Genomic DNA, 72,089 nt, shown 5'->3' with positions numbered 1-72,089 from the left:
AAGGTCTTCCAACGCTAGGCACGTAATTGTGAGGTCACCATCTTGGAACTCGATCGTCTATCGATTTTTCGAACTACGAGAGTGTAGGTACGAAAAATTAACGTATTCAAGTTATTCATGAAATATTCCTAAAGCAACAAATATGAATTACAAACGAAACATTCCCCTAAGCGAATAATATAATTTACCAAAGGGAAAATATAAAGTTTTCTTGCAGCAAAAGTGTCAGTTAAGTGAACATAAAATTTAAATAAAATACAGTTTATTTAATCAAGCGAGCAAATAGAATATTTTTCAAGTCGAATTTAAATTAAAAATTCCTTTGCTGGCGTCAAAGGAACGAAGAAAACTAACACAAAGCTGAAAATTCACAAAGCAAGAAAACAAAACTATTGCAAGGAATGAAATGACGCTGCAAGGTATGAACTATGAATGAAGCTTATTTTTGCGCTTTAATCTTGCCTGGTTTCGTGAGCTACTTTGTTTTTTTGAACAACCGCACGAGTTTCGCTGCTAAATGACTCTCTTTTTAACCTTCGACTCCCCAAAAAGAGGGGTGTTATAAGTTTGACGTGTGTATCTGTGTATCTGTCTGTGGCATCGTAGCTCCTAAACTAATGAACCGATTTTAATTTAGTTGTTTGAAAGGTGGCTTGATTAAGCCACCTTTCAAAATAAGAGTGTTTTTAGCTATAATCCAAGAAAATCGGTTCAGCCGTTTGAAAGTTATCAGCTCTTTTCTAGTTACTGTACCTAACCTTCACTTGTCGGGGATATTATAAAATTTAATTTACACTTGTATTAAGACTAAGTACTTTCGTTTATAATTTTTAACCCCCGACCCAAAAAGAGGGGTGTTATAAGTTTGACGTGTGTATCTGTGTATCTGTGTATCTGTCTGTGGCACCGTAGCGCCTAAACTAATGAACCGATTTTAATTTAGTTTTTTTTTGTTTGAAAGGTGGCTTGATCGAGAGTGTTCTTAGCTATAATCCAAGAAAATCGGTTCAGCCGTTTGAAAGTTATCAGCTCTTTTCTAGTTACTGTAACCTTCACTTGTCGGGGGTGTTATAAATTTTTAATTTACACTTGTTATATGACTCTTGGTAAAAGTCCTTTATCGGAAAATGTGCTTACCTACTAATATCCCTTTTCTGTATTACTAAACCCTATTTAAATATTATTGTAAATTGAACAATTGAAAGAGCAATCGCCGAGTTTCTTGCTGGTTCTCCTCGGTAGAAACGGCATCCCGAACCAGTGATAAATTATTGCAAAAGCACTTGTAAAAGTTTATTTGAATAAAAATAAATTCTATTCTATTCTAAAATGTATTCTATTCTATCCGTCATCAAATCATAATTAAGGAGATCTGTAGGAGAACCAGAGTAACCAACATATCTCAACGGGTTGCGAAGCTGAAGTGGCAATGGGCATGGCACATAGTTCAAGAAACAAGAAAAGATTCAAAGATCCCCTACGATATCAAACGAGTTGCAGGGAGCCACTGAATTCAGGCGGCGCAAGACCGTGTCGTGTATAAGTCTCTATGAGAGACCTAAGTCCAATTTGTAGACGTCTAATTGGTTGATGACAATGATTTCATGGAAACTTGTAGTGTGTCCTGAGGAATTATCCAAAGAATAGTTCTCGTACTAATATTGCAGCAGGATAAAACAAAATGTCTCTTGGATTAATCCACCGCCATCCTGCCATTGTCATCTCTTGGGAAATTGAGCTGCGTGATTAAACTGATAGGTACCATCCTAGGGGAATACTCCCCCTAGCGGAGGGGACTGGGGGTAGAAATGATTTTTATTAAAGCAACTGTCAGAGGTGCGAAATTATATCATAGTATTTAGTTAACAAGTGTAAATTAAAAATTTATAACACCCCCGACGATCCAAAGTATCTGAGTTTTCCAAAACATCATTTTCAAATAAATAATTATGTATTTAGGCAACGTCCATCTTGACAGCTTGACATTTGTCTATTGACATAATATTATGAACCTAACGGTTATGTAACCTTCTTTTCTACAAGAAAACTAGAAAAGAGCTGATAACTCTTAAACGGCTGAACCAATTTTTTTAGATTATAGCTAAGAACACTCTCGATCAAGCCACCTTTCAAACAAAAAAAACTAAATTAAAATCGGTTCATTCGTTTAGGCGCTACGATGCCACAGACAGATACACAGATACACAGATACACAGATACACAGATACACAGATACACAGACACACAGATACACAGATACACACGTCAAACTTATAACACCCCTCTTTTTGGGTCGGGGGTTAAAAAACAACAAATAGTGCGTAGAATTACGAGCTGTTGGGATAAAATTAAAGGCACGTAGATAATATTTATTTTTTTGAAAATGAAAAAGCAAACGGTTATTATCATATTTCTTATATAACTATATAAGTATTAAGTATACTAACTGACTGACTGATCTATCAACACAGCTCAAACTAATGGACGGTTCGGGCTGAAAGAAATTGGGGCGAGCTGACAGGAGACTCTAGATATGGGGGAATAGTGGGAAAATACCTCAAAGTTGCTACATTCACTACACTAAAAAAAAACTCTTCATTCTGAAAGGAGACCTGTGCTCAGTAATGAGCCAGCGATAAGTTGTTGATGATGATGATTTATCACCAAGATAGGCCGCGCCTCAGCTCCACTCCACTCTGTGAATGTGCCTTGTCCTTTAGTAAGACTGTGTATTGCATTCGCAAAGCTGAAAAGATACCCAGGCTTTCTAAGAGACCTTCAAAAGAATTAATGTTCGAGATATTTTCAGTTTCTTATTTGTTCTACTTTTATCTGACTGCGGATAATGTTGCTGTTCAGTTCAATAGGCCAAGAGGAAGCGGACGATTTATTCAAATGGTTTTATACGTACACTTTTTATCATTATAGGCAAACGCTTGACCGCAATCACACGTGATGGAAAGTGGTGATGTGACTTAAGATGGATCGCGTTTACCTATAAGATGCCTATTCACATTTGTTTAAAAGCCAGATTGTAATTGGTAGGAAACACAGATCGCGGAAAAGTATTCCAAATCATAGCCATGACGGAAGGATTAGGAAGAATGACGCAAAGCGTTTTGTGCGTGTAGATGGAATGTCAAGGGTAATTATAGGGGTGGAAACTCGCTTGATGTCTTGTGGTGCAGTGGTAAAAAGGCGAATGGGGGATATTCTCTTATACTTAAAAACTAAAGCTACAGACAATTGCACCCTGTGGATGATTCACTAGCTCAGTGATCATCACTAAATGAAAGCCATCGAACTCATTTGACACTGGTTGGTTTTACATTACTCCTTCCCTGAGCGTATGAAAGTAATATTTCATAGCAAACCTTCAAAGGATAATGAGCTTGGTAGCTTTTATTCAGTGATGATCACTGAGTTAGTGAATCACCCCGCTGGTTTAAAAAGAAGCCCACAACAAGCCCTACTAGGTATTCTTTAATCAAAATAAATTCACCTGTTCTTGACCTATAATGTGGCTCTCCATTCTAATTTTTTTTGCACTTTTTGTTATTAAAACCACCGTGTACAGATGGGATAAAAATGCTTTCAACTAAATGAAATGTCTCTCAAAATTCCTTGAACAAAGGATTTTAATCGCTAATGGAAATTACAAAATTATAAAAATGTTTTCACCTCGATTAGAGAATATGTACAAAAAATTAATTTGTTTTGTGTGATGTAACTACAAATTCAATGTTTTCAGATTTATTCTTTTCCTATAGATTTTCTTGACAGACACGACGGACGGACGAACGGATAGACAGAGAGACAGACAACCAAGTGACCATATAAGGGTTCCCTTTTCCTTTTGATGTATGAAACCCTAAAAAAGAGAGTTAATATCTATAAAGGATCCTATCCAAAAGGAATTTAAACACGAACTAATGTTTGCTACACACAAATTGATAAACTAATATTACCCAGACTTTTTTTAGAATAGAATAGATTTTTATTCAAATAAACTTTTAGAAGTGCTTTGGAATCGTCAAATAATTTACCACTTAATCTGAAAAGGAATTCTCCGGTGGACCCCCGGGTCTGTATCTAAAGCCATCGTGACAACTGAGGCGTTGGCGCAGCTCCAGCACTGGCTCGGAAATAACTGGAGCCTTCACTATCTGTGAAGGTCCTGTGAAGGGAAGGAACAAGTGTGCTTTTGCATCAATAAATCTCTGAATTTTAACTAAAAACAACAGTTTCCTAATCATTCAATTCCTTTATGTTTTTCAAGAAAGGTTGAGGCTATAAATAAATGATACGAAAGTGTGTGTTTATGTCTGTCTGTCTATGTTATACCTTAAAATGGCTCAATTGCTAAATGGAGTTTGGTAAGGGCACAGAAATAGCTTGTATCCTGAAGATGAATGAAGGCAACTTTTTTCCAAAAAATAAGATTTATTTACGTTTTATTAAACTTTTAAAAGGAATTCTCCGCGGAACCCACTGGTCTATCTAGAGTCTTCCCGACAGCTGACATGTTGGCGCAGGTCCAACGCTTCACTATCTATGAAAGCTACAATTCCGCGGCGTGGGAACAAGAGAGCTTTTGCATCGATAAATCTCTGAATTTCCACTAAAAGCATTAGTTTTCTAACCATCGGAGATAGACGAAGGCTACACTTTTATAGGAGAATGAAAGTTGCTAAAAATCCCAAAGTCATGCAGATTAAGTCGAGGGCAAAAGGCTAGCCAAGTTTTAAGCCACCACGCTGCGCAAGCTGAATAGCACTTTATTGTGTTATTACAAGGGTCGCTTTTTATTTAAACGCCTTTGTGGAGTGATCTTTCGATCTTTCTATGCCTAAAAGGTACATTTCCTTTGCTGGCTGCAAGTAATGACGCACTCAAAACTCAGTAGGTAAGTGTTAGTATAATGAATAAATATTTTTCTGTTGCTACGTTAAACGACATTTTATTTGTCTGTCTGTTACGCGGTACACTCGTAACTCTTATCTCCCGCTAACTAGCCGCGCAATCCTCGTCGAGATCTACATCCCTCGCATAAGAGTGACGGGGCTCAAGCCGTAATAAAATGCTAATTTCTCCAACACCGCCTTTTATGATACAAGTCATAAGCTACTCGCGAGTACAAAAACAATATCTGGATTCTGTGGCTTATTTTTAATCGTCAAATCTTCCTTCAATCAAAATAGTCCTGACTCACTCACTGACTGACATCAAGACCAGTATAAATCCTTGGGTCATAGAAGCTTAAATTTTGTACCTATAAAAATTTGTATTATAATGTATTTGAACAAATAATAAGGCTAGATTTTTCAAAATTTCTACGAGAGCGAAGTAACAAATGTATACGACAAATTTTAGAGGAAATGAATTACTATCCCAGTCTTCCCGCTAATTTTATGAGAGTGAAAAAAATTTCCATTTCTAACGATGGTTCCAATACAGATATTAAATAAACTTTGTCAGCTAGATGGATTCCAAATCAGATTTATGTAGGAAGTAATATTTAAAATTATCTTAAATATTTTAATAATGAACATTATTAGAATATTTAAGATAATTTAATGTGTGACATAGTTGTGGCTAATTAACCTATATGCAATTTAACAATAAAATTGAAAAGAATTGACATAGATACTAATTATATACTTAAATAATGCTCGTAACTTCGCTCGTGTGGATTTAGGTTTCTCAAATTCCATGGGGACTTTGATTTTCAAAACAATAAAAAGTAACCTATGTCCATCTCCGAGATGCAAGCCATATCTGGGCCTTTCATCAAAATCAGTATAAAAAATAACAGAGTAGACTCGATTGCTCGAGCCTCGATAGCTCAACGGTTGAGGAGCGGACTGACGGTCGGCGGTTCAGAACCCACCCTTTGCACTATTGTCGTACCCACTCCTGGCATAAGATTTACGCTAGTTGGAGGGGAAAGGGGTGTATTAGTCATGATTAGCAATAGCTAACATTCTTTAAAAAAAAAACAAAAACTGCTGCTTGCAGCTTGTATCTTGTACCACTCCCACTCATGTATAATTCATGGTCTGTAAGTTTCAATTTTACAGGTAGAGGCTGCGCGCTCGTAAGTGTTGTCGGCAGTTAGGTGTTGTAGTTACGAATTAGTTTAACTATTCAATTACACTAACTACGTCTTCATTCTGTAAAGTTGATCCAACTTTATGATTTACAAGATCTGATATTATGAAACTTAACAATTTATGGAATATAATAGCGACCCAACCGCGCTGCGGCTTCGCACGCGTAGCTTATTACAATTTTCGTAGGGATCTCTAATTTTTAAGGTTCCGTACCTCAAAAGGAAAAACGGAACCCTTATAGGATCACTTTGTTGTCTGTCTGTCTGTCTGTCCGCCCGTCCGTCCGTCCGTCGTGTCTGTCAAGAAACCTATAGGGTACTTCACGTTGACCTAGAATCAAGAAATTTGGTAAGTAGTAGGTCTTATAGTGCAAGTAAAGGAATAAATCTGAAAACCACGAATTTGTGGTTACATCATTAAAAAAAAATTAAAATGTGATTCAATTTTCAATATAAGATAACTATATCAAATGGCATATCATATAAAAGGGCTTTACCTGTACATTCTAAAACAGATTTTATAGTTTTTGATTTATTGTGCAAAATGTCGGAAAAATAGCCGAGTACGGAACCCTCGGTGCGCGAGTCTGACTCGCACTTGGCCGGTTTTTTTGAATGCCATGTTTACATTTCGGGACTATATTTTCAGGGATAAAAAGTACCCTAAACACTGAATTATCACTGCGCCCTGGCAATATTACTGAAAGCAGCTTTCATAAGTCGATATTTTTATCTCACTTGAAAGTAAATAATTCTAATAGGCAAAGCACACAAATAACATTTTATTCCATACTGCAAAAATTTCCGTGATTTACATTTTTACTTATAGAAAAGCAATTTGGCTTTCTGAAAATATTCCTGAATTTATGTAGAGCTTGGAGACATTTTTCTCTAAGGAATTTATGCCTGAATAAATTTACGTTTAGCCTGTCTGAGTCTGAACTTAATAGCAGTCATGCAGATATGCACGACTTTATTTTGTGCAATAAAAGCTACGAAAAATCGTTTTGGATGCTAGACTTAATAATTTGACGAAAACAAGTGTAAATTAATTTATAACACCCCCGACAAGTGAAGGTTACAATAACTAGAAAAGAGCTTTTAACTTTCAAACGGCGGAACCGATTTTCTTGGATTATAGCTAGGAGCACTCTCGTTCAAGCCACCTTTCAAACAAAAAAAAAACTAAATTAAAATCGGTTCATTCGTTTAGGAGCAACGATGCCACAGTCAGATACACAGATACACACGTCAAACTTATAACACCCCTCTTTTTGGGTCGGGGGTTAACAAGCCAGAGGCCCTTATAGTTTAAAAATTTAAGGGCAGGGGGTTACTACGTCTAATACTTTTCCGAAGAAAATATAAAAAATAAACTTTACATCTACTTTGACGATAGTTCAATTATTGAGGTATGGAATCTTAAATAGAGCCTGTCTGTTTGTTTCCATTAAATAACTATGTTTTTTAATGAACTGACTTAGATATAATTGTATTGTATTGATAAAAATACTTAAGAAGCATTAAATATCTTAGTCGAATTTTCGTAAATATACTTCAGAGTAACGTTTACACTCAAATACCACTCGAATTTCTAAGAAAATTATTATGTAAGAGTGTCTTCACAGTATCCGATACGATAAAATGGCTTCCGTTTTCTCTACACTTATGCAACTTCCAATAAAACGTCCATCTTAGCCTTATATCATCTTGGTTGCAGGTATTTGCAGTGAAGCGCTAGTCTATGAAACAAAAAATATTTACCTCGTCGTTGTAACAAATTGTTGTTACGATGACTAATCCTAGAGATAGTTCTAGATGCAACTGTGTATCCACTTTCGTGTTTAGGGTGCGATGTTTCCTTGTTGTTTTTATTACGTTCTCTCTCCCTCTATCTCATTCTTTCTCTCTCATCCTCTTACTCTCTACGTTATATTCTTCATCAATAGATAGATACGAGTAGATAGAAAAAAAATATTTGCTGACGAACCGTTCACAAATAGGTAGGTACACACAGAAAGTAAGTAAAAACTATATCTTAAATAAGCTGAGGGTTATGACCCCATACCATTAATTACATAATGGCAAGAATATAACTTTTTGCATTCGTTCCATTTTTATTGCAGATAATCGAAAAAATATTTTAAATATTATCAGGCCATAGTTATGTTTTTAATCATGAGATCATTGGTTTCAATAGCTTAATTTAAAGGACACCAAATCGTAATATAAATATTATATCACATTTTATACCATATACATTATGCTGCTATTATTATTACAAGAGTTATAACGGATCTCAATTGAAAAATCTAAAAGTATTGTTTTCCTATTCCGTAGGGAATAATAAGAAAACTTCGTTTCTGTCAATTTCTATTTAAAAATTTGTATAGAGGTAGCAGTAATGATTGTTATCGTTTCACGTTACGTCTGACACTAATATCGTATCGGGTGGTATAATACTCCTCTAAGATCACAATTACGATAAAATATTTTGTGGAAATTAAAATTCTGTCCCTCGCCGGTTTTTTGTAAGGCTCTTATAAAATAAAATCTTCAGCGAGCTTTATTCAATTAGTGAAATTTTTGCTCTCCCTTAGCGCCTATTCAATTGATGAAACCCGATAGCCCGGTGGTGTGAAGAGTCTAAGCTCAATAGTTCGGATTTTTAACCTTCGACCCAAAAAAAGAGGTGCTATAAGTTTGACGTGCGTATCTGTGTATTCTATCTGTCTGTGGCATCCTAGCTCCTAAACTAATGAACCGATATTAATTTAGTTTTTTGTTTGAAAGGTGGCTTGATCAAAAGTGTTCTTAGCTATAATCCAAGAAAATTGGTTCAGCCGTTTGAAAGTTATCAGCTCTTTTCTAGTTACTGTAACCTTAAGTGATGGTGCAGTTTAAGATGGTAGCGGGCTAAGTTGAAAGGGTCGGTTTTTATTACACACATAAATTGCCGTTTTCTATATCGCTTTTTTTTTGTAAAACCTTTACCATCGATAAACGACTACAACAAAACCATTTTCTATAACTTAGACAAAAAGCTAACAAAAAGAAACAAACTACAGTAATTTTTCTTGGAAAAAGGTAGGTAGGTCATACTTTTTGCAGAACATAAACTTTTATATCAGTGACTTTCAGACTTCATCCATCATTTACCTCGGTTCCGAAATAGGACAGAAAAGTCTAGCCTTCCAATTTTAGGCTTTTCCAGTGAAAATAGAAATGGAATTGGACAGCATGACTTCGAACCCGTGAAAGAAAATCCATCTAAAATTCATGCGCTTTACCCCAAAATAGTAGACTCTTCTCTAAATTGGAGAAACTATACCTACGCTTTGTTCTCCTCTGCCAACGTAATGGACCAATCGGTCAAAAACATTGATTATAATGCCATTTTATATCAAACCACTGAAGTGTGCGTACATACAATTCCTGATTATGTTTTATTTCCTGCAAATTGTTCCCAAAAAATTGTAATTCCCAAGTAAAGAGAACTAAGGGTGAGATCTATAGCGCTACTATAACTTTACTTAGACTAAAGTTCCAATTAAATGATACAGAGGTCTGTTGGCGATGAAGGGAATATAACATTGTCTTATTTTATCAGTCAAATTCAAATTGAAAACATTTTTATTCAAACTTTTACAAGGTCTTTTAAATCGTCAAAGTAATCTACCACTGGTTCGGAATGCCATTCTTACCGAAAAGAGCAAGCAAGAAACTCAGCGGTTGCTCTTTTCAAGTATTCAATTTACAATAATATGCCATAGTGGCTTAAGCAATAACAAAGTAATAGGCTCTAAAGATCTCAACGTAAATCTTCTGCTAGGCATGTTGCTCGACGACTCGACCCCCCCGACAAGTAAAAAGGATTTAGGAGTTTCGCATTTAGTACTTTTTCATGTACTACCCCGTATCACGTTCATTTACCGAGTTTTACTTAATAGGATTTATAGTTTTTCGTAAATAACTTGTTGCTTGGAGACTCTGTTGTTTTATACAGCGTGAGATTTTGAGATGGGTAAGAACAGTATATCTATATTATATATAAACTATAAGAGATAATGTTTATTTTCATCACTAACCATGTCTATTATGCATTTTGAAAACAATTTTTGGATTTCGGGGGGGGGGGGGGGGGGGGGGGGTCGTTTGATCCCCCCAAAACACCCCCCTGGCCAAATGAATGAGTAGGGCTTAGGCCATTCTTTAACAGGGCTCTCTCCGTCACTTACTCCATACAATCGTAGCTCCAATTTCATTTGTATATTATGCAATCAAAGTCCATGAAATTTTGCAGACATTTCTAGAAACTAATATTTCTGTCCCGGTGGTGTTTTAGATTTTTATAAAAATATGTAGTTTAAAAATTACAGGGGCTCAAAGATTTGTATCTAAATTTTTAAGACCGCGTAACTTTGAAACCGAATATTTTAACAGAAATCTGGAAAACCACAGACCCGTTCCCGGAACGTTTCTACAAAATTCCATTGAGTATGATTGGTTAGTGTTCCAATGAGAGACAAACTAGGTTTGTATAAAGCGAGTGACGGAGAGACCCCTTTGAAGAACATTATGGAGAACTCTCAGGCACGCAGATTTCCTTTTGTTGTTCGCCGAATATTTCATTGCTTAAAACGCGCATAGCTCCGAAAAGTTAAACGAGCATGCCCCGACCTCCTGAATACAAGTAGACGAGCTCAGCTTTTACTAGAAAGACTATCTGGTTCTGTATCTAGCTATAACGTGTAAAATGCAAGATACCTAGTAATAGTCTTCTGTCGGACTTTACCGGAAAATACCAACGCGACCATTTTGAATTTTGTTGCTAGCCCGTGGACATTGTCGGTGATAAATGGAAATTGTAGGCTATTAACAGTGAAGATACCAGCTAGATTATGTGTCAAGCTAGAATATGCTGCCAGAAATATTCTCTTTTGTGTTCTATGTGCTGTCTAAACTAGATTTAAATATCAAGTGAGTAGGTAGTGTAAGAAACTTCACAAAATTGTGAATTTGTTTTTTTTTAATTCAGTCACTTTTCCTAACCTTAGGAAGTTTTTTGGTTGAGGATTAGTTCACGAATTTATAATCACGAATAATTAAAAAATATAGTGTAAGTATAAATATACCTAATCGACAGGTCAAGATGGCAATCTGGATATTAGGTGGGGGGACGCTCCACACATCCCTACGTCACCCGCACTATTCCGCACCGGGTTAGCACAGGGGCTGCGCGGGTGTGCGGGGCGTGCCCACCCAGATTGCCATCTCGACCTGTCGCATAATTATAGTGGTATACTCGTAGTGTGTTATTTTATTTCATAGTACTTTTCTAGTTACAAGCGTACACGTACGGACTATAAAGATTCTGCCTAAAACTAGTTCCCACCGGAAAATACCAACAGGCATGCTCGAGCTATATTTCTTCCCTGTTTTGCGTAATCTGCCCAAAACCAGATTGTATCGGAAAACAGCAACGCGGGCTGTTCTCAATTGAAATATGTCACAGCAGCGATAGCCGCTGCCGGCAATAAATGGAATTTCTACGATATTTTGGATTAGGGCTGACGTTTTGGCTTTGTGTCCCACTGCAAATAGTTATGTGTATTGCATTGAATTTCGGGAATTCAATTTCGGTGCTTGGATTATGATTTTCAATAGTTGTTTTAGCCAAAGCCCTAAAATAAAGGTTGTATCATCGACGTTTAGACGACCACAGCTGGACATCAGCTATTGTAGGGACTTCCAGATGCCACGGTCTTGCGCCGCCTGAATCCAGCGGCTCTTTCCAACTTATTCAACTAGCAAGAGGTCTTCCAGCACTGCACTTTACGGTGCAAGGTCGCCATTCTAGCATCTCGGGACCCCAACGTTTATCAAATTTTCACCGGCCACTTCAGTTTGACTGCTGAAACTTAACTAACCAAGTGAATAACTTTAACTTGGAATGTCTCTTAACTATAGACTATTTCATGTATAATGTCAACACCCTTCTCCTTTACACCAAACGCAATCCCACTTCTGATATCAAAAAATCCGTCTCATTATTCACACTCACACAAAACTACGCGCACCCCACACGTCACATTTTTTATTCCCGCATACAATTTATACCTCATTCAGTCCAACATCAGATATTTGCTTAATCATTCCTCCTTTTCAAATAAATCCGTGTCAACGAAACTCGGGTGACAATTAAAATCAGGGGTCTATTCCGGCAAGCATTTGCAATAAGCAAAGATTTATAGTTCTACGATGTTGATAAGTGAATATAGTTGAGTTAAAACCCCCAACAGTTTTAAACAGTTACAACTCAATTTTCTTTTCAAACTGAGAGTATTTTTTATAAAACAATATTGTAGCATAAACTAATAATTAAAGAAACACAACTGCCCTGCTTTACTTATTGAATTCTTAAAAAAAATTGTAGCCAGTGTCACTCAGGATGATGTAAGGATTTCAACGGTATGTAGATACCGTTGAAATCCTTACATCATCCTGAGTGACTAAATCGGTTCGGGTATTTAGAAGTTATAATACATACTTACAAGTACCCTGAAAATATTACTCTTGTTTTGGGCAGTCATGTATAAAGCTGCCAAATCTTCTAGCAGTAATTTATGATTATTATCATGGTCATATTGATTGCAACTGCGTTTTGCAATTGACCCCAGAAAAATCTGTTGATAGCGCTCTGGGTTCATTGTTACTGGGATTCCATACGACTGAAATGAAAGTGTGTGATCATACTTTTAATCACCGCATCATCTCCCATAATATTATATTTGGAAATATAGTTTTTAAATATATAAAACTAATAAAACCGTCTGGATGAACAGATGCGATCAAACGAGTCATAGGGAGCCGCTGGATTCAGGCGGCGTAAGACAGTGGCATGTGTAAATCCTTACAGGGGACCTATGTAGAGCAGTGAACGTCTATAATAGACTTCAACTAATAATAATTGGTTAATGATGATAATATAAAAGAAAAACTGACTGATTGATTGATCTATTTACCCACAGCTGAACCACAGGACGGATCCAGCTAAAATTTGGCGCTCAGATAGCTATTAAACTTCCATTGCCCTGACAGGAATCGAACCCGGGATCTCCCACTTATAGACCATAGTGCTCACCACTGCGCCAGGGAGATCTTCGAAAAGCTTTCAAACTCTAAAGCTAACAAAAGTCTTTTTCCTTTAAATATCTCTTTTACACAAGTGAATAACTCAAAATTTGCAAGTAAACTGTTGAAAAATATCTTCAGCGGAGTATTTAAATTGCAAGTTTATTCAGAAAACCGCACCAGAGGTCTCCTAGCACAATATCTTAAACAGATAAATTTTAAGAAAATGTGGATATAAAACCTTTGCTGAAGCCTATTTAGATCATACGATAATAGTTAGCGACATTTTTTATTGGTCACAGATTAATCGTTACTTAAACTTAACTGGGTCTTAAGTGACTTGATGAAGGATATAATCATCATCATCATTATGATCAACCCATCGCCGGTCACCTACTAGCACGGGTCTCCTCTCAGTATGAGAAGGGTTTGGCCATTACCTGCACTGGCCAGGTGCTGATTGGCAGACTTCATACACCTTGAGAACATTATGGAGAACTCTCATGCAGCTTTCCTCACGATAGATATTTTCATTCACCGTTAAAGCGACGGATGCTCGTCCAGAATAATTACACCCCAGACACGTCAAATAAAAGGTGGAAGTCTTATAAACTACGCTATCATCGCTTTTGTATCTTTGTTAATTTATTCATCAATTGCTGGACATAGGTCCTCTGAAGTGCACGCCATTCTTCCCGGTATTAGGCGAGCCTGCTTCAATTTTTTCTGCAAGCTTGGTGAAGATTCCCGCTTCTTTAATACATTTGAAGCATATCGTATCGGAGTCGTTTCTACCGTTTAAAGCGGGATCATTCCTCCAAACCACACGGGAGCCATACCGACTGTTGTTCGTAGAAAATATGACACGATTACAATAAATTTTTGTGCTGCATTTGAATACACAAATTCTCTATCGCCATTGTATGTGACGTTCCGAAAAACAGAGCAAATCCAACCTGGATTTTATTACTAACGTACCCTTGTAAATGTAATAACCCTTGTACTACATGAGGAATCGAAAGCTTATTTTACTACAATCTGCTAACACAAACAAATGCAACATGCACCGCTCACCCTCCCACTGCTAAACATGCAGGAAAAGCCAGCCACGCACTCAAAAACACACTTGAGGATGACACTTTCCTGAGGATGTTCCGATGGAGTGAACGTGCGTCGAAAGAGCAAAGAGTTCAAAAATAGCATGTTTTACATGTTTTAGCACATGGCGTAATGACTTGTTCATGACATACCACCGGTCAGTAAAAAAATCAGAATACAATTTCCAAGTTAAAAATCCATCATCCAAATATTTTCCGAGTCTTTAAGATGACACAAAGTCGCCTCGCTCCAAAGAATTCGAGAGATTAGGAATGTTAAGTGAAACCGGTAAACTCGAATTTTGCTTAGTGTTTTTCTCACCAGAAAACTTTTAGCTAATTTAATTTCATCATTGTTATCCTGATAGGTATAGTAGAACTTTCTTCTGTCGTCAAAATGCCGCGTACGCGTATGAAGCTATTTGCTTCCTCGTTTCGAACCGCTAGGATATGGAACGCCCTTCTGGCATTAGTTTTCCCCTCCTATATTAATATGGGTACCTTCAAGAAAAGAGTGAATAAGCATCTTTTAGGCAAGCGCGCTCCATCCATCTTAGGCTACATCATCACAAGCCAGCAGGTCTGATTGCAGCCATCATTGGTTAATTCTATTGATTTTTAAAACAAACTTAGCTTGAGACGCGAAAGGGTTAAATGAATAATAACTTTACAGGCGTGTACAGCTTTTATTTTCTAAATGCATTTGTATTAAACTAAGAACACTTTGGATAATACATTGGTCGGATTTCGTACATGATGCCTTACTTAATTACCAATAATAGTCCCTTCAATAATCTTATAATTCCATTCTTTATTACAAAAACTAAATTTTAAAGCTTGCAGGATCAAATCTCATTATAATCTAATTCATATCATCAATTCTATTATCAAGCAATTACTAATTATAATGTACAAAACAAAACTAAGTTAAATGCGTACAATGAACATTTCTTGTGCTAAAACAAGTGCAAAGTAAAAGTTATTTATTTCATTTTGATAACAGTACCAGTACTAGTTTCAGTGTCGTTTGACGAACCAGAGTTAGAATGTTCTAATTTACTAGAGTCACTTTTACACTTAGCACTACCTACACTACTGGTGCTACTACTCTTAGTAGCTCTATTTAGAAGTCCAGTAGCTTTCATGGTTCGTTTTGTTTTCACCTTAACAGCCTTCTCTGGAGGCCTATTTATACTTTCACTTCTATTCTTTAGTTTGTTCAAACCAAAGTTAGGTTTAATTTGTGCTGTAGGTTCCGTACCAGTTATATCTGGTAAAAGCAAATCTGTTATGCATACATAATCATCTTTATTTTTTGATCCAATTAATGCTGGGTTTATTTTTACAGGTACAATTTCCACTTTCTTCTCAAATATGGTTTCTGGTCCTTTTGAATCTAAAACGTCCATGCTTGTAGGAGAATCAACCCCGCCAACTAATTCTTGAATCAGCTTGTCTTCGGCTAAGTCCTCCAAAAAAGTATCATCTACTACATCATCAATATCATCATCTGAACAAAATGATGAAAATGAAGTCACGGATCCAGAAGCATGTGTATGAAAGTCATCAGGTAGTCTTACTCTAGGTACATTTCTAGGTATTTCTCCTTGACTTGGTGAAGGTTTAATAATAATCGTAGGTTCTGGAGTATTTGGCGAATCGCTGGAAGCAATGATTACTTTTGGATATTCTCTATGACCCATTTTGATTGTTGGATGGGATTTATCACAAGAGGAAACGGACTCAAAAGATTTATTGTTTAGCTTTGTGTTTTCTAAATGTGGTGTTAACGTGTCTATATTCTCATAATTTCTGCTAAGCGAGCTTGTTTCAGAAATCTTTTTAATATTCGAAACATCGAAAGAAGATAGAGGTTTAGAATTTTTATACGTAAGCCGTCGATCCAAAGTTGTAGTACGTGGCGGTGGTTGCGGCGGTACTTTTGGTCTGTCAATTTGGTTTTCAAAACTACCAACTCCTCTAAAACTTTGTAAGGACGTTGGTTGAAGAGATAATCTCTTTTGCGCTTTCGGTAAATCTGGAAGAACTTTAGGGAAGTTCCTTCTTTTAATAGTCAGTAGGGACTCTTCCGCTGTTAGAGGTTCTAGTTTTACTTTATCATCTCGAGAAGTTACGTTAACTTCGTTTCTAAATGTGACGGGAGGAAGTATATTAACGATTTCATTCTCACGTCTTAATTTTTCTTGTAAAAGCTCGTAATTTACGTCAGTCACTGGATCAGAAGAGGAATGTTTATGAGTAATTTTTAAAGGTGCATTTTTGCCTAATGATAAGGTTACCTCATTTGTGTAAACTTTGTTTTCTTCTTGTTTATTTAAGGTACTATCAATAGGCTTAACAAATCCGCCAGTTTTTGATTTTTGCGATTTGTTTTCAGCTATGGAATGTATTGCTTCTTTTTCATCCAAGGACTTTGAAAGTTCTATGGGTTCTTGTTTTAAAATAGAATTAGTTCGTGCTGATGGTGTAGCATCGATTGCGACCGAGACTTTCTTTGATTTATTACTATCTGTTCCTTTACTTTTTAAAGAGTCACTGGATTTATTACTCCGCTTACCTAGTGTTGATTGTTTATTACTCACTAATGAAGAATGAGAATCTAAAGCTGAAGTTGAGGTGGTTTTTTCAGAAGTTTTATTCTTTCCACTATAATTTTTTGCAAGAAGATTTTGCGGGCATGCTGAATCATTAGCTTTAATTGTTCCTTTTGTTGTTTTTCTTGAATCAGACAGCAACTCTTCAGATCTAGTAAAAGGTTTGATAGCTGCGTACGACTTATCATTTAATTCACTGTTAGATTTTCTCAATATACTCGGCGAACATCGATGCATTACTTCATTGGCAATCCAATCTCTTACTTTAGTGTGTGCATCTAAAGTGCTTGTCGATAAATGTCTCCTTAATTGAAATCGTTCTCTAAAACCACCGGAATCATCAGACTTAGGTGTTTTACACACCTCTTTCTTTTTAACCTTCTTAGTACTATTGCTAGTACGTATTTTATTAATACTCATAGATTTAATAACACTACAGCCGTTTTTGAAAGTTTGTAAAGCACTTTTGTCATCCTTAGAACTCTTTTGACCAATCATATCGACTTCTCCTATTTCAGCTCGTGGTTGGTGATGAGCTTCAAATGTACTTGCTCTATTTTGTGATTTTCTTTTTTTGTAATACAACGCTGCACATATACCTATATTTACAGCTATAAATAAAACTCCAAGAGAGACGACAAGAGTAACAGTAGCACTAGATGTTTTAACAGGCATATTTACTGGTTTGGCTGTTGTTTGCGCTTCCCTATCATTTTTTTCCAAAAAACTAGTAGGTATGGGTCTTAACGGTTTCTTTATAGCCTGTATTTCTCTATATATAGAATCGGTATCAGGTTTAGGGTCTGGCGGTGAGTATGGTCGTAATTTTCCATACGATGAAGCTGAACTAGAGTGAGAAGGGTTGTATACTTGTGGCACGTACGTATTTCGCAAAACATCATTGCGATCTGAAAAGAATGAAATAAAAATTATAATTATTATTTTTTCTATAAGTTAGGCTTTCCCAACCCACATGCATTCATCATATAAAAGAGACATCGCTATGGCGTGTTCAATAAAAAATACCATATTTGATTCATACATTTTAGTTTACTCAATACGTAGGTTGTACCAGTTTTTTTTCTGCAGCAAAAATTATAGCTTGGTTTTTCTACCAGGTTCTTAACACATATCTGATACTGCCACAGAATAATTAATAGTACCTTACAGGTTTAGAAGGATTACTCTGCAAAGACATGTAAATAAATAGCGACTCTTGTTGGCGACGCAATAAAGTGCAATTCAGATTGCACAACGCTGCGGCCTAAAATTTAATAAACATCTTCCTTTCACATGCACTTAATTTTTTTATCTCACTCTGTAAGAAAGATTTACGCCGCATGCCGCTGTAGATATATTTCTTGGGTTTTGGTTAGATATTTATAGTACTTTATAGTTTGAGAAGATCTTTACCTATTGTTCTATGAACAGATTTAGGCCTTGCTGTCGTTGGCTTCGGTGTAAACTCGAACAGAGGATCAACCATGTATCTCTTCAGTTTGTTTGGTAAAGTCTCTATCCAGAACTTTGTGTAGTTTGACCTGTATAAACTGTTGATAGCGGGTGGTAGATCTGAAAAAATAAAAACCTTGGTTAGAAAGTTTAATTTTGCGAAATTTCTGAGCGTCCTAACCTTTTTGAAAAATAATGCGGTGGAGACAAATATAACTACCATCATCATCGTCGACAACGCTACATAGCTGCTCTCTTGTAGGGGTCTACAGATGGCTGTCCACCTACCACCGTTGAGCTATGTTGGTTACTGATTCACATACAGATCTCATCACGTAGACAAACCCCAAGCATAGCTCTCTCCATCGCCCGCGGAGTGACTGTGAGCTTTCTGGCCAATAATAAATTAGCGACTATGTTTCGGATCCATATGTCATGACTGGCAACACGTAATATTCGAAGACTATGATAATTACCTATCCTCAAATAAGGCTGATGAGCAACGTTGTATTCGGGCCACTCGACATTGTACTGGTTCCATTGTTTTTTGTCAAGAGTGTAGTATTCATTCACGCTTTGAGTGTTCGGAGAACTGAAAAGCAAAAATATAATATGAATGACAAAAATCTGTGTAAAGATTGGTTTCTGCTCTACTTTCGAGTGCAATACGAGATGTTTTGTTCCACATTTCATTATTATTTTTTTGAAAAAATATCAACCGTGATGATTAATATCTCTTTCCCTTCCAAATAATTGTGTAGGTTGTAGAAGGAGAAGCTACAAAACGGCAACGGGCGGGATTTGAAACTAAAAAAATCCCACAGTTGCGGACATTTTGAAGTTTTTATTAAGTATTTGTATATTATGGAAAACAAATAAACATTGTACGAAAATTTCATCTCTCTACCTTACGGGTGGCACCATAGAGATTTGTATGTTTCAGCAGATTATAGTAAATTAAGCTCCGAGTATGGAAACCTGAAAACGTACCCATTTTTCACGAAGTTGGTCCAGAGCCTCATAATAACTTCACTGAGGAGCTTCTCTTTCAGCGTGTATTCCGCATGGAAGTGTGTATTGGCGCCCCCCAGAGGAATGCCCAGGACGTACGGCATCTCTTCACCATGCACACTTTTGTTTAGCTGTAATAAATGGTTCAACAGATTACGGTGGAATTTGGAAACTTTATTGATTATTGCGCCCCATTGGTCTACGAGAGCATATAATAGCACAAAATTCACCTTTATTTTCATTATAAATACCCCTGTGATTAGCTAGAGTACGGGGAAATATGGCGAAGAGAATTTTAATTCTATTGTATTTTTAACCCTCGGCCCAAAAATAGGGGTGTTATAAGTTTGACGTATGTGTCTGTGTATCTGTCTGTGGCATCGTAGCTCCTAAACTAATGAACCAATTTTAATTTAGTTTTTTTTTTGTTTAAAAGGTGGCTTGATCGAGAGTGTTCTTAGCTATAATCGAAGAAAATTGGTTCAACCGTTTGAAAGGTAATCAGCTCTTTTCTTAGTTACTGCAACCCTCACTTGTCGGGGGTGTTATAAATTTTTAATTTACACATGTGGAGAATGTGCTTACGATTAAGTTTCTCTTTCAACTATTTGCACCCTCTAGTAATTGAGGTTCCGCTAAGACTTACATTCATCCACGTGGATTTAGATTTTAATAAATCCTTGGGAATTCTTTGATTTTCTGGGACAAAAAGTATGTCACTCTTCAGGTATTCAACTATACCCATGCAAATATCACGTCGATTCGTTGCCACGTGATTAAAGGACAACCCAGCAAAAAACAGACTTTGGTGTCACGCAAGCGAAAAGCACTGATGTTAATAGGCTGGCAACGCATTGGCGGTTCCTCTAGTACTGCAAATGATCATGGGCGGCGGTTATCGCTTAACATCTGGTGGTGGTGAACAAACGAGCAGGCGCGCCTGCTCGTTTGCTCGTATGCTCACTCGCTTGTTTGTATTAAAAAAAAGGTAAGTAAGCAAGTTCGCTTTTATGGAGTGTGGAAGATATGGTATTGGTTTGGACTACGTCTATAGCTTACTGGTGCATAATCCGTGCTGATAGAGTTGTGGGCAAAGACGTAGAAGTAAGACTGCCTGTTGGCCTTAGACTGGTAGTTGGCGAAGTTGATCATCGGAGCCAGGGTCCGCGCGTCGCTGAACAGGTTCAACACCACATCGCGGTTGGCCTCCACGTTCCAGCGTTGAGGGTCCAGCTTTGATGGAGAATATCTGTTAACAGCAAATAATATGCAATTCGAAGAATATAAAAATAGTAAATAATAAACTAGCTTTGTACTTTACAATTACCAAGTATGACTTAAATTCTTTCAAGACAAGAGTGAATAGGTATCTTCTAGGCAAGCGCGCTTCAACGTAGCCCTCATCACGTGATTTCTAATACATACTATTCCGAAGAAAATATAAAAAAATTAGACTCTATACTTTGACGTAAGTTTTTACACGTTTATTACCTTTTATCTCACAAAGCCACCATGATCCAAACTTCATAGTCGCTGATCGTTCCTGCCTGTGTTGGGGACAATACGCAGAGAAACTTCCAGCTTCTATAAAATAACGAAGGTCTGGCACATGCTGGCTCTTAGTCCAAAATAATAGTGGAGGCCAAGACCCTAAAAAAGTTGTAGTGTCGAAAGAATTACCAAGTACATACTGTTTTAATATCTCATCCAGTGCTTCGTCTTCAGCACCTTCGAAGACGATTTTGACAAATTTCGTGATGAACTCATCCCTCTGATTCTCCAGTATGCCATGGTCAAGTTCGATCACACCAAAATCGTGGTAGCTTTCCAACTCCGTTACGCCGCTTAACAACTGATATCTGGAAATATGTGAATGCTTATTAACATTAGGTGCCTATTTTTATATTCTTCCGCACCTCAAAAGGAAAAACGGAACTCTTATAGGATCACTTTGTTGTCTGTCTGTCTGTCAAGAAACCTATAGGGTACTTCCCGTTGACCTAGAATCATGAAATTTGGCTGGTAGGTAGGTCTTATAGCACAAGTATAGTAATAAATCTGAAACCCCGAATATCTGAAAATATAATTTGGATGCTTATTAACATTAGATTGATCAATTTATGGTCGAAATGAAGGACTTTTTTTTATTAGGTGTCTATTTTTAGGATTCCGTACCTCAAAAGGAAAAACGGAACTCTTATAGGATCACTTTGTTGTCTGTCTGCCTGTCCGTCTGTCCATCTGTCCGTCAGTCCCCCTATCGTGCCTGTCAAGAAAACCTATAGGGTACTTCCCGTTGATTTAGAGTCATGAAATGAAGGAAACACAGATCGCGGAAGATACAAGAATAAATTACCATAATGAATGAATTATTTATTTACCAAAATAAAGTGATGTTATAAAATGTTTATTACAAATAGGTAATTAAAAAACTTTTGCCGATTCAAATGAGCTTAAATGAAAGCTATTCATTCATTATTATCTCCGTCATTAACCTGTAAATTATCCATCATTTAAGCTAAATTACATTTTCAATTAGTTTTAATTTTACTTTCTCGTGTATTCAGTAACAAATTGATGTAAATTATTTATTTAGTGCATGAACGATGGAATAAAATACGTTCCAATGAAATATGTTTAAGAATATACCTGGGCCAATTTGTAAAAATATTTCTCGGTTTGATCTTAGATCCGGGACAAAACGTTGCCAAGAGTGTAAGTTTATTAAAAAATTATTTTGTATGTTAAAAATTATAAGTTACTAGCTGAAGCCTGCGACTTTATCCACGTCAGTTTAGGAAAGTATTTAAAAATCCTGTTGGAACTTTTAGATTTCTGAGTTAAAAAGTAGCCAATGTCAATATCAAGCTCAATTAATCCCGAGCTCATTTGACATTTATTTTGAATCTATTGAAGGTTTTCTACAATAATTATATTAATATCACTCAATGAAGCAGCAATATAGAACCAGCCAATGTCAAATGAACTCGGTGGCTATCATTCATTGTTGGCTACTGAGGTAAATCCCTACAAAGATCAAGCCAACCCGTTGCTACATTGCAGCGTGATTCAAAATACAAACCAATCAACCAACAAACAAATTGATTATCAAAACTCATATTAATAAAAATGTAAAAGTGTACCAACAAACAAATACACTTTTACATTTATATTAATATGAGTTTTGATTAGGAGAGAAAGACGATACTAAAGAGTTTCAATTGAGAGTCAATTGTTTTGGATTTCAATCAATCATTTAAACCGTTGTTATATTCAGGCTCATTCTGTAGTACCTACCTAATAAGGAAGAATACGTTTAAGAGAAACGAAAATCTTACTTGCTAAGAAGATTCGGAAAAGATGCCATGGTATTGGCCGGTTCGCTCGGTATGAAGGAGCCTGCCACGACAGGCCCCAGTGGGGTTTCAAAACGCCGCGCCAGGATCTGAACTTTCTTGATTTCGGATAACCTGGAAATTACAAAACCATTCCAGAGAAACTGCAAATTACAAAACCATAAATAACATAACCATAAATTACAAAAATTGTAAATTACAAAAAGATTATCTTACATGAATTTCAGAGAAGAAATTAAAAACTGCGTCATTGTTAAAGTAAAGGGATGGAGTAGTCACTAGAGGCACGGACGTACAGGCACGGAAAAGGTTGGAATAAGACTTTCAACGCTGAAAACGATCCTTTTTAACCCCAGACCCAAAAAGAGGGGTGTTATAAGTTTGACGTGTGTATCTGTGTATCTTTGTATCTGTGTATCTGTCTGTGGCATCGTAGCGCCTAAACGAATGAACCGATTTTAATTTAGATTTTTTTTTGGAAGGTGGCTTGATCGAGAGTGTTCTTAGCTATAATCCAAGAAAATTGGTTCAGCCGTTTGAAAGTTATCAGCTCTTTTCTAGTTACTGTAACCATCACTTGTCAGGGGTGTTTTAAATTTTTAATTGACACTTGTATAAAATAAACTTAGGTACATCTAAATTAAAACTAAATCAGTCACTAACAAAATATCTTAGTTACAAACAAACTTACGGTTTATTCTGTAAGCACGTCATCATATTCTTAGAGCTGGGGTTACATCCGAGGCTCTGAGCGACCTGCAGAGTGTATTGTGTGGGGTCCCTCGTCATCGCTGCATCCGACAGCGCTGATCCTGACATGAGGATCGCGCGATGGAATAACCCTGAAAAGTAAATATCAATTGCGTTAAGAAAACTGAAACTGACTTCATTTAAAATTCATCATCATCTCTACCCATCACGGATCTCTAAAAATGGGAAGGGTTTCGACTTAGATTAAGGACTATAATAACACTAGCGACCTGGACATAATAATGACCTGAAGATGGTAACGGGGCGCGGGTGGATGAGGGAGGCGAAGGACCGTGTTTGGTGGCGCGCTCTTGGAAAGGCCTATGTCCAGCAGTGGACGCTTACAGGCTGATGGGTTGGATTGAATTGGAATAATACTAGCTGATGCTTCGTTCGCGTGGCTATAATTGGGTTTTTAAAAATCCCGTAAGAACTCTTTAACTTTCTATGTGTTAATCCAGGGTACAATCTCCATTCTCATACAAATCCGTCCATTTGCGGGATAGAGTAACAAACATACAGACATACACAAAAAGTTTCGCCTTTTTAATGTTAGTGTAATTATGCAGGTTTCGGTCAGGTTTAGGCCATAGTCCACCACGCTGGCCCAGTGTAAATCGGCAAAATTAACACACCTTTGAGAACATTAGGAGAATTCTCAGACACTGTTTTCTCATAATGTTTTTCTTTTCCGCTAAAACGCACATAACTCGGAAACTTTGAAAGGAGAACTTTGAAAGGAGAAAGTTATAGGTGCGTACCCGGGATTGAACCCCCGACCTCCCGAGTACAGGAAGGAGGTGGATGTCCTACCACTAGTTTATCTTGGCTAGTGAAATTCATACTTCGACTTAATTTTAATTAGGAAGAAAAATAACTAACTTAATATTTCCCTTCATTAAACAAAGTTCGTAATTCTTTGTAAACAATGACTTACAATCCTGAGCTTAGCGGACGTGAGTCGCTGTTAGGGCTAGCGCAGACGTTCGAGAAATGTCGGTTACATAAACATCAGTGAAAATTGATGAAAATAAAATACAATAATAAGTAGTTTAATACCATTATAAAAATCATCTTTTAAAAATCAAAGAATCGTAAGTATTTTTTTTAATCATGACAGTCATAATATGCTTACGTTTGATTACAATAACACTTTTTCATGATGTCCTTTTACAAGCTCCCAGATATTTGAAAAGTGATGATGCAGGATAAAGACAGCATAAAGGGAATGTTGAAATCTCGCTGACTAGATCCGATTTTTTACAAAGAACGCATACCTAGGTATACTTTCGTTTGCTTTTATTTATCATTAAATCGGTTAACATTTCTCACCGTCTAAAACTCACTTGTCAGATTAAGAAATCGGTCTTGGACAAAAAACGAGTGTCTACGGTTATCTTTAGATTAATTACTTTCGTTTCAATGGTCAGATGCCTTGCGAAAATTTTGTTTTTGATAACGAAACTCCATCAGTCATAACATTGTTTTCGCTCGTTAGCCGATTTCTTTGTTAGAACAAAGTCCATAACAGAAGCTAGTTTATTGCTAATTAAGAAATTAACTTAAGAAGTCTTCGGACTTTCAAAAATAACAGCAATTAATCATAAGATCTGTTAACGGTTTTAACAGCCAAAACTCTGATAATATTATGGAAGTATGACAAGTTTTGTCATACAACACTAGAGTTCGTTGAAATAGTCACCTAGTGGCTAGCTTGTTCGGCTGCATATCACTCGGCCTCAAGTTCCTAGTAAGCGCAAAAAAGAGTTTTTGGTGATTCTCCATTCAGATCCTATATGGTGTTTCTGATCCACTGACCGTTGTTTCCATAGACGTGTTCAATGAGGCTGTATTTTATGAAACCTTTAAAGAGATAATAACGATGGTGATACTCCTACCGTTGGAAATAGGAGACAGCATGAGGAAATTGACGCACGCAGCACCAGTGCCGTGCCCCATCAGAGTCACGGAGTGCGGGTCTCCATTCAGATCCTCTATGTTGTCTTTGATCCACTGCAGGGCTGCCAACTGGTCGAGCAGACCGTTGTTCCCGTAGACGTGTTCCGTGAGGCTGGGTTTCATGAAACCTTTAAAAAATACAAACTGATCGAATCAGCTGTGTACCTGAAGTCGATGACGTCATCATGGGAGCAACAGAGAGATGGAAACGAGAGACGAGCGAGACAACAGGAAGGACTTTATTGGGGTTCGTATCCCGGCAATTTGGAAATACACGTTCGAAGCGATTTGCTTCCTCGTTTCTAATCCCAACCGCTAAGATGTGGAATGCCCTTCCGGCATCAGTTTTCCCCTCCACTTTTATTGTCGGTACCTTCAAATCAAAAGTGAGTAGGCATCTTCTAGGCAAGCGCGCTCCATCATAGGCTACATCATCGCTTGGTAGTAGGTCTGATTGTAGCCAAGCGCTAGTCTATAAATTAAAAAAAAAATAGTATTTCTATGGTCAGTGATCTGGTGGAGGCTTCAACTGTGGTTAACTTACAACTACTGACAACCAATTTAGCGTTCTGGTACGAATAGTCACCTAGAACCGATTAGGGGTATAGGTTTAATAAAACTGCCATCCTCCCTCTAAGTTAGATCGCTTCCATCTTAGACTACATCATGACTCACTTACCACCAAGTAAGATCCAAGTAATACGTTGTACCAGATCCTTCTTCCTGTGGAAACAAATTCCTGAAAGGCTGGCAACGCATTGGCGGTTCCTCTGGTACTGCAAATGTTCATGGGCGGCGGTAATCACTTAACATCAAGTGACCCGCCTGCTCGTTTGCTCGCCATTTTAATAAATAAATAAAAACTCACCAAGCACTCCAAGCCTAAAGTTCACGGTCACCACCATGACATTCCCATAGGAAGAGAGTATCCGACCATCGTATGGGTTACCAGAACTCCATTCGAACGAGTCACCATGGATGAAGACCAGCACTGGGAACTTCTTGGCCTTATGCTCTGAAACAAAAAATTCGACGAATTATCACCATCCCCTTAACCGATTTTGGCATTTTGGTTTTGGAGGTACCTAAGTCAAAGATAGCTTTTATCCCGGATCGGATATGGGCTAGGTACTCATAGCTACTTTTATCTCAAATACAATCAAAGAGATCATCATCTACAAGTGAATAAACATAGTATGATTAGGTAGGTACCACACCACACCAACCGATAAAAAAGTCACGCATTTTTCCGTAAATAGGTACCTTTTGCCTAGTAATAACTTGTTAAGTAAGTAGGCATAAGGTAGGTATCTGACCTATTTACCGGAGTTTTTATATAATATACCTCTTTGTACTCTTATACGAGCAACAAATATTTTTATGCTTACCATAAAAAATAATTATGATAAAAAATGAGAATATAGTGGGAAGGTAGATAGTAAATGTTTTCTGTTACCAACGAAAGCAACCAAAAATAACTAATTGAAACAAGCAATTTGTGTCAGTAGCGACATCTATGCATAGCACAACGAAACAATGCCGGCGAAAAATATTAATTAAGGTTTTTTTAATATTGTAAGTCAAAATTTTATGACTAATAACTTCGAAATAATAGTATAATAAATATATTATCAGGATAATTATTATCATCATGCATTATGGGTAAAAATACTAAGTATTATAGTTATTTAAAACGTATTAAAATAAGAGTGCCATCTGTGTAAATTATGTGGAACTATTACGAAAGTCTTCAGGCCTCTCTCTTTCGCAGCGGAGGTTTCCCTGAATTTCAAGAAGCATTTTCACTAAGCCAATTATTCATAGATGGCGCCCTAATCCAGCAATCATAATAATTATTTATTTTTAATATTTTTTTATTTTTAGGCAAATTAGGTTTAATCTATACTTAATTGTTTCGTTAAAATTAGTGATGCTGTAGCTAATTATTTCAACAGACGATTTTTAAAAATCAAAACCTCGGATCATTAATTTAAGTCTGCCTAAAAGTCTTTGACGAAAGGTGACTAAATAAAATAGTTTTATTCATTTTATTCATCATCATTAATGACTACTGGGTACGGGCCATCTGTCAGAAAGAGAAGGGTTTGGCATCGATGTATATGGATGGGCCCTTTGAAGATAAAAAACGCGCTCAAAAAGTCAAGAGAATTTGCAAAAGTCTCTTGACTTTGTCAATGACGATGACGTAAGATTCAAGCGTATTTTTGCGGACGGAATTGTATGGGAAAGGCTAATCCATATACATCGATGGGGTTTGGCCACCACCACGCTGGCCAAGTGTGGATTGGCAGACTTCACACACTTTGAGAACATTAGGGAGTTTAAGAGCCGATTCACACCAAGCACGTACACGTGACTACGCGCGTAGTGACGCGCGTGGATCCATAGACATGACAGCATTCGTCTACGCGAACGTTCACGTCACGCAAGCGGTATGCCATATCTCATACAGTTCCATACATTACAACTGCAACGTCATGGTACGCGCTACGTCTACGCTTACGTGCTGCATACGTCTTTGGTGTGTCCCAGCTTTAAGGTAGATAGGTACGCAGGTTTTCGCTGGATCGCAGTATACATTCACGGCGTGAAATAACGGCACAACTTCACGTGCGAGTGTAGAGCCGGCTTTACATTATTTCAGAAACCATGAACCGTCAGTATTATAGCTGTATTTATCTTAACTTAAACAAACAAACAAACAGTAAGTAAGTACCTAATTCTCAAACGATCCCGACTATAAACCTTCAACTTTCAAGGTAAAGCTTAGTTCAAAACTTTGGTAATTACTTACAATCCATTTATCAATAGCTGTAAAACATGCCATAGATGGAAACTTCGGAAACATAATCTTCAATCAATCCAACACGTGTAAATTAAAAATTTATAACACCCCCGACAAGTGAAGGTTACAGTAGCTAGAAAAGAGCTGATAACTTTTAAACGGCTGAACTGATTTTCTTGAATTATAGCTAAGTACACTCTCAATCAAGCCACCTTTCCAACAAAAAAAACTAAATTAAAATCGGTTCATTAGTTTAGGAGCTACGATGCCACAGACAGATGCACAGATACACACGTCAAACTTATAACACCCCTCTTTTTGGGTTGGTGGTTAAAAATGTAGTAAACGAAAAGAAGCTAAAAATAACTTAATTAGTGGAATAGCATCATTTCACCACTGGTGACCGGTAAGGGGTCTATTATTGGATCTGAGAAGAATTTGGATACCTACTCTACGGACGGAAGTATATTTATAGCGGGGAATTGAGACCAGGCGCCACAGAGTTATTGTTCCACGATCAATGAATCAGCTATGAAATAATTTTTTGACTCAGTACGAACAGTTATTTAAATTAGGTAGGACTAGAGGATGCCCGCGGCTTCGCCCGCGTGGGTATCGGTTTTTTTAATCTCGTAGGAACTCATTGATTTTCTGGAAAAAAATGTAGCCTTTCCAAGTCTGTACCAAATTTTATTAAAATCGGTGCAGCGGTTGGGCCGTGAAAACGTAGCAGGCAGACAGACAGACACACTTTCGCATTTATAATATTAGTATGGAAGTGTGGATGCAGATAGGTATGTTATTTTAAAACTATGCCCATCTGGTCTATTGAAACCATGTAGGTACAATATCTTATGCCCAATTCAAACTTATTTTAATTATCTTTCACTTAAAACCTAAGATATTTCAATGAGTAAATGCCAGTAAATTTCGAAATTTTACTACACACACATTTTTATGGGTTTCTTCTCAGATCAGGGTGCATTTGGAACCCTCTTCTTAGCGGATGTATATCTGTGGCATCGTAGCTCCTAAACTAATGAACCGATTTTAATTTAGTTTTTTTTTTGTTTGAAAGGTGGCTTGATCGACTGTTCTTAGTTATAATCCAAGAAAATCGGTTCAGCCGTTTGAAAGTTATCAGCTCTTTTCTAGTTACTGTAACCTTCACTTGTAGGGGTGTTATAAATTTTTAATTTACACTTGTAAATATTAAGATTACTTTAAACTAGCGTGAGATTAGCGTGCTCTAAAGCCTGGTTGGTGGTGATTGAAGAATTAGGTTAGAACTGTAAAATGTTGTAATCTGTTTTGGTTGCCTTATAAAATAAATTAATAAATGAGTAAATAAATTACTTATTTATAGGTTCTTTAATCTTTGGTAAGTAGGTACCTAAGTAAGGCACAACTTTAATCGGTAGGGAATTTTCGCTTAATTTCTCATAAACAAAAGCCGTGGTCGAACAAAGAAGTAGGTGAACAATGAGTGGCCGGTTTTGAGCATTGTACAGCGCTCAACTGGCTGCCTATTTTAAATTTCAGTCTAGATCTAGACAATAAGTCTACCTCGGTATTAAAGTGGCTATATTAAAATTTAATTTAAACCATGGACTATAGGTTTGTGGGACAATACGAAAAATCTTGATCCTTTTCGCGCGTCTAGGAGTAGGATTTTAATAAAACTGATTATTTTGAATTCTTCAGTCAATAGGTAATTGTTATTGCGGTAACTAATCCATACTAATATTATAAATGCGAAAGTGTCTGTCTGTCTGTCTGTCTGTCTGCTACGTTTTCACGGCCAAACCGCTGAACCGATTTGAATGAAATTTGGTACAGACATGGGATACATCCCGGGGAAGGACATAGGCTACTTTTTATCCCGGAAAATCAAAGAGTTCCCACGGGATTTTAAAAAACCGAAATCCACGCGGGCGAAGCCGCGGGCATCCTCTAGTAACTATTATAAATCCTTCTATTTAAGTTGAAGTATATTTAGCAGTAATGGAGTATAAGAGATAGTAATGTAGATTGGCAGACTTCACATAACTTTGAGGACATTATGGAGAACTCTAAGACACGCAGGTTTCCTCACAATGTTTACCTTTTCCGTAAACACAATATAATCATAGTAGTTAAAGGAAAACGAGCTGAAATGCATCGATATGACATGAAACTTCCACACGGGTACTTAGAAACATCTGCGCAAGCCATTGGCTGCATGCATGTTAACAGCAGTAACGATGCAGAATTCTGGAGTAGAAAACCTGAATCGCTGAGTAAAAGTTTACGTTTCGAATCGCGAGTGCACTTTAGTATACCATTATGTAAATGTAGACATTATCACATAAGAAATTGTAGCTATAAGTAAAATTATTTTGGAAGCAGCATTCTCGCAATATACTTAACTAGCCGATGCCCACGACTTCGCCCGCGTGGATTAAGGTTTTTCGAAATCCCGTGGGAACTCTTTGATTTTCCGGGATAAAAAGTAGCTTATGTTCTAATCCAGGATATTATCTATCTTCATTCCAAATTTCAGCCAAATCCGTCCAGTAGTTTTTGCGTGAAGGAGTAACAAACAAACATACACACACACACACACACACACACACACACACACACACACACACACACACACACACACACACACACATACAAACTTTCGCCTTTATAATATTAGTGTGATTATACAATATACAAGTAGGTGATGTCCACGTGAATTCGTTTTAAGGGTTCCGTACCTCAAAAGAAAAAAAGGAATCCTGATAGGATCACTTCGTTGTCTGACTGACTGTCTGTCTGTATGTCGGTCTGTCGTGTCTGTCAAGAAAACCTGTAGGGTACTTCCCGTTGACCTGGAATTTTACATTCTAAAACAGATTTTTATTTATTTTTATGCATAATAGTTTTTGTCTTGGAATAAAACTTGTATAATTATACCTACCTATAAAAATGACACGTATTTATTTTAATTTTTGTAATTGTTGATCTTAATATATACCTACTTCTAATTATCATAATAGTATATATATATATCATAATAGTAATTATAATTCTTGTGATAAAGTGTATGAAATGTTAATTTAAATAATTGGAATAAAGGCTTTATTTATTTATAATAGTTTTTGATTCATGTTGCAAAATGTCCAAAAAATGTTGCTGTAGTAGAACCTTCACTACGCGAGTCTGGCTCGCACTTGGTTGTTTTTTTTCCTTTATGTACAGAACCCTAAAAATGTGGTTGAGTAAATATCATTTCTTTTTTCAATGATTCGCAAAAACAGTTCTAGTTCAACCTGGTTTCCCACATGTCGGCAGATAGGACAGGCCCATTTGGAACCAGGTCAGCGCAATAGCGAAGCGCTCAGCTAACCGCGCCCGCCCTAAGCACGCCGGAAACGCTTCTGCTCTGAACACTTGCTTTTTGATGTCAAATGATACTGGCGTTCTCTTTGAATTCCCGAATGTTTTGCACTGTGATAACTACTAGGTAAAGTAAAATATTCTTTACTAGAGGATGCCCGCGACTTCGTCCGCGTGGATATAGGTTTTTGAAGATCCCGTGGGAACTGTTTGATTTTCCGGCATAAAAAGTTATGTCAATTACAGGGACGCTAGCTACCTCGGTACCAAATTTCATACAAATCGCTTAAGCGGATGGGTTTTTGGGAATCCCGTAGGAACTTTTTGATTTTCCGGAATAAAAAGTAGCCTATGTCCGTCCCCGGGATATAAGCTAACCGTGTACCAAATTTCGTCAGAATCGGTTAAACTGTTGGGCCGTGAAAAGGTAGCAGACAGACAGACACACTTTCGCATTTATAATATTAGTATGGATCGAAGTATAGATATATTAGTATGGACAGTTATATCTTACCTCGATAAGGCACATAGATGTTCAAATACAAGCAGTCTTCAGACTCCTTAGCTAGGAAAGGTTTGAGCCTGTTCAAGTAATGCTGCCTGCCCAGGGATGGTGGGTTTCCCTTCTTGATGACTGGCAGGGACTGTGGGCAGACGGGGGCGAAGTGCGTTGCCATGTGGACGCCGGGCCAGGGCGGAGCGCTGACTGGAAAGAATGACCATGTTACAGGACCATAAATACCTACTTAAATGTAGATATTTGTATAAGTGAAATAAAAGAGTCGGTTTCATTTAACACGTTTCGTACGTCAAAAGGAAAAACAGAACCCCCATCAGTTTGTTGTCTGTTTGTCTATCTATCTAACTATGATTACTTTTATATAGTGGTAGATGCTTTTGACGATTCAAAAGAAAGTAATTTAATAAAAAAAAATCAATTTGAATTTGAATTTATACTTTTTACTCCGTTTAAAAACGTGGTAAATATTTCAAAAAATAACTTAATCATCAAAATTAAAGTGAATTTTTCAAACCAAAATCATCATCTACCTACCTAGTTAAATATAGTTTTAAAAACAATAAAAAGGAAAAATGAAAAGTATCATTTTATTGTGTTGCGTCCATTCCCTTGAAGTCAGGTAACTAGCACACTATAGGTTTTAAAAGCATTGTTTCAGTATACAAAGCGAATCAAATCCTTTGGAGGTTACGTTTTTTATCAAAAACACATTATAATTAAGTATTTTCAAACAATTTTTTTGAATGTAACATTTAAAACGTTAACTGAAAAATTTATTTCAAGGAACATAATATCGTTCCCCTTTCCCAATATTAGTATCGGGCATTAGTGCCCGAGTTGATTTCAAATGTTTTTTTACTCGACTACAGTAAAGCCAAAAGCAAGAGTTATGACTATAGCAGTCTGTCACGTGAACTACCACTAATTTCAGACCCCTATTTTAACTCCTTAGTGGTTCAATTTTCAAAAACCCTTACTTAGCGGATATCTATGTCATAAAAGCTATCTGCAAGCCAAACAGCCCTATCCGTCCAGTAGTTTGATCTGTGCGTTAGTAGTTCAGTCAATCAGCTTTTGACGTGACAACGTCTTACAATTCGATAGAGCCGGCTGCACGCACGAAAAAACATGACTCATGCGGCGTTACCTCGCTCTGAGGCGTTCCATGTAAGGCTTGAAGTGCAAGCGAGAGCGCGGAACGAGCGACAAAGAAGCACAATCGGCCTTTGTTGTCACGTTCAACTATCGTCATTAAACCGACTTTACAGACAACCAATTTTTTTTTCTATATTTATAATTCCTATCTCCTTATCTCCTTGGAGCAATATGAACAGCGTCATTAATATACTGAAAAATATAAGAACAGAGAAAGGAAAAGACTAGTAATAATATAAAGAAAACTATTTGAATTGTAAAACACAACAGTAACAACAATTTTCCATAATATTGTATAAACTTTGGAGAGTAATGATAGCTATTAATTTCACAGGATTCTATTTTCTCGCACAGTGGGACTTAGATTACTGAAATAGGATGGAGCTGCAGCAAAAGTAATTTAGAAAAGTAAATTAAAAACTTTTGCTGTGCACGTATAAAATACATTTGCACCAGAAATCATTTGAATAAAGGGAACCTCGTTATTAATAAATGCAATCACAGAACTAGTACAAACAAGGAATAAGTATATATTATTATTCTGTCATTTATTTATTATCTCATCATTACCATATTTAAAAAAATACACTTATAAAATAACAGAATTAACAAAAAATAAAATAACGGAGATAAAAAAAAATAACAGAAACAACAGAAAACGAAAGTGACGGAAAAAAACTTTAACACTAACATTTACACCAATCAGGTACCTATTTTTTTTATAATATACATATATTTTATGCAAGCAGCTGATGCAGGGTTTATTCTTGTAAATTTCTTCACAATCAATTGATTAAATCGTTTGTAAGTTGGGACTGTTGGAAGCGAAACAAGCGCTCATTTTTTGAGTTTTTCTGTCGCGGTTTATAGCGATGTTTAGGTAGGAAATTAAATGTTTCATACACCCAAAATATTATGTTGTTCATAATTATTATCTACGGAACCTAAAAGAGCGAAGCCCAACTCGCGCTTGGCAGGTTTTTTTTATCATATCATACGTGACAGCAGCTAAATATTATTGTTTATCTTAGTTCAGTTAATAATGATGATAATGAGTCAATACCTACTTAACGAATCTTACCTGGTGGCATAAACCGCAAGTTCCCAACCGGTGGAGCTGCATACGGAATGCCCAGAAACATTTCCACAGGTTGAAGATCATAGTTCTTTCCTGGCTTCACGATCAGTCCTCTCAAAGCGCCCTGCCTCAAGTGATACTCCCTTGTCAACCGCTTTTCATCTTTGGAAAAGCTTCGGGGGTCATCGTACACTGTCGCACCTTGGTTAGCCATCGGCAATAAGAGGGAGACGGCTATATAAATAAACAAACTGTGACACGAAGTCGCGTGCCCAGCGGCCATTTTCGTTATGTCCACCGATTTGCTCTCATTGCAATGCTTAAAATATACTACTCTTTGGTTTTATAGTTTATTTGGTGATTTCGTTTTACTGCTGTTCGAGTGAGTCACTTTTGAACTCGGCTCTTTGAGATTAATCGTTGCTTTATTTACCATCAGTTGCTAGAACCATAGTTCTTTTATTTGCCGTTTTATTTGCGTCTTCATTGCCTTCAAATTTTAAGTCTAGACTATTCGTCTAACTTACACTATCAAAGAAAGTTTATTTCACTAACACTTCACTAGACGAATTCTTGGAAAATATAAACCAAAACATCAATCCAAAATACTTTATTTAACACGTTCCTATTATAATTGGTTCTCATGTAACGGGAAAGGTAGCTACAATCCGATTCGAATAAACAATAGCGACATCGATTTTCAGCACAATCACAAATCGTCACGCACTAAAAATAAAACGAAAAATTCACGCACGCGATTTCAATTGAACCCAACCCAACCCTCAAATTCCGATGTGACGTTTTTTCACTCGCGAATTTTTGAGCGGTATTTTGGACGATTTTCAAAATAACGTTTCACGATCAATACAGAAGCGCGCGCGCGCAATACTGGATCACTTCCAAACTGTCCCTGCTCGACTCAAATACCAAAATAAGACGGAATGCGCGCTAGAGGGGTAAACAGTTCTGGGATAAACCCAACTTATACATTCCTAGTTCATTCACTTTTAATCGCGTCTTATACAACGCGAATTGACTTTGAATATGACTCATGAAATTGTATAGATCGAATTTTTTAAATTTCTTACTTTGAAGAAGTTATAGAAACCAAGTTTAACCATTGTGAGATCCAATTATTAAGTTAGCTAGAGAAAAGCTTTTTTTTTAATTTTGATACAAGTTAGCCCTTGACTGCGATCTCTCCTGATGGTAAGTGATGATGATGCAGTCTAAGATGGAAGCGGGATAACTTAGAAGGAGCATGGCAGTTTCATTAAACCCATCTAGATACCCCTGATCAGTTTCTACACGGCATCGTACCGGATAGATTATATATCACACTAATATTATAAAGGCGAAAGTTTGTATGTGTGTGTGTGTGTGTGTGTGTGTGTGTGTGTGTATGTTTGTTACTCCTTCACGCAAAAACTACTGGACGGATTTGGCTGAAATTTGGAATGGAGATAGATAATATCCTGGATTAGCACATAGGCTACTTTTTATCCCGAAAAACCAAAGAGTTCCCACGGGATTTCGAAAAACCTAAATCCACGCGGACGAAGTCGCGGGCGTCAGCTAGTAATATATAGAACTTAGTCCCAGAAACTAGTAACAAATGAATTTTAACTCGTCTCCGTCGAGCAATTTGCGAGACTAACCATTATCATGTTTACAACGAGCAAGCTTCGTTCACTCCATACCGCAAATTTACATAGATCCATTTTAATGTAACGCTTCGACGCGAGATTTGGTTAATTCGTAGTTTCACTCCCTTACCTCTTGAGTCTTGACTTCACTTTCGTTACTGATTAGTTATTAGTTTTGATAGAATTGTTGCTGGAATGTTTTGATTAGTTATTTTATTCTGGCTTCCCACGGTGCGTAATCCTGCGGATTATCACGCACGGCCGATGACCACGGACAGCCACGCACCGCGCACAATACTTTTCCAATGGTGCGTGTCAGTGTATGTGGATCGTGAGATTGGAAGCCATTTTGTCATTCCGTAATGTGAGTGAACTGCATATAGCTGCAGCTGCGGCTTCTGTGGTATTTTTATCAGGTCTAATTTACTTTTTATTCGGTTTCATAATTATGAATCGCTTTTGACCTTGTGTTTTGGTGTTTCAGATATCCATAATGTGAGCTCATTTCGATACAACAGAAAATCAAAATAAAACTCGTTCGTCCACTCTATTATTCATAGTAGCCGAATTAGAAAACTCTACTGTATGCAGGTTTTGATAATTTTGCTTGTCTGTGTTTATGCGGAATACCGCACACTTCGCACCGCACTTTTGAAGTAACTTGTACGCAACGGATCGGATGCACTGCGACAGACATGTGTGCTCTACCATGACAGACGACCCTCCCAATGGTGCGTCGGTGCAGGCTGGTTCGCGTCCATTCGCAATATTACGCACCGTGGGAAGCCGGTATTTGATGGCTTATTAGTTTCTAACGTTCTACCTGATACGTGAAAGTTTTGTTGTAAACTTAGGTATATAATTAGGTAATTAAAACTTTATGAAAGATAGTGCGCAAAGGAATACCAAATTGAAAGATTTATCTTTCATTAAGTTATAATTAATGTTGTTAAAGGTTTTACTTTACTATAGTGAAGTATTAATCTTCAGAAAGATATTCTAAATCTGATCTTATGTGCATCCATCGCGGGTTAACACCGCAAATCATTATCGCGGGGTATTTTCGGCCTCGTACCACTACGTGCCGTAAACATCCGGACGGCACGGGCTAGGAAGTGAAGAAATAATCACTTTACTTTACTAGCAATTAAAAATAAAATAATATAATTTAGCCTAAATTACAGACTATACTATTAGGTTATAATATGCCACTATATATGCCTCTATATATAATATAAAATTAATAATATATAATGCCGATTCACTCTCAGTCATAGTTACGAAACGTTGATTGAATCTTAAGAAAGATATTCTTAATCTGATCTCATGTGCATCCATCGCGGGTTAACACGGCGCATCATTATCGCGGGGTATTTTCGGCCCCGCACCGCCACGTGCCGTAAACATCCGGACGGCACGGGTTAGGAAGCGAGGAAATAATCACTTCACTTTATTGACGATTAAAAATAATGATATTGTTGGCGATTTTCTGAAATTGTTTATTTTATGAGTTAATTATTTTTATCATAATAATAATTGTTATTAGGGCCGGTTGATTAACATTAACCTTCTTAAAGGGTTTTTACTTTATAAATTGAGCACAATATTTCTACTATCTCCTATATAATCCCACTCTTCTATTTATCCTTGATAGAAACTGACTGATGGTAAAGGAGAAACTGACTGACATAACTATAATATTAAGCTGGTGTAAAAGGATTTACTTAAACACTTAACTTGAAATTTTGTTATTTCTGCCTTAGACCCCTACTGAAAAAGGATTTAGTTCAACGATATTTAAAAAATCTAAGTCTGCGCAGAAATCTATTGTAGTATAGAATTGTGCTGTAAAAGTTTATGTAATTTTTTTACGATTGTATATTTTGCAATTCTCTTTGCGATAGGTACCTAATTCTCTTTGCTGCGGGTTGTGACCATTCCCATTAATGACATAATAGTAGGGGTTTTTTTGGGATAAAAATGAGTTGGGCTCTAAGATTCTTCCACTAACAAAATCATTTTAGTCATTTCAACTTTGATCCAAATTCCACTGCATCCAATACGGTTTGGAAAAAATATGTTCTTCACACTAATATTATAAAGCCGAAAGTTTGTATGTGTGTGTGTGTGTGTGTGTGTGTGTATGTTTGTTACTCCTTCACGCAAAAACTACCAGACGGATTTGGCTGAAATTTGGAATGGAGATAGATAATATCCTGGATTAACACATAGGCTATTTTTTATCCCGGAAAATCAAAGAGTTTCCACGGGATTTAGAAAAACCTAAATCCACGCGGGCGAAGCCGCGGGCATCGGCTAGTTTAAAATAAACATAGTACGTGAAATTTTTTGTTAGTGACAAATAATTTCACCCAACCACAACACCAATTTACATTTGTCGAGGCAGTTTCAACATGACCGTGCTTAGCATAATTTCATTTTTTAGCACAATTATTTTTCCTACATTCATACCCAAGCGGTGAAAACTTTTGGGAACATTTCGCGCTGTCATTCTCACATTTATTACAATTACGCATTCGTTGATTCAAAAAAATGTTTCAACTTTTTGCGAATTTTGTTGCTTTTGCGAAAAACTTTGTTTGAATTTTCGTCTGTTTTTGAATAAAACGTAACCTCCAAAGAGTTTTTATTTCACTTTGTACATTCAAACAATGCCTTCAAAAGTGTTCACGTAAATTGGCGTCAAAGGAATAAAACGCAATAAAATAAAAATGACACTTTTACAACTTTTAACCTGTACATTTTACTAGTTTTTGCCGAGGTTACAGAGGTAGTTTGCAATTTACCAAAGACACAATATTGTTTTTCCTTGTTTCCTTCTTTTTTACAACTTTCTTGTATAAGCCTTGGTATAAGCCTAATAAATTGCTTAATCTAAACAGCTGAATGTTAAAAATTGACGTAAATGACAATAAAAGAACATGTAGAACATTTTTTCAGACTTAAGAAGAGATATCTACCTATGTACTTACGTGTAGGTACGTGTGTACGTGTGTACTTAACACACGTATGGTCAAAAGTTATCAATGTTTTTAAACAGTAGTAAGTTATTTTGTACATTTGCCATGTAGTAGGTATTCGTCCTTAATTATGTCCAACATGACTGTGCAATGTACAATGTACATTGTACATACATATACGGGTCGAACACATAACTTTTTTGAAGTCGGTTTTTGCAAGTTGCAACCATCAAAAAATTTTATTCGGAATGACCGTCCCGTACAAGTAGACAAGTCGTTGTTTTCAATCTTTGTACAAACTTTCCGAGAACACTTAAAACTTTACTCCACAAGAAAAATATGATATTTGCAGGCAAAAAGCTCGCAACTTGACGCTAAGCACACAGCTCCATCATGTCAGTTTGTCTGTCCTTTTTGCAATCGATATCTCTGGAACGGAACAGCTGCGTCTAAGCGTCCTTTTGCTCACGGTGACAGTTTATTTTGAGCCATTCCAAGCGTCCCTTTAAGCTTAAGATTCCTGCAAGATGCCTGGATTGCTATATTAGGTTTTGTGCTTTAGTGTAGGTACCTACTTTGTACATGAATTTACCATAGATATTTTTGTTATCAGTGTCATTTTATTTTTTTGTTTTAAACAGTTAAACAACAATTGAGTTTGTTTAATTTCTACCTTATTTAGTAGGTACTAGCTGACACCCGCGACTTCGTCCGCGTGGATTTTCGAAATCCCGTGGGAACTCTTTGATTTTCCGGGATAAAAAGTAGCCTATGTGCTAATCCAGGATATTATCTATCTTCATTCCGAATTTCAGCCGAATCCATCCAGTAGTTTTTGCGTGAAGGAGTAACAAACACACACACACACACACACCACACACACAAACTTACATCTTTATAATATTAGTGTAATTTTTTAGTTCCATACCTTAAAAGAAAAAAGGAACCTTATAGGATCACTTCGTTGTCTGTCTGTCTGTCGAGAAACTTATAGAGTACTTCCCGTTGACCTAGAATCATGAAAGGTAAGTAGATCTTGTAGCACAAGTAAAGGCAAATATCTGGAAACCGTGAATTTGTGGTTACATCACAAAAAAAAAAGTGTTCATGAATTTTCGATTTTCAATAGAGATTACTAGAAGTTTTTTACGAGACCATTTCCGCGATCAGTTACTTGCAGGGTTGTTATACTGGAGTTTTAAACAAATTAATTAAGTCCTGATTATTCATTATATCCCACAGGTACCACGCAACTCATTTGATACACCTAGGTACACATAGGCCCTCTAATTTTTTTTTTTAATTATATAGACTAGCGCTTGGCTGCAATCAGACCTGCTAGCAAGTGATGATGCAGCCTAAGATGGAGCGCGCTTACCTAGAAGTTGCCTATTCACTAACTTGCCGGAATGCTACGGACATTACTAACACCTTGCAGTCAAATCACTAGACAAATGGCTATGAAAAAGTTGTTTGTAGCGTGAAATATTATGTTATACCGTTCAACAAATTAACTAAGATGTTAATTTTAACCCGTACACTGCAGCAGGAAGTGCGGTCATGTCCCAAACTGTCCCCATCTATTAATCTAGCGTCAACTGAACGCGGGTGACGGTGACGACTGACGTGACGCGTTGTCATCTAAACAAGCCGTTTTGCGAAATCTGTGCCGTTACGCCGTTACAGCTATATTTTCTAAGGTAGCTAAACTTTAAGGGCGTCTGGCAGGGGGTTGCTACGATATTAATTAGACTTGTCTGGTAATGCATGACTTGATTTTTGATACTTTTTCGAAGAAAATAAAAAATAAGTTAGGCTTTATATTTTGACGCAAGATTTTTAACCCCCGACCAAAAAAGAGGGGTGTTATAAGTTTGACGTGTGTATCTGTGTATCTGTCTGGGACCTCGTAGCACTTAAACGAATGAACCGATTTTAATTTTGTTTTTTTTTTTTGTTTTACACTTTTATTAAGTACCTGTTATCTCCCAAAACCACCATGATCCAAACTTCATAGTCGCTGATCGTTTGTGCCTGTGTTGGGGACAATACGCAGAGAAACTTTCAGCTTTTATAAAATTACGAAGGTCTGGTACGCGCTGGCTCTTGGTCCATTACATGACTGTCTTGTTGCGGTCTTGTTCATAAATAGCCATAATTTCTCAGTACAACCGCCGCTAGTTATCGTAGGGAGCTATCATAATATATCAACACACGTTCAAAGCTCGGGTTCTCGGTAAGGGACACTTGTTATCCAATAAGAAGATTGACCAAGATGCATCCGCTTACGGATATTTTATTATAAGACGAGAGATTTAATACAGAACTTTGGGACCAATTGGGATATAGGGAAGTTTTGAGAACATTTTTTAAATCGATTGCAGCCCTTGACTACGATCTCACCTAATGGTAAGTGACGATACAATTTTCAAAGTAAGACAACTATACCGAGTGGGGTAGGGCTGTATCTGTACATTATAAAACAGTTTTTTTATATGATAATTTTTATAATAATAGTATATGATTTATCGTGCAAAATGTCGGAAAAAATACTCGAGTACGGAACCCTCGGTGCGCGAATCTGACTCGCACCTGGCCAGTTTTTGTATTACTACAGTCGAATCGGTAAATATACGAATAGGTATGCATATCGGGATCGAATGTCGTACTTCCGAACAGAAGGCTGAAGTATTAACCACTAGGCTATAAGACAATAATGGACATAAAAGTTAGACCAGATGTTGGGACGAGTGTGTGAGTGGAATAGTAATGAGGTCATGAAAAGAAACGGCGAATAGAGACGTAAATCACGTGACGTCATCTGGCCATCTTGCATTTTGAGCGCGAAGTGAAGATAAGGCTGGCGATACAAATAATATCTAATAATAAGACAAATTATCACTTCATAATGTTATAGTCGGTTCGCTGCATCAGTCTGTTTGGTGGCCCTTATCTCAAAAAGAACACAATTTTTAGCATTTTTTACCTCAAAAGGAAATTACCCTTATAGGACCACTTCGTTGTCTGTCTGTCTGTCTGTCCGTCTGTCCGCCTGTCTACCTGCCCATCTGTCGTGTCTGTCAAGAAAATCTATAGGGTACCTACTTCCCGTTGACCTAGAATTATGAAATTTGGCAGGTAGGTAGGTCTTTTAGTTATCACGTTTAAATTTTTTTTCTGATGTGAACATGAGTTCACGGTTTTCGGATTTTTCATTTACTCGTGCTGACCTACTTACCTACCTGAAAAAATTTCATGATTCTAGGTCAACGAGAAGTACCCTATAGGTTTCCTTGACAGACACGACAGACGTACAGACGGACAGACAGACTGACAAAGTGATCCTATAAGTTATGTGATCTTATGATTTTTTAAACCCTAAAAAAGATCCCAATACAATTTGTCTAATACGTGTGACAGACCTTATCAGTAAGTAGTCCTTACGAACAATTTCAGTTCAGACAGCTAAGGGTAGATTTGGTATTCAAAAAGGCCTTGTAAAAATGATAAGGAGTGCGCCCAACGAGGTGCCAACGAGATATTAAGATCCCATTAATGATTGCCCAATGATAAAACAACGACAGAATTCCAAATGTTCTAAGGTCGCGTTTCCAGTGAAGCGAGACAAGCGGAGAGGGAAGAACGCAGCTGCGGATGTTTTCACGGAAGCGGATTGCAATTGTGAAGCTTTGTTGTATCGTCTGTCATTGGGATGCTGGTCCACTGAAGTGGAGCAAAGCGCGAAGCTGATGTAGGTATTAGTAGATTAATTAATAAGCGGAAATCTGTGTTCAGCAGACAAATCAGGTTATTAAAAACTGATTTAGTAAAAATTTTTACAATATCATCTCTAAAGAATTGATTGATCGACATTTCCGTTTCGCTTCTCTTCAGGTATATGCAGGGTACTGGTCCACTAGAGTGGAAAGGAGTGGAACTGAGAAAATATTATTCGATAAAGTAACACAAAATTCTCGTTTCCGCTCCGCTCAGTTTCATACATTTCAACCGCAATATGCACAGCTAGGTAGTGAAGCGAGGTAGCGGAGCGAGGTAGTGGTACCAGGTATTGGATTGTAGAAGTGCGCATAGGAGCAAAGCAAGCAATAAGAGAAGTGGCAGCGCGAGTTAGTGGATCGTTCCACTCGCTTTGATACCTCGTGGTATCAAAGTGAGGTAGCTTAGTGAGGTAGCTTAGTGAGGTAGCTTAGTGAGGTAGCTTAGCGAGGTAGCGGAGCGTGGAAAGGAGACAATCTTTTCTTATTTCCTCTCTGCTCATCGCGTCGATGAAAACACTCTATTAGAAAAACAGTAATATTTTTTGTTACCCTCGAGTTTATTCAAATTAATCGCTTTTTTATGGTCGCGACGAATTCGGCTCCCGACTATTTTCGTCTGTCGCCGAAGATACTTTATCTGCGGCCCTATAAAACAGATCTGTACGCAACTTTTTTATTACTCGTATGACAGAGTGTATCCAGTATTTTATACAAGTATGCGCATAATTAAATTAATAATACGCTAACTCAGATCCAAGTAACAGATAACACAACTAATATAAATGCGAAATTGTGTCTGTCTGTTAACTTTTTACGACTCAATAGCTGAACTGATTCTGACTAAAATTCGCACACAGACAGCATTCGTCCTAGAGAGAATAATATTTATATTATTTCACGTTTTAGTACGTCTGTAGCATCGTAGCTCCTAAACAAATGAACCAATTTTAATTTAGTTTCTTTTTTGTTTGAAAGGTGGCTTGATCGAGAGTGTTCTTAGCTATAATAATCGAAGAAAATCAGTTCAGTCTTTTAAAAGTTATCAGCTCTTTTCTAGTTTTCTTATAGAGGTTTTTGTGTCGGGGGTTTTTAAATTTTGAGTTATTTAAAAAAATGTCTTATTGAATTTCAAATGTATTTTTGAAAACATTCAAATTTCAAATTTAATTTCGAATCTTTTTTGAAAACATTTTTGTGATTGGTTGGTGACTCAAAATGTGTAACGCTTACTGAGATATTTGTTGTCTCTGTCATTTTTATGACATCACGTGACAGAGAGAGCACTATACTAACTTCTGTTCACGGTCGTATACACACAGTGCGTAGTCTGTGTTATCACTTATCACGCACACAGGAATGTCTGGTCCCTTGAAACTCAAGCGTCCGTTCACAATACGTAAACCTTCTCGTTTACAATACAAAGTATTTTGATTACTTGCCATTTATTTTCACTTGTATAAATGAGACGTTTCTGTCCGGAAATTTTCTTACGGTCGTTAAATTCCGTAATTGTCTGTTACGCAGACGGCGGGCGGCGGAACGACATTGTTTGTTGCGAAATAAATTGGTACAATTTCAAAATGTTGTATTAAAATTTGCTACAATGTTAGCACTCGCAATTTTCTTTCACTGCTTTTCATAATATTTTTATAGTATAACTTTTTAGTAGTGTTAAAAGTAGTGAAGTAGCTAAAGGAATCTATGTCTCTCATGAACAATATCAATGCAAATCAGGATTTACGATCAAAATTTAAAGATTGCAAATATTTTCGGAATAGGATCGTCAGTTTCGGACTTTCGGAGATTAATATATACATTCTCTCAAAGATACATACTCACAAATTATTAATTTTCATCATCATCAGCCTGTGGATGTCCACTGTTGGACATAGGCCTTCCCTATAAGTAGAGCGCGGCCACACCCAGTCCTCAGCCTTCCTCATCCAGCCACTTCCCGCCAGCCGCTTTATATCGTCGCGTCGGTCCATCGTGCTACACTGCGTCCCACACTACGCTTGCTTAAACGCGGTCTCCACTCAAGGATTCTCAATTTTACCTCTTCACAATATTATCATAGATTGACAAGTTCTACTCAAATGATTTGAATAATTAAATTTCCTGTATCACCATTACTTTAACCCCCCTCAGTTTTACCACCAACCCCTGTTTAGTAGGGCAGAACCGGAGCACCCACTGGGCGGTTCTGCCCACTTTAGGACTAACCTCATTATAACTTAACATAGTTACCCCAGATTTTGAACCCTAATACATATTTATGACATGTCCTATTCCAGTCACAAAACTAATTTCAAAGGCAATTTTTACTTTAGCAAATTTAATTATGAAAGTTAGATTGTTTACATTTTTCATCATCGGCAAGTCTAGAGAGTATTTATTGAAATAATTTAAAAGTTTAGAGAGAAAATTAAAGTGATCCGAGAGAAATAATAATACAATTTAAAGGCGTGGACACACTCGATCAGTGACATTGACCGACCGAAATATTATAAACTAGAGGATGCCCGCGACATCATCCGCTTTAGGTTTTTAAAGATCCCGTGGAAACTGTTTGATTTTCCGGGATAAAAAATTACCAATGTCAATTACAGGGACGCAAGTTACCTCGGTACCAAATATACGGATGGGTCTTTAGTAATCCCACGGGAACTGTTTGATTTTCCGGGATAAAAAATAGCCTATGTCCGTCCCCGTGATGTAAGCTAACTTTGTATCAAACGTCAGAATTTGGTTAAACTGTTGCGCCGTGAAAAGGTAGCAGACAAACAGACAGACACACTTTCGCATTTATAATATTAGTATGGATCTTAGTGTGTTTGATTGTTGGTTTGGTTGTCTGTCTGTCAATCACGCTGCAACGGAGCAACGGGTTCACCTAATTTTTTGCAAGGATATAGGCAGCTAATGATATGGAGAGTGACAAAGACTACCTTTCATTCTGATAACTCACATAAGATTTCACATGAGATGTGAGTTCACATGGGATTTTTAAAAACTTAAATCCACGCGGATGAAGTCATAGGCAACAGCTAGTAATCAATTTGTCTATAAACTATGGATAGGTTATTTAGCATCGTGGTTATTTGTCAAAAATTGTAATAACAATTATTATTGTTGTAATATATTAAAGAAAACGCCGAGTCATAACAACGGTTTATAAAAGACAGATGCACTATTAGTTCCTAGAATAGCCATATTTTATTATATTTATATTTTTATTTATAGCACATTTTCCTCCCTTAATTGGTCATAAATAACATATCGAGAGATTACAGATAAATTGGTTACTAATTTCGGCTGTAAGTATAGTCAACATAATTTAAGATGCAAAACGATAGCTATGTCCACAGCTGGGCAAAAGTCTCACGGAAATACTGTCTCGTGCTGTATTCAGCTGTTTTTTGAAATCGTCTGTTCAAGCCCTTAGAGAAACAGTAATAGAGAGGAACAAAAAAAATCTTTAATTAACTATTATGCAAAATTCACTTCAATTTTTTCTCGCTTAATGAGTTGGAAAGCTGATGGCCATTTAAAATTTATCGACACCAGTTAAAGAGAGTCATTCGAATTAAATTGGATGTGCTTTATTTCATTTTGATTTGGTAAAAAGAGAGAGAAAAGGTAAAAATATTTTATTTTCATTTCAATTTTAAATTATTGATATATATTGAGGCGACATTTTTTGAGGATGCAGGTGTCTGAGTAAAACATGCGTAGAGTAGGATTTAAGAGAGCGTTGCGTGTTGTTGATGCCGCGGGAACTATTTGATTTTCCTTGATGAAAATTAGCTTTAGTGCTAATTTAAGCTATTTCCATCCAGCTATATCCATTTTATAACTATATTTAACTATAGTTATTATAGCTATAGCTATTTAAGTAAAAAAATCAGTCAGATACGAAAACTAGCTTATTTTCGTTACTTCATTTGCGTGGATTCCGTTGAAATTTCTCTGAATCATTCCTCAGGGTTCTCAAAGGATATTTTTGTCCAAATCTCTAGGTCCACCGGTTTACGCTGTATATTGTCTATTAGTCAGTTAACAGGGCTCTCTCCGTCACTCGTTTCATACAATCGTAGTTCCAATTTCATTTGAATATTAAGCAACCAAAGTCCATGAAATTTTGCAGACATATTCTAGAAACTAATATCTGTGTCTGTGGTGTTTTAGATTTTTCTAAAAATATGTAGTTTTAAAATTACAGGGACTCAAAGATTTGTATGTAAATTTTTAAGACCGCGTAACTTTGAAATCGAATATTTTACAGAAATCTGGAAAACCACAAACAAAGATATTAGTTTCTAGAATATGTATGCAAAATTTCATGGACTTTGGTTGCGTAATATTCAAATGAAATTGGAACTACGTTTGTATGAAACGAGTGACGGAGAGAGCCCTCTTAAAGTCTGGCTAAAGTACTTTTATATAAGCTTGATATTTATATTAACAGTACAAAGTTTTGTTTGAAAACAGCGAATTAGGGACACAATATTTTATGGTAGTCACCGGTATAAAAGAAAATCTCCACTCTAACTGGGACTAAGTTGATCTCCTGAGATTCCGCCAAAAAGTTGATTCAAGTTGATAACGTGAAGCCGTACAAGTGTAAATTTAAAATTTATAACACCCCCGACAAGTGAAGGTTACAGTAACTAGAAACCTGAACCGATTTTCTTGGATTATAGCTAAGAACACTCTCGATCAAGCCACCTTTCAAACAAAACAAAAACTAAATTAAAATCGGTTCATTAGTTTAGGCGCTACGGTGCCACAGACAGATACACAGATACACAGATACACAGATACACAGATACACAGATACACAGATACACAGATACACAGATACACAGATACACAGATACACAGATACACAGATACACAGATACACAGATACACAGATACACAGATACACAGACACACAGATACACAGATACATACGTCAAACTTATAACACCCCTCTTTTTGGGTCGGGGGTTAAAAATAGGATTAAAATCACTGATCTGTCCCACGCGGGGTAAGTACCTGATTTTGAAATTTTTACGTTTTACGCAGCTCAGGCGGAACAGCCCCTACCCCCATTAGGGGTAAACAGTGCGCGTATAAAATTAAATAGCTACCCGACGTAAAGGTTGAATTTTATGGTGCAAGTGATGCGCTGAAAGCTAGACGGTTTTTTAGGGTTCCGTACGCAAAGGGTAAAAACGGAGCCCTATTAATGTAATTTTGCCTTCTGTCTGTCTGTCTGAATGTCTGTTTGTCTGTCCGCATGGCACAAGTCTCTAGCTCATAGTCGAAATGAGTTACAAACCTGAAATTTTGGTATTTGGCGTAGAACGTTGACTCAAAACCAAATATTGAATTGAAAATTCAATTAAATTATTTTTTAGGGGGGCTCCCATGCATGAAAAAGGAGTCGAAAAAAATTTTTTTCTTACCCTAGCATGTGGGGTATCATTGTTTCAAGCTCACTGAGTAGAGTACCGATATATTTTTAAATTTTTTTATCTTAAAACATATAGAAATGGGGGACCGTTAAAGTTAAAGTGTCAAGTCAAAAGGCACTTCAAAGAACAGGTGCTCGATTGTGGTAGGTACTTAGAATGACAACTAAAAAGTCACGATCCCAATCCCTTTTGATTGGTTGAAGCTCGCTCACTATTGGCTACAATGCATTGTTGTAACAAGAATAGCATAAATTCAGCCAATCACAACAATTGCGATTGTAAGGTTGATGCAGGTTTTAAGGAATCGAGCTACAGAGCCTAAGTTTGTCGCTTGTACCACGCAATCCACAGCCGAATCTTCATCAAGCGAAGTTGTTTACTGAGGATCGCAGATACGCAGCCATGAAGCGTCATGGGAGTTTAACTGGAACGCCAGACCGATTCCTTGTTTTACATCATAATACCAATTGCTTTTCATTTAATCCATAATAAGTATGAATGTCACGTAATCATCATGTTAAGTACAATTTTCCTACATGTCTCGTTTTAGGAAACCACATCGTTAGCAGGCATAATCTATACCTACTATAAATGCGAAAGTGTGTCTGTCCGTATGTCTGTCTGCTAGCTTTTCACGGCCCAACAGTATAACCGATTTTGATGAAATTTTATACAGAGTTAGATTACATCCCGGGAAAGGATAAAGACTAGTTTTTATCCCGGAATATCAAATACTCCCACGGGATTCTTAAAGGTCCATCCGTTTAACGAATTGATAGGTTTGGTAGTAGCTTGCATCCCGGAAATCGACATAGGCAACTTTTTATTCTGGAAATTCAAAGAGTTCCCAGAGGATTTTTCAAAACCAAATCCATGTTGTAATAATACAATTCATCACCATCACCTAATCTAATTAAGAAATTATACGTTCCCAAATTGAACTAGCCGTGTCGGCGGTACCGACTTTTAGCTGTCAATACTTTGCTCACTGAGCATTACGTCATCTCCCCACTGTCATCGTTGGACTATAAAATCAGACACGCTGTGCGTAGCGGGGCATTATTCGTCCGGTTGTTGCCGAGGACACTTCTCAGTAGGAATAGTCTGTCGTACTGTAGGTTTTAGAGTAGTGGTTACCTAAAGTGGTACTGTTGGTTAAACGAGTTGTTATTGTGGTGGTTAGGTTAGATGGTTGGTTTGGGACCGGTGTAAGGGGTGGAGGAGCCGGTCTAGGTAGGTTAGGTTAGGTTTACCTAGTTACGCTGGTAGTTGTGACATGCAGTAAACGGAAGTATTGTTCTTAACACGTCTGAAGATCGCCTAGTGATCGAAGCAGACCCTAAGGATCTTCACTTGCCTTCATCAATTCTTAAACAATCCTCGGCTCGATCCGACAAGCCGGGAACAGAACTCAAAACCTCATACTTACTAAAATACTACAACTAAAAGACTAGTGGGGAACAGATAGGAAGAATTCGTTCCTACCACTGCGCCTACCTAGGGAGGTTGTAAAATACATCAACGTCACCAAATAACCAAATTCCCAAGTTTCCAAAAGTTTCCAACCACTATTTAAACTTTCCAAAATCCATTAAACAAGAAATAAGCCCGGAACAGCACAGCAATAAAGAACTCAACAGATAAATTAAGACAGCTGTCCGATAAGCAAACACTCAAGCAAGTTTCAACTTGTTTTCGGCTCTTATCAGCCAATACTAAACGTTATCGGGCTATTCAGTGTGAAGGGGCGTACACTAGCATTTTTAACCCCCGACCCAAAAAGAGGGGTTTATAAGTTTGACGTGTGTATCTGTGTATCTGTCTGTGGCATCGTAGCTCCTAAACTAATAAACCAATTTTAATTTAGTTTTTTTGCTTGAAAGGTGGCTTTGATCGAGAGTATTCTTAGCTATAATCAGAAAAAATCGGTTCAGCCGTTTGAAAGTTATCAGCTCTTTTCTAGTTCTGTGTACCTTTTGATGACCTCCCTAACCCAGTAGCGAGTGATGTGGTCTTATAAGTGGGAGGAACCTGGTTCGATTCTCGACAGGGGCCAATTGCCTCTGTTCTTGTCTGGTGGGAGACTACGGCCGTGGCTAGTTACGGGTTTGGAATGCAGATTTTATTCAAAGAGCGGGCAAGTAATAAATATAGTCGCTGTTCAAATCACAAAACGTTACAACAATACACTATGATTTATTCATGAAAGCTCAGCCGGTTACTTCCACGCAACTTTGTCACTAAGGAGTACCTTAGGAGTAACTTAATGAGTACATTAAGTTGTATAATAGTGAGTATAAATAATTTATAGTACTTACCTACATGATCTGAAAAAAAAAATGTGAAAAAAAAAATCTTCAATTGTTTTTAATTTTCAGTTCTGTTTAGGTAGGGCAGTCGTATTTTTATTTTTTTTTAATTATAAGTACATGTTGAAAGAAATATGTAGTAAGGTAGAGTAAAAACGCTAGTGTGTGCTAACTCCAAAAATTTCTTTCTGAAGTTGGCAAGAAACAAAGTTAGTGAGAATTGCTTTTGGAGCCATAATCGAAGTTCAGAAATTAAGGTTTATTTTATTACTTCGATGTGAGATAGGAATCACTGGGAGGTCCCGAGGTGCCCGGCAAGGTCAACCCAGGAATTTTGATCGTATTTTAGAGTTCCGTAGCCAAATGGTAAAAACGGAGCCCTATTGATGTCACTCTTCTCTGTCTGTCTGTCTGTCATTTTCATACATGAAAAAGGAGCCGGAAAAAAATATTATCCTAGCATGTTGTGCAGAGTACAAATATTTTTTTTTTTTTTATCCAAATAAATAAGGAAATGGAGGGCCATCATAGTTGGCAGTTTTAGACCATTTTTATGAGGAGGCTATCTCAAAAACTAAACTAGTTAGGAATATGAAATTTCGGCATGTTATGTAAATGTAAATGTTATGTAAAATGTTATATATGGGAAAAAGTTAGCCACACATAAAGAATATCCTGAAACATTAACAATTTTATTACCTTCTATCCAGATTTCATCAGATTTCCGGGAATATGTGAAAATCATAATTGCCGCGCCAACCCGGACGTACCAGCTTTGTTCATTACCGATGCATTTGCATGATAACATCATTAAATTTCTATCGTCCGGTCGTTAAAGTCATGGTCAGATACAACGCGTAACTTCAAAGTCAAAGTCTTTTTTTCAAATTGGGTGCTATTGAACACTTTCCGATTGTCAAACAACGATGTAGTGGTGATAACTAATAATGTTAACTTAAAACTAAAGTTACCAGGGTTCCAAACGCGTCTAAGTCTGAGAAGAGCCCACAATAGTTGCTTTCACGCAAGGCGCAAGGTGACCTGTGGAAGACCCTACAATATACTTACCAGCAGTTGACGTCTATTGACTTGACGATAATGATGCAATTATGATACGTTGCCCATTGTGTGAGGGCTTGTGCTTGAATCTTGGAGGCACACAATGCGAGACAGCAGCGATGTGTTATGACATTATCCTACAAGCCTTAACATCCTAAAGTACTACCTACACGTAGGATTCATAATACCTCACAGTCACTCGTTACCGTTGTATATACTTGCCTACTTTGTTTTTTGTATGTATATTGTATATTCATTATATTGTATTATGCAGTTTCTGGTGTACAAAGTCTACAGGCGTCCGTGGCGATGCACAATGTCTTACCGTTCATTTTCTATCGCGCCCTTTGTGACCAGGGCTTAAATTTCACCCGTTCGTTAAACCATTGCAAGTCCTAAATAAACCGGTGAGCGTTATTATTAGTTTCGCCAATTACGACCATCGATTGAATATTAGTACAAATTGGGCGAATTAGATAAACTCGGGCTTTGTTCTAATCATTTATAACTACTTTTATACAAGTACTCATTACCTTCTGGTATTTTTTATCCGTAATCGTAATCCTCATTTCTGAGGGTGGTGAGTATTTTCATTAATCATAATAATAGTAGGGGTTATCTAGATCTCTACAGTCGGTCACCCATCCAGTTGCGCATCGATGTAAAAATAGTATTTTAATTTAGACCGACAGACAGACAACAAAGTGATCCCATAAGGGTTCCTTTTTTCCTTTTGGGATTACGGAACCCTAAAAAATCAAGAAAAGCCTACCATTGAAATTAATGTAGGGAAAAGGCTGCCAGGTCGCTAGCAAAAGCTTTTCTTAAAAGACATTTAACATGAATACTAAAGAGTGAGAATAGGCCCGTCAGTATCAGTATAGGTAACCCGTTAGGGTACCCTGTCTGCCTCATATGTTGCGTTCTAATTTTAACCCTCGTCAACACACCCTGTATGCTGCTGACAGGTTCCGCAAGAAATGTGTTACTGTGTGCCCTTGATAAACAATCGTGTGATTAATTTCGCGTTTCCGAATTCAATTTATAGGTAGCAGTTCCTATTCGCTTCTGTATCTTAAATGGGGTGAATGATAAGTTCCGGTGAACAATCAAATGTACAGTTTGTCAAATTTCAGGTATTCCTGGCTGCCGTCTTCAGTTTTGCAAATTATTTTACTGAGATTGTACAAAAACAGTGGCTTTTATTGAAACTGGTGAATTCAGAAGCCATATAATGCGTAAGAAATGAACATGGCATTCTTAATAGAGCTTAGTAGTCAGATCCACTACCCACGCAAATAATAATAATAATAATGTTTATTTACCAAAAAACTTATGTTGACATAGGTATGCTTTGGACCCCTAACTCCCAAAAAAGTAAAAATGGACGGATCATTGCTTACTCGTAATTGGTAAATTTTTCTGGTGTACCTTGAATATTTGTATGGGTTTCAAATAAGCTTTTGTGTGTTTTGTTGATTTTTCAGTAAATAAAAACATGGAGAGAAACCTGCATGCATGAGAATTATCCATTACTAGCTGATACCCGCGACTTCGTTCGCGTGGATGTAGGTTTTTAAAATTCCCGTGGGAACTCTTTGATTTTCCGGGATAAATCTAAATTTCAGCCCAATCCGTCCTGTAGTTTTTGCGTGAAGGAGTAAGAAGCATACACACACACACACACACACACACACACACACACACACACACACACACACACACACACACACACACACACACACACACACACACACACACACACACACACACACACAAATACAAACTTTCTCCTTTATAATATTAGTGTGATATTCTCTACGAAGTTTGGAAACGCACTTAGCCTGTATGATGAACCATGCCCCAAAGTAGTCTGTGTTGCTATGAATGTCACGTACGCAAGCGTACGAGTTTATTTTCATTTTTAACCCCCGACCCAAAAAGAGGGGTGTTATAAGTTTGACGTGTGTATCTGTGTATTTGCGTGTGGCATCGTAGCTCCTAAACCACTGAACCGATTTTAATTTGCTTTTTTTTTTGTTTGAAAGGTGGCTTGATCGAGAGTGTTCTTAGCTATAATTCAAGAAAATCTGTTCAACCGTTTGAAAGTTATCAGCTCTTTTCTAGTTACTGTAACTTTCACTTATTGGGGGTGTTTTAAATTTTTAATTTACACTTGTAATAATAGTTACCTCCTTTATGTACCTACTACGATGAAATATTGAACGATTCGAAGACCCGTTGATTATTTATTTGAGTATAACATGAGTTTTAATCAATACATCTACGATAGAAGTTTTAATCAATACATCTAGGTAGAAGAACTTTTTAAGCAGTTATTATTGTAATTTTAGTTATTATTGTAATCTTCACTTGTCGGGGGTGTTATAAATTTTTAATTTACACTTGTAATGACTTGATATCCAGGCTCGGGGATTTAGTATATAGCCCGGAAGTGCGTATTTCAACCACTTTTTCTTTCGAACACGACAGCTTTGCAAATTCTAAATTAGATTCCGGCTTAAACTTTCCCCAAAATGGAAATGATTTTTATGAATCGTCTTCTCGTCTTTTTAAGTCGGAAAAATGTTTTTCCGCTTGTAAATAAGCGCTTAAGAGTTTTTATACTGTTTTGCACAACTTAATTTTCCTAACTTTCCTAATTTCGTTTTAAAATACTTGCCACAAAGTGAGATTGTCACTTTTTAGGGTTCCGTATCTCAAAAGGAAAAACGGAACCCATATAGAATCACTTTGTTGTCTGTCTGTCTGTCTGTCCGTCCGTCCGTCGTGTCTGTCGAGAAACCTATAGGGTACTTCCCGTTGATCATGAAATTTGGGAGTTAGGTAGGTCTTATAGCACAAGTACAGGAATAATCATGATTAGCATGGCTAACATTCCTTAAAAAAAAAACAACTTTAATATCACTTGTTTGGCGGTGAAGAAAAACATCGTGATGAAACCATGCATGCCTAAGAGTTTTCCAAAATGTTCTCAAAGGTCTGTGTAGTTTGCCAATCGCACTTAGTCAGCGTCAAGTATTATGATTTTCTAGCTGATACCCGCGACTTCGTTCGCGTGGATGTAGGTTTTTTAAAATTCCCGTGGGAACTCTTTGATTTTCCGGGATGAAAAGTAGCCTATGTGCTAATCCAGGGTATAATCTATCTTCATTCTAAATTTCAGCCCAATCCGTCCAGTAGTTTTAGCGTGAAGGAGTAACAAACATACACACATACACACACACACACACACATACAAACTTTCTCCTTTATAATATTATTAGTGTGATAGTGTGATAGTGTGATGTGATGGCTAAAACCTTTCTCATTTTGGGAGGAGAACTGTGCTCAGTAGTATGCCGGCTATGTTGATGATGTTATATTAATGAAAATTTTAACAAAGGCTTGCATTGTAAGCAAGCTATTGTCATACCATATGAGGGTTGTGGAAGTTCGATGAAATAACAATAGCATTGATACATTGTATGCGTACAATTAACTTTGGATCCGTAAATTGATAGTTGATACGGAAGTTATTGATGTTATTGTGAAAATGAAAATAGAGATTGATTTAATTTTCATTTCATAACAGGATTAAAGTATTTTTTATTTTATTTAGCTACAAGTTAGTCTGTAATCTCATCTGGTGGTAAGTGATGATGCAGTCTAAGATGGAAGCAGGCTAATCTGGAAGGGGTAGATTATTAAGGTCTCATTAAGGTCTAAGGTAAAATGGTACAGACACGGTATAAAAAACCGGTCAAGTGCGAGTCGGACTTACACACGAAGGGTTCCGTATCATCGTACCTACAAGAAATAACGTTTTTTAAAAAAAATTTTAGGGTTCCGTACCTCAAAAGAGAAAACGGAACCCTTATAGGATGACTTTGTTATCTGTCTGGGTCTGGACTTACTCTTGGCCGATTTTTTATTCATATCTTTGTGTTGAATTATAATATTATTGTTTATTTAGTATCAATATATGGATGAACTTAAAAAAATATAACTAGGTCATCTTTTTTCACTTCTTGCCTTGGATATGTTAAACCGTCGTCGTCGGTTGCGGTCTACACCCAAATACAATAATTTGAACAAATAAGAAATATAATATCTTTCAAACCATTACACAAGGGATTTCAAAATTACTGACACAAGTAGGTTATACTGTAAAGTGCTAAGCGTCACCTGCCAGCGTCAGCGGAACCCTTTGTGCCGAAGCGGCCGAAACCCTCGTCAATACCGCCTTTATGTCACTGACAGTCTGGAACGGTTATTATTTGCGTCGTTGACGTATTGAGTATTGTTTCAGTTCTATAACTCTTTGGAGACTGTGTTAATCTCGATTCTTGCCGCTATACTATTAATGACGCATTTATGTGCGTATTTACGTAGAGTCATAACGTAATAATAATATGTCTCTAATTTTTTTTCCGTTATTTTAGTTTTTTGTTGTTTCTGTTATTTATTGATTTTGTTGTTGCTGTTATTTTATTTTTTGTTCTTTCTGTGTTTCTGTTATTTTTTCTGTTGTTTTCGTTATTTTATTGTTTGTTGTTTAAAAATAGGGTAAAATGTGAAAAATAAATAAATGAGAATATAAAAAATATGTCTCTACGTAAATACGTACATAAATGCTTTCTTTTATTCGTTTCGTGCTTCGAATAAAACGTTAAGCTATTGGTCGCGATTGTTCAACTTGGGATGATTCTTGTCACAGAAAAGTATTACTGTTTCTCAGGGGCTCTGAAAACTTGTAGTATGTAAAATAATATAAGAATCTACGCCCAAATATAATGATTTGAACTAATGAGAAATACATCTTTCACACCATTACACAAGGGATTTCAGAATTACTCACACAAGTAGGTTATATTGTAAAGTGCTAAGCGTCACCTGCCAGCGTCAGCTTAGCCCTTTCCTTTGTGCCGCGCGCCGAAGCGACCGAAACCCTCGTCAATACCTCCTTTATGTCACTGACAGTCTGGAACGGTTATTGTTTGCATCGCTGACGTATTGAGAATTGTTTCAGTTCTATAGCTCTTTGGAGACTATGTTAATCGTGCCGTTATACTACTAAGCATGGATTTATGTGGAACTGTATTAAAAATTTGTTATTAAAGAAACCTTATGATGATTTTAAAATACCCCAAGCGATTTAGCGTTCCGGTACGATGCCGCATAAAAACTGATCAGGAGTATGGGGTAATGAAACTGCTATACCTTTTCCAAGTTAGCCGGTTTCCATATTAGACTAAATCATCACTTACCACCAGGTGAGATCGCAGTCAAGGGCTAACCAAAACCTATGCAATGAAATCCCACTCAAGGGGGTATGTAAACTTCTTTCGAGTTTCACTTTCTATTGATATAAGAGAGGTACATCGATTTTTTTTGCTCTAAACAGTATACTAGCCGTCGCCTGTGACTTGGCTCGCCTGGATTTAGGTTTTTCGAAATTCCGTGAGAACTCTTTGATTTTCCGGGATAAAAAGTAAAAATATTATCTATCTCCATTCCAAATTTCAGCCAAATCCGTCTAGTAGTTTTTGCGTGAAAGAGTAACAAACATACACAAACATACACAAACGCACAAACTTTCGCCTTTATGATATTATATAGTGTGATTTTCAAAGAAATAAGACAGACAGACAGTTACACAAGTGATTTCATAGATATTCCGTTTTTTTTTGAGCTCAAAAACTATTAAAACCAATCAAAAGCCGAATGGGTTAAAATCTGCTAGTGACATATTTGCCAAAGTTCGCGTTACCCAAACAGAGTTAAGCCAGGATTACACTCAAGACACGCTGAGTATTGACATTAAGCTTGTCGAAACTTCGGTGAACTTTTATGGGTGTTAGAGCTTTGGAAGTTTAAAGCCATTCTAGGTGAATTAATTATTAGTAGGTATTAATAGGTAGGCAAGGTGTTGTTGACGCAAAATCGACAGTCTACAATAACAGTTACCACTTACTGCTTGAATTGGAACGTCCAATATCACCAGAAGCACTTTTGCATGAGCACGCCACAGCACAATCGTCCACCGGTGGGGTAAAACGTGGGATTTGATAGTTTTTGTAGATTTTATCACGCACGGCGCGAAAAAGGGGGGCTCCGAAGAGCAGTTCATCACGGACGGTGATTAGCAATTATTTTCTTCTTCGCGTCACATTGTCGCTAGTGACGTAAAATGGACGGTGGTCGACCAATCAGAGACCACCGCATCACAACACGGTAGTGGCTATGTATATGCCATGCTGCCAGCTGTAGATCCAAGAAAACCACTAGCTTGACTGAACAGGTGTTTCCTTTTCTTTTGGACAATTAATTTCTTAATCTGGCTAATATGCAACTTTCACCGATAGCAGTGGGATGTTTTGGGTAAAGTACACGTTTTTATTAATTAATGTTGTAGCTTGACGAACTATTTTGTGTAAGATTTAACATGCTTGACAATAAACTTATTTTTATTCTTATCGATTACAAGATTTATTATGGCTAGTTTTGTTATCGATAACAAATAAACAGACCGACAAGAAAGCGTGTTAATAAAGAGGATCCTCTGAGCCATTTTTGAGCAATTTTGCCCCCTTACATTTTGTTAATTCAGAACATAAAGTTATCTAGCTGCCATAATATAATTGTCGTTAAGGTTTGTCGTTAATGTCTCAACTCACGTAAATCCATGACACTATCAAAAGTTTACATCAAAGGCCGAGTGGGGTAACTCTGCAAACTGGTCTAGTGACATAATACTTGGCCAAACACGGCAAAGCCCCGATTACCCCACGGGATACTGTAAGCCGTATTGACATAACCATCGCTACCTGTTTGACATTTGTTTGGATTTGACAGATGTACTACTACTAGATAGCTACTGTACGGTTTTGGTATATCTAACGCGCTATCTTAACAGGGCTCTCTCCGTCACTCGTTTCATACAATCGTAGTTCCAATTTCATTTGAATATTAAGCAACCAAAGTCCATTAAATTTTGCAGACATATTCTAGAAACTAATATCTGTGTCTGTGGTGTTTTAGATTTTTCTAAAAATATGTAGTATTAAAATTACAGGGGCTCAAAGATTTGTATGAAAATTTTTAAGACCGCGTAACTTTGAAACCGAATATTTTAACAGAAATCTGGAAAACCACAGACATAGATATTAGTTTCTAGAATATGTCTGCAAATCATGTACTTTGGTTGCTTAATATTCAAATGAAATTGGAACTACGATTGTATGAAACGAGTGACGGAGAGAGCCCTCTTAAAGAACCTCCTCCTTTTTTCGAAGTCAGTTAAAAAACTAGTGCGCGTCAGGCCTGGCTCTTTTAAGATCATGTGTATTATTAGGAACATCATATTTTAGGTGTATGAAATATTTCTTTTCCGAACTAGAACATCGCAGTTAGCCGTGAAAGGAAAATCCAAAAAATATTGGTTTGCTTTGGTTACAGCTTAGAAACTATTTTATAATCGTTGTTTTCAGTATTTGTTGTTCACATACAGTATATGGTACATAATATACCGAAACTTCATATTCCTAACTAGTTTAGTTTTTGAGATAAAAATGGTCATAAAAATGGTCTAAAACTGACAACTTGGACGGCCCCCCATTTCGTTATTTTTAAGATTAAATATATATATATATATATTCGTACTCTACTCAATAAGTTCTAAACAATGATACTCCACATACTAGGATAAAAAAAATTTTTTTTCGGCTCCTTTTTCATGCATGGGAGCCTGAAAAATAATTTAATTGAAATTTTGATTTCAATATTTGGTTTCAAGTCAACGTTCTACACCAAATACCGAGGTTTGTAACTCATTTCGTCTATGAGCTAGAGACCTGTGACATGCGGACAGACAGACAGTTAGCAGAGTGACATTAATAGAGCTCCGTTTTTACCCTTTGGGCACGGAACCTTAACAACATTTTCTTTAAAAATAACACTACCTGTGATCAAACTCACATTAAGACAAGAAGAACACTAAGCTCAAACTTGCAGTAGGAATACATAATATGAGTATTATTTAACAATCGTTTGGCTGCCGTGTAATCCGCAGCCAGCACCTGTACAGTTAGAGCGATCTTAAACTATTATACTATAACCAAGTTCCAGCGCTCCCCGTTCGTGACTCGCAGCACGTTCACTCCGAGTCACACTGTTCTAAGTTTTGAGAGAGCTTTTTGAAACAGTGGGTTTAAATAAAAAGAGCAAATCAGTATAATCGCACTAATTTATTTTATCACTTCACTCAACACACTAATAATTACTCTCATATATTTGTTACTAATACACTTATTTACTTATTACACATTTATTACACACTTATTACACTTATTTACACAAACCGGCAGTATTTCAGCTTATAATGCGTACGATACAATAATAATCCTAAAAATGAGCTCGCATAGCTTTATATGGCGTTATCCCCACCGAAGGGATTCGGCAGTGGTGGCGGAGTTGCGTTCGGCTGTCAATGGCGCTGGCGTTGATTGGCTGTCATGGCGGCAGTAGGCTATGATTGGCCGTCTTGGCGGTTATCGGCTGTAACAGGCGGTGATTGGCCAGCTTGGCTTGACTCGGATAGTCTGGTTGGCGTTGGCGCGTTGCGATTGGCTGAGGCGGCGTGGCGTTACATTCGGCCGTCCTGAAACAATGAATTGCTCCCGCAATGGGAAAATGCTTGGTTAGCTTTCTGGTAGACAATAGCTCAACAAGGTCTTCGGTTTCAAGTTATTTATCGGAACAGTTAGCACTGTTGGATATAAGAGCCGTAGGCGCTGTGATATGGCTTTAAAGAGTCTGCTCAGGCATGTACAAGCTTCGTAGCCTCGAAACCCCTTAACACTTCGAGTTCTCTTAATGCCTACCAGCTTGGTTACGAAAATGAACCTGAGTAAATGCTATCAGTGTTTACTTCTATCGCAATGCTTGTGGGAACTTGCCACTAAATAACTAAATTCCTTTGTTATAATTAAATGAAATATTAATTTTGTCAGTTACATTATCTAGTTAGCTTTATCCTATCGCTTGCTATCCTTTACCGAGCATTTGCCTTGTTACGCATAACCATCCCGAGTTCGCTAATTTTACATTAATAGTAACATGGCATCGTGACCTAGGTAAATACCAAATTATGGATATCACATTCATTGAGAGTATTGTCAGTAGTCCAAATAATATCAGTTAACAGTTTGTCCAATCATTTTATTCGCAGTTTCGCTAGGACCTGTGGCACAACGCGTTTAACATGGTCTGGTTAGTGCTTGGATTGGCTTGACTAGGCACTTGACTCGTGGTAGTATCATGGAGGTCAAAACATACCTAACTATTAATCAGTCGACACTCGGAAACTCTAAAATGTCTACTAGTAAAAGCATTCTTATGCTCACTTTATAAGTTTACTAGGATGTCTAAATAAGGCAAATTATGTATAATATTCTACGAAACTGATCGTTTTCGGCTAATAACAAATTTTGCAAAAGCATCTGTAATAATCAAATTGTACCTACACTACTGATGAGCGATATCCTTTCGCTGTCTTACAAAATGGTTTTACAAAATGTGGTCAGTATGAACTCTACAAAATTCTAATCCAATGCCATTGGTCTGTGATCTAAACTGCAATCTTATCTACTTTAAAACCAAGACGAAACAAAAGAACATTATTTAATTTATAAATTATTATCGTTTTCAGTTGTACTGTTTTTCCACGTTTTACTTTAGAGACATTTTTGAAAGAAAAACTGTCAACAGACTGGCTTGTAGAAAGGAAAATAGCTTGTAAATAGCTTCTCGTGAAGCTGTGAATGCTATTACTCTGACTTGAAAAGGAATCTCACTTAAATCCTTGCAGGGAGATCTCTCAACGAGCAACGAGATGAAAGTACTCCTATCGAAAGTAAAACTTGGCTTTCGAAAGTAAAAATTGGCTACCGAAAGTAAAACTTGGCTATTGAAAGTAAAACTTGGCTACCGAAAGTAAAACTTGGCTACCGAAAGTAAAACTTGGCTACCGAAAGTAAAACTTGGCTACCGAAAGTAAAACTTGGCTACCGAAAGTAAAACTTGGCTACCGAAAGTAAAACTTGGCTACCGAAAGTAAAACTTGGCTACCGAAAGTAAAACTTGGCTACCGAAAGTAAAACTTGGCTACCGAAAGTAAGACTTGGCTACCGAAAGTAAGACTTGGCTACCGAAAGTAAGACTTGGCTACCGAAAGTAAAACTTGGCTACCGAAAGTAAGACCTGGCTGCAGAAAGTAAGACCTGGCTGCAGAAAGTAAGACCTGGCTGCAGAAAGTAAGACCTGGCTGCAGAAAGTAAGACCTGGCTGCAGAAAGTAAGACTTGGCTGCAGAAAGTAAGACTTGGCTGCAGAAAGTAAGACTTGGCTGCAGAAAGTAAGACTTGGCTGCAGAAAGTAAGACTTGGCTGCAGAAAGTAAGACCTGGCTGCAGAAAGTAAGACTTGGCTGCAGAAAGTAAGACTTGGCTGCAGAAAGTAAGACTTGGCTACTGTCTTCACTTTGGCATCTATGTAATTCCGAAAACAGTTCACGATTGAATTTAGGTACTACAGGATCATCAGTCAAATAACAGTTTTCTATTCCATTCCTATTCCCTACTATGTAAGCTACATAACCAGGCAGGCATACTAACACCAACTGAACTCAAGATATTATGTAAAACGTCAGTCTAGTCGGCTTAGTGAAAATTCTTACGGTACGTCCGGTCCACCTGACTAACAATGAACGGCACAAAGCTATATCATGGTTATAATTAAAAGTGCCACTTGAACTTTCTACTTACATTATGATTGGACCGACAATCTTAAGGTAGAATGATGAAATTGACTCGATTGAAAGCTTGTTGGCAAAAGTACGTAACATACATGCTGCCTACAAGCACTACTTTTTTTTCTAAAATGACAAAAGCATTATCAAAATCATAAGGATATCTAACTGGTAATAGTTATTATTACGTTTCCTCCAAGTGCCCAATTCTGCCTACATTACACTACCTATTTGTATTTACTCATACGCTGTGCCACTGGCTTGTATATTATACGAGACAGTTCCAAAGCCGTGAGTAAGATCTACTTACTATGCTCTCAATCATTCAAAGAATGTGATTTAAACTACAAGTTACAACACGTACAGACTTTATAAACACTAACTTTTAGTAAAAATAAAAGAACAGTCATACCATACAGCATAAACGCTTAACAGCGCTTATGTCACCCCAAATAGGCAACAATGCGGCGGCTTATAGATACCCATTGGCTGCAACCCTGCATCGTTAGCGCGCCACGATGTGGTGCCTCGCAGTGACGCGCTCGGCATCAGGCACACAGCACACAGCAAAGCATCAGTGGTGACCATCGTAGGCGATGACGTTTGCACTTCACGAACTCACCAAAAATTCCGAGAAAAGAAAGATAAGCACAATATTATTGTTTGACTACAAGTAGCTCCCAGTCGATTCATAAAGTACGTCTGCCCCAATTATGAAGATCTATATTCATATTACATAACAATCATATAACCACATGAAAATCAATTTCACAAGAAACTCAAAAGTGAACATCATAAAACAATTCGATTTTACATTCAAATTGCGATCGCCATGCTATATGCAAAACTGGGTTTGAGCACACTGAAAGTGTTCATCAACCGATTCTGACGTAAATGATATTATTGTACCCTTAAAAATAATTTACAGGTACCCCACACGTACCCCGTGTTGTCTGTATGACTGCAGCGGGAATATCACCGACGACGCGAAAAAAATAACCTTAAAGGTTTATAGAACCTTATACTATAACTGAGCCTTGTGTAAATAAAAACACTAATAGCGTCAAAGCTTGTTTCTTGAAAACTTCTGGTTGAAATTTGCGGGTAGTCTGAGAACTATTGTTACCATCCGATATACTAGATTTTTTTTTTTAATTAATTGCTGCAAAAGTAGGGATTAGGCGTTTAATCAGTATGTATTTGTGTCAGTTCATAACCTCTCAACAACTTTAACCGATTTTGATAAATGATACGTCATTCGTCTTGATGGCGTGTGTGTCAATGGATACATAAAATTCTTTAAACAATCAATGTGGTGGATTTCATACGATTTAATGTAAGAGCCGAAAAAATATGCAGCGCAAACAGCAGTCGGGAGTTTTTATTTTTTACTATTTAACTTATTGAATTACTTGTTAACTTTTTCGTACCGGTAGCACTCTAGAATTAAACTGCGAATTCAAATTGCGGGTATCTCGGCGAGATGCAACGTGAAAAGTGGATGGTTGAGCGGGTTTTTACCTAATTCGATAAAAAGTTGACTAAATAAATTGGTTGAAATTTTAGCATTAGTATTTACCGCCTTTATTTCATCAGTTATATATATACAGCACGTGTATTTTTGTTAGGAAAACTGTAAATAAAACAATACACACGAATATTACATTCACAAAAATTAAAACTAAAACTCGTCGAGCTAGCTACCTTGCCTTACCCAAAACTAGAACAATTTATGGCAGAAAAACCCTTACCTATGAAGGAGCTAAACTGTACAACAAAATACCTGCACACATAAAAAATGTACACTCATTCAATCCATTTAAAACTGAATAATTAGCTGCTCACATTACGAGTATGAGTAATGCGAATCACTTCAGCAAATGCGCTGAATGAGTACTTCATTAAATGGCGAATATTGTAAACGTTATTTTCTCATGTAAATGACCTTTTTTTATGAGAATACGTCTTTAAACCTAAACCTTTATTTGACGGTCAGATATGCCACAAATTATAGTTATATTTTTAGCTTCAGCTATCACTCAAACCATTCACTCTATCCGCGAGCGTATAATGACCACCTATCATAACCCGCGTGCCCTAATACTAATTTCATAACCTCAAACAGGGTGTTAGCAATATTAACCTTTCACGGTCATCTCATCAGTAGAGGTTACAAACACGATCAACCTCATTACACTATGCATCAATATCATTAAAAACGGGATTAAAATTTGAAATGGAATAATGGATGGATCATACCTCAGTTATTACGCGTAGAAGTTGAGGGTAGGTTGCCATCGGGCGTAGAAACCATGCACGCTGCAGATGAATGTACCTCTGGTTCAAAACTCTTCTAAGGACCTTCCGGGCCCCAGAAGTGGACGATCTTCATTGTCGCTTGATTTTTACACGGTGATTCGTTTCCCTCTTGCGGAGGAACAAAGTAGCCGGCATGTATTTGCCGAATCGTTGATTGGCGCGATTATGCATCATAACTTTCTTTATTAATCCCACTTCTGAGATGAAACAGTGGGTTTAAATAAAAAGAGCAAATCAGTATAATCGCACTAATTTATTTTATCACTTCACTCAACACACTAATAATTACTCTCATATATTTGTTACTAATACACTTATTTACTTATTACACATTTATTACACACTTATTACACTTATTTACACAAACCGGCAGTATTTCAGCTTATAATGCGTACGATACAATAATAATCCTAAAAATGAGCTCGCATAGCTTTATATGGCGTTATCCCCACCGAAGGGATTCGGCAGTGGTGGCGGAGTTGCGTTCGGCTGTCAATGGCGCTGGCGTTGATTGGCTGTCATGGCGGCAGTAGGCTATGATTGGCCGTCTTGGCGGTTATCGGCTGTAACAGGCGGTGATTGGCCAGCTTGGCTTGACTCGGATAGTCTGGTTGGCGTTGGCGCGTTGCGATTGGCTGAGGCGGCGTGGCGTTACATTTTATAATAATTAAAATACTTTGTTGACTTTTACTATAATTACATAACTTATAGTCAAGTGCACTAATCAGTTTACGCTCTTTCATAATTAATAATTTTTTGAAAGAAACAAACAGACAGACAACGATTTTTCGCTGCTTTTTCATCAACAAAACGTTACATAAATTACGGGAATAATAGTGAAAAAACTTCAACTCAAAACTTGCAAAGAAGAACACTAAGCTCAAACTTGCAGCAGGAATACATAATATGAGTATTATTTAACAATGCCAGCACCTGTACAGTTAGAGCGATCTAAACTATTAAACTATAACCAAGTTCCAGCGCTCCCCGTTCGTGACTCGCAGCACGTTCACTCCGAGTCACACTGTTCTAAGTTTTGAGAGAGCTTTTATAATAATTAATATACTTTGATGACTTTTACTATAATCATATAACTTATAGACGAGTGCACTAAGCAGTTTACGCTCTTTCATAATCATTTTTTGAAAGAAACAGACAGACAACGCTTTTTCGCTGCTTTTTCATCAACAAAACGTTACATAAATTACAGGAATAATAGTGAAAAAACTTCAACTCAAAACTTGCAAAGAAGAACACTAAGCTCAAACTTGCAGCAGGAATACATAATATGAGTATTATTTAACAATGGTTTGGCTGCCGTGTAATCCGCACCTGTACAGTTAGAGCGATCTTAAACTATTAAACTATAACCAAGTTCCAGCGCTCCCCGTTCGTGACTCGCAGCACGTTCACTCCGAGTCACACTGTTCTAAGTTTTGAGAGAGCTTTTATAATAATTAAAATACTTTGCTGACAAATTCAATCCTAGTTCTTTTTTTCGAGGGAAGAAGGTTGCAATGAACCAACTAGAAACCTTCTTTTCTATCAAAGTTATGCTATGCCCCTTACGAACAGAAACTGAAATAATGAAACTGCCATATATTTACAAGTAAGCCTGCATAGACTAAATCATAACTTAAGTACCATCTCGTGAGATTGCAGTTAAAGGCTTACTTGTAATCAATAAAAAAGTCCCAGAGACTGAGTGAATTATAGTTTAAAATGTTCGTTGGTTACACTCTAAACAGATTTCTATGCATAACATTCCAACAATATCTAACTACGATACTTGAGTCTACTCCAAAGTGTCATAGTTTCATAAAACTTTACATAGCAAGGGAAACATTCGTGTGACATCGGAGACTCAGTAAATAGGCCTCGAGATAACACTTGGGAATCGTATTTTAAAAGAGGAAAATCGACATTTAATATTGCAGCTTTGGATAAGTTGCTTTGAGGGTAGCTTTGGTATAAGTGTCATACACCAATCTCTAAGAACACATTAGGAATGAAAATATCCAATTCATCAGCCTGTATGCGTCCACTGCTGGATATAGGCCTTTTCAAGAGCGCGCCACCAAACACGATCCTCCGCCTTCCTCATCCACCCGCTTCCCGTTACCTTCTTCAGGTCATCGGTCCAGCGGGCTGGAGGTCGCCCCACACTGCGCTTACCTGTACGCAGTCTCCACTCCAGAACACATCTGCCCTATTAGCCGTCGGTTCTGCGACAGACATGACCTGCCACTTAAGCTTGCTAATCCTTTGAGCTATGTCAGGGATGTCACAGTTCTCCATAATATTTTCAAAGGTGTAACGAAGCATGCTAACCGACTTAGCTGGTGTAGTGAACTATGGTCTAAATAGTCAGTGAGGCAGGACTTTTTTTTTAAGAATATTAGCCATGCTCCCCTTTTCCCTCCAATTAAGCGTGCAGCTTGTGCCAGGAGTGGGTACGACAATAGTCCGCTCCTCAACCGTTGAGCTACCGAGGCTCTAGTTTTTCTTTTAATATGCTGAAGGATCTGAGAGTCGCTTATTTTTTCAAGAAAACCTACCGTTATAATAATTATTATGATTATTAGAAAGGGACCATAAACCTCGGAAATGAAAAATATGGCGTGGGGAGCTTATACCCTACAAAAAGCTCTCCAAATCCCCCAAAAATAAAGTCTCTTGAACAAATATCGTCGCCCAAGTTTGACGGTCTTGGCATAATATACATAGAATAAATTAATTACTACCTGGAAATTGCATAATTTTCATTCCCGTTTATTTAGGACTTGCCAACCGTACTTGTAGATTTCAAAGAGTTTTGAATTACTCGTACATAGGTACTTGATAATATTATAAAAAAATTTTCAAAAGAAAAATAAAACCGACTTCAAAAACCACAAACACTAAAAAGTAAAAAATAACTTTTATTTAGCTACACATGTAATGTACCTAGGTATGAAGTCGAGCGAGCATATTAAAACAAAATTAGAAATCCAAGAGTGAAGCTCGCCCGACTTCATACCTAGGTACATTACATGTGTAGCTAAATAAAAGTTATTTTTTACTTTTTAGTGTTTGTGGTTTTTGAAGTCGGTTTTATTTTTCTTTTGAAAATTTTTTATTTCACAATTTTTAGTGGCCCCACTATACTATAATATGCTATGCCCAGTTAAAACCCTACTGTTTACTAAGCTATTGCACTGATCGCGAGCAATTTGCTCCTATCTATTGAGGAGTTCTGTTCTCCATCTCCGAAGATATTCATCAGATCTTCACCAAATTTATATGGGACCACCTGCACAGTATACCCTTTCAAACAAAAAAAATATTTCCAAATCGGTCCAGGGGTCTTTGAGTAATCGGGGAACATACATAAAAAATAAAAAAAAATAAAAAAATAAAAAATAAAAAAAAGATTTCGACGAATTGAGAACCTCCTCCTTTTTTGGAAGTCGGTTAAAAATTAGAAACTGACTGACTAACGTAATATTTAGGTACAGTTCAAACCATTTTGGTTAGGAAACCTGGCGTGTTGGTTTTCTTCTTATAATTTTCTTTATTGCTGTGACTCACAAACAGACAGATGGACTGGACGAAACTAAGAATAAGGATTCCTTGTTTCACTATCGAACCCTAAAAATTATATTAGGACTACAAAAAGAAATACTTTTGTCCAAATATCAGATACAATTTAATATTATAACCGATAAGTAAATAATTAAGTAGATATTTATAGTATAAATATGTAGTGCATCATCAAAAATTCAATTAATACGCAACTAAAACGCAAAGTTATCACAATATTTGGGAGGTATTTGCTGATAAACAAACAAGGTTAGTTCATTTGTCAGCGGTAACAACGCATTAGGTGGTATTGGTTAACAAGTCATAAGAAATTGCGGTTTATTCGATTAAAGAGACCCTGTCACTAGTTTAAAGTATTAATCCTGCGCTTGCTCTCTCTCCGGTCGTGTTGAATTGCCGTCCTATCCACCTAGGAGAGTACACCATGTACATTGTAAGATCCTTTTTATTAGTCAAGTCACCATTAATATTGGTTGCTGTGGCCGTTTAGACAGGAGCACATTATTACAAAGCTTTGCTTGGAATTGCTTTATGTGATCAAATCAGAAATGAGAAAATTCATAGAAGAAACAAAGTAACCTAAGTGTGTCAATGGGTTACGAAGATGAAGTGGCAATAGGTGGGACCTGTAGTTCGAAGAACTTGGCACCATTCCACGCGGGCATGATTTGTACAGTAATTAAAGTCAAAGTCAAAGTCAAAATTATTTATTCAAGATAGGTACTATTTTACTCCTTTTGATGGTCGGAATTTTTATATTTGTAAGATATAGTGGTTATAATTAATTACTTAACTTAAAACTAAAGCTACGGTTAGATAAGGGTAGTTTATGTCCTAACATTTCAATACCTGACATACTTACCTACTTATAATATTAGACTAGTAACATAGTATAAAAACTTTTTGCGGTCATTTTATTTATATTTGTATTTTATAATTAACTAGGTAAACATACTACAACTAATTGCATACTTTGTACCTTATAAACACCAGTTAAGTTATAAAGACAAGTGAAGGTTACAGTAACTAGAAAAGAGCTGATAACTTTCAAACGGCTGAACCGATTGTCTTGGATTATAGCTAAGAACACTCTCGATCAAGCCACCTTTCAAACAAAAAAAAAAACCAAATTAAAATCGGTTCATTAGCTTAGGAGCTACGATGCCACAGACAGATACACACGTCAAACTCATAACACCCCTCTTTTTGGGTCAGGGGTTAAAAAGGTAGGTAGCTTTCTCGGTGTTCACTTATCACTTAACACCATTTTGTAAACATACACAAACATAACGTTGTGGTTTTGAGCCCGTAGCGAAAATTACAGACGCATTTATAATAGCATTTGTTTTAAAATTACAGCCGGTTTCAGGTTTAACCAAAAATAAGTATCTGTCTATAATTAACTTGAACAATGTTGGAGGCTTTAATAGGTTATTTGATATTAAAGTCATTATTTAAATAGCTTTTTACGTTAATTTATAATTTTATAATTTTACCTTTATTTTGTTGACAATACCATATTTTTAACCCCCGACCCAAAAAGAGGGGTGTTATAAGTTTGACATGTGTATCTGTGTATCTGTCTATGGCATCGTAGCTCCTAAACTAATGAACCGATTTTAGTTTAGTTTTTATGTTTGAAAGGTGGCTTGATCGAAGGTGTTCTTAGCTATAATTCAAGAAAATCGGTTTAGCCGTTTGAAAGTTATCAGCTCTCTTGTCGGGGGTGTTATAAATTTTTAATTTACATATGTAACTAGTAGAAGTCTATCTCCTTTCTAAATTCCAGCCAAAACGGTCCAGTAGTTTTTGTGTGAAAGAGTAACAAACATACGTGACACACATACATACCTACACACATATACACACACACTTTCTCCTTTATAATATTAGTGCGAAATGTGATAGTGTGAAGTGTAATAGTTTAATTAATGGAAAGGGTAACAACCCTCAAAAATGAGAAACACGACGTAGAAAGATATTTTTTTAAGTTATTAAAAAAATCGTCAGCTGAATGCATAGAATTAAATTGTTTTGATTAATTTGTGTTATTTAAGTAAGTTAGTTTACTCAGTCGAAGAAAATGGAATTAAAAGTAAACGTTTACAAGTGTAAATTAAAAATTTATAACACCCCCGACGATCCAAAGTATTTGAGTTTTCCAAAATAAATAATTACGTATTTAGGCAACGTCCATCTTGACAGCTTGACATTTGTCTATTGACATAATATTATGAACCTAACGGTTATCTAACCTTCTTTTCTACAAGAAAACTAGAAAAGAGCTGATAACTCTTAAACGGCTGAACCAATTTTTTTAGATTATAGCTAAGAACACTCTCGATCAAGCCACCTTTCAAACAAAAAAAACTAAATTAAAATCGGTTCATTCGTTTAGGCGCTACGATGCCACAGACAGATACACAGATACACAGACACACAGATACACAGATACACACGTCAAACTTATAACACCCCTCTTTTTGGGTCGGGGGTTAAAAATGCTCCCGAGGACTAGCGAATTAAAGAGTGCGCGCACACAATATGATACATTGTCTTACAATTTAAATAAAGAAAATTGACTGGTTGACATTTCAATGACTCCAGAAAGGGACTATTATTGTCTAGATGATACTCGTGTCTTCGTTCGTGTGTGCTTATTTTTTTTTTAATCTAGTGCTAACTCTGATTTTCCAGGATAAAAAGTATCCTATGTCAAACAGATGTTGCCCGCAATGCTACTTCATCCACATGGATTTAACTTATTTATGAATCCTTCAAATTCAATAGGAACTCTTTTTTGAAATGAATTGATTATCTGGGACAAAAATTAGCCTATGCCCATTCTCGGGATGCAAGCTATGACTGTAAAATTTTGTCAAAATCGGTTAAACAGTCAGTCAGGTTAGCTAATAATTATTTTTGCTTGCCTTAAGAATTTATTTTACCTCTCCAAGTAAAGAAAGTTGTTATAAAATATGTGAGAAAAAACATGTAAATTTTATCGTATAAATCTAAAAAGGCGGAGCATCAAAAAGAACTATCTCCAAACTCTAGAGACATCAGGGTATGGTGGGTCATAAGAATGATTTGGTGTCGTGAAACGTGCGTAGAATGTGTCTTATGGTGCGGCCACATTACCGTTAACGTTAATGTCCAACAACGCCATAATTATCGCAATAGTCAACGCGTTAAACTGAGTGACCACACTTGAACGGTTAACGCCTACTGCCAATTGAATTGGGGTTGAATTGTGTAACGCCAAACGACATTGGAAATGCCGTTGTACGATGATCGTGGATACATCTACGGCTAATGGTAAACGCCGTTGAACATCGCGTTGTTGGCCGTTAATGTGGCCGGCACATCAAAGAGTATATTTCGTGTTGTGTGGTATTGGTGCGTATTGCTTTACTGCATGTGTAGTAGCAGGAGGGCAGGCAGCGCGTAGTGCATGCTCCACGTTGTACCACACAAAATTATTCTGCCAGATAATTATAGCCAGTGTCATTCAGGATTTGATTCTAACAATACTCCACACATCCAAATTTGTTCAGGCATTTAGAAGTTATGGTGGAATAAAGAAACTCACATACACACTTTACATTATATACGTGAACCCTAAAAATATTACTTTCCTTTTTTTGGGCATTTATGTGAAAATAGGTACAAGCCAACTACATTATTGGATAACCTTCAAAATAAATCTTTAAGGCAGGTGCGCTCCACCTGG

The 72,089-nt window shown here is 36.9% G+C and overlaps 1 protein-coding gene and 1 long non-coding RNA gene across 3 annotated transcripts; one reads left to right on the top strand and one right to left on the bottom strand.

The window, feature by feature from the left end:
* Positions 1–15,014: 15,014 nt before the first annotated feature.
* LOC123864502 lies at positions 15,015–35,328 on the bottom strand. 2 transcript variants are annotated; one of them, XM_045904982.1, is made up of 12 exons: positions 34,415–35,328; positions 32,173–32,364; positions 26,355–26,501; positions 25,426–25,614; positions 23,469–23,619; positions 22,760–22,891; positions 21,113–21,280; positions 20,481–20,670; positions 19,401–19,552; positions 18,887–19,002; positions 18,372–18,530; positions 15,015–17,866 (listed from the first exon to the last, which is right to left on the bottom strand). In XM_045904982.1, the coding sequence occupies exons 1-12, from the start codon at positions 34,692–34,694 to the stop codon at positions 15,327–15,329; spliced, it is 4,416 nt and encodes a 1,471-aa protein (XP_045760938.1). In that variant the 5' UTR covers positions 34,695–35,328; the 3' UTR covers positions 15,015–15,326. The 2 variants fall into 2 exon arrangements, with proteins under 2 accessions (XP_045760938.1, XP_045760939.1); XM_045904983.1 differs by having other exon boundaries at positions 32,173–32,360; positions 34,415–34,550.
* Positions 35,329–41,020: 5,692 nt separating this feature from the next.
* LOC123864517 lies at positions 41,021–67,808 on the top strand. Its single transcript, XR_006795801.1, has 3 exons — positions 41,021–41,162; positions 53,220–53,234; positions 67,798–67,808. It is a non-coding gene; the product is annotated as an uncharacterized LOC123864517 (long non-coding RNA).
* The last annotated feature ends 4,281 nt before the right edge of the window (positions 67,809–72,089 follow it).

This window comes from Maniola jurtina, chromosome 4, assembly GCF_905333055.1.
Source record: "Maniola jurtina chromosome 4, ilManJurt1.1, whole genome shotgun sequence".
Classification (NCBI taxonomy): domain Eukaryota; kingdom Metazoa; phylum Arthropoda; class Insecta; order Lepidoptera; family Nymphalidae; genus Maniola; species Maniola jurtina.
Note: the sequence above shows the minus strand (reverse complement) of the source record. Positions and strands in the feature narration are given on the sequence as shown.

Coding starts and splice junctions, on each gene's coding strand:
- LOC123864502 (XM_045904982.1), bottom strand. CDS start 34,694: ATGGCCGCTGGGCACGCGACTTCGTGTCACAGTTTGTTTATTTATATA. Junction 26,502..32,172: donor CATCTATGTGCCTTATCGAG/GTAAGATATAAC, acceptor TTTTTGTTTCAG/AGCATAAGGCCAAGAAGTTC. Junction 21,281..22,759: donor TTTCCGAATCTTCTTAGCAA/GTAAGATTTTCG, acceptor ACATATTTCCAG/ATATCAGTTGTTAAGCGGCG.